The sequence below is a fragment of the Pezoporus occidentalis genome, unplaced genomic scaffold (assembly GCF_034315485.1).
Source record: "Pezoporus occidentalis ecotype Australia unplaced genomic scaffold, CSIRO_AGI_Poc_V1 ctg28, whole genome shotgun sequence".
NCBI classification, from domain to species: domain Eukaryota; kingdom Metazoa; phylum Chordata; class Aves; order Psittaciformes; family Psittacidae; genus Pezoporus; species Pezoporus occidentalis.
In genome coordinates this window covers 236,205-303,496 of record NW_026914718.1, presented here as the reverse complement: position 1 = coordinate 303,496, position 67,292 = coordinate 236,205, and the positions used below count along the sequence as shown (strand labels likewise).

Sequence of the window (67,292 nt, the reverse complement as noted above, 5' to 3'; positions counted from 1 at the left end):
TGAGAATGTTATCCTCAGAATTCTTTTAACATCAAAGATGCCCAAACTCTCTAGTTGTCCATACTCCCTTGGTATAAAAGCTCACAAGTTTCAATGCTTCAGACTCTGAATACATGCAGAACTTGGCAAGTAAACTTATGAAAGTTCTGTATTGCCATTTTAATATTTTGTGTCAAGTTCCCATTCCTTGACAAGAAGAAAATATTTTTGAATTCTCTCAGCACGCCCTAAAAAAGTAGATACTAAATGCATTTCCTTTAAAAAAAAAAGTGAGATTTCAAAAATTAAGACAGTATGAATTCATAACGTAAAATACATGGGGTTTTTTAATTTCACTCAACTCAGGCCAAGAAGAAGAGAGATGGTAGGGCTTAGAGTTCCAAAGTTCTTCTTTGTTATGTCTCAAGTGATGAGCACATCAGAGTTCAGAGAGGATGCATGACAATGGGAGGGCACTGGGATCTAAAAGAGGAAGGTTATAAATCTAGAAGTTAAAAAACCTTGTGAGTTCAACAGTAGACTTATACAGAGCTAAGAGGTGTGTGCCAGGAGGTCTGACTCACAGAGATTTTGGTCTTTGGCCATTCTTGATAGCTGTGAATGCCCTCTTTGCTGAACGGGGACATTTAACAAGAATTAAATGATGCCTGCAGTGTTATTGTGTTTATTGAGCAGAACTGAAATAGCCAGCAGCACATAAACATCATTTCTTTACTGTTGCTCATAGACAACAGCATAAACTGCCCTTCCTGTTTCGCATGAATGAGGAACAGAAAGAATCAAACACTGATGTTCCCAGAGAAGTTCTGTGCAAACAACACTCAAGTGGTCATTCATAGCACAAAATTGTCACCTTCTCATCACTGGTAACTGAAGGCCATATTAAGGAGAGGTGCAAAAAGAGAGGCTCTGCAGAGGAAATGAAGATGCCAAACCATCTTCACAGCTTGTCAGTGTGGTAACACTGTAGTCTTTGGCAGTCTCTGCTTTATAACAGTGAAGTTTATTAACTATAGCAAGCGTGAAAGAAAATCATATTAATGGAAGACCACAGCTGGTCTCTTCCAACCCAAACCCTTCTAAAAAAAATGCTTAAATGCTGAAAAAAAAAAAAAAGCAGTGGACAAGTACTAACGTTTGCATAATAAAACTGAGATGTGAACTAGCAGAAGGAAGCAGCCAGAAATACCTCCTGCTAGCCAGGAATAGGAGTCAGAGGTTAGAACATCACACTATGAGCAAACACTGCAAACAAAAGTGCATGCTGGATTTCAAGCAGCTCTGACTCAGAGGTACTTGACTGATAGGAGGCAGTTAATTGTGGAGGGAGGCACTCCTGAAGGACAAAGGAGTCCAGGAAGGTTGGACATTCTTCAAGAAGGAAATCTTAAAGGCACAGGAGAAAGCCATCTCTATGTGCTGAAAGATGAACTGGGAGGGGGGAAGAGTGGCCTGGCTGAACAGAGAGCTTTTGCTGGTACTCAGGGAGAAAAAAGAGAGTCTGTGACCTTTGGAAGAAGGGGCAGACAGCTCAAGAGGACTACAAAGACGTCGTGATGCTATGCAGGGAGAAAAGTAGAAGGGCCAAAGCCAAATTAGAGCTTAATCTGGCTACTGTGGTAAAAGACAATCAAAAAAGTATAACTACATTAAGAACAAAAGGAGGCCTAAGAAGAATCTCCATCCTTTATTGGATGTGGGGCAGGAAACATAGTGACGAAGGATGACGAAAAGGCTGAGGTACTCAATGCCTTCTTTGCCTCAGTCTTTAGTAGTAAGACCAGTTGTTCTCCAGGTACCCACATCCCTGAGCTAGAAGACAGGGATGGGGAGCAGAATGAAGCCCCCATAATCCAAGGGGAAATGGTCAGCAACCTGCTACACCACAGACACATATGTCTATGGCGCCACATGGGATCACCCCAAGGATACTGAGGGAGCTGGTGGAAGTGTTCACCAAGCCACTTTCAATCATTTATCAAGTACTGGCTAACCAGGAAAGTCCCAGTTGACCTGAGGTTATCAAATGTGATGCCCATCTACAAGAAGGGCTCAAAGGAGCCAATGAAGGGTATGGAACAGATTGTCTTGAATGCCATCACATAGCATATTTAGGGTATCCAAAGAGATCAGGCCCAGTCAGCATGGGTTTATGAAAGGCAGGTCCTGCTTGACTAACCTGATCGCCTATGACCAGATGACCCGTTTATTGGATAGGGGAAAGGCTGTGGATGTTGTTTACCTGGACTTTAGCAAAGCCTTTGACACCATTTCCTACAGCATTCTCCTGGAGGAGCTGGCTGCTCACAACCATTTTCCAGGTCATTGTGAAGATATCGAACAGTGTCAGCCTCAGTGTTGAGTCTGAGAAAGAGCTATTTAATTACACTGCCAGCTAATCATAGTCATAGAAGGAGTCCTTTACCTTTTGGCTATCTAATATATCCAAATGTCTTCCTATTTTTCCTGTCTGTCTTTCTCTCCCTCACTTTCTATCCAGATCCATATGCGCACACACACGCATTCTGCAGAATTAGGAATTTCTGTTACAAAAATTGACAGTAAAGGAATTTGAAGCAGAATACGTGATTTTTGGCTCTTCTGAATAGCTCCATTTTCACTTACTTTTTCATTTTTTTCCTCTAGTGTAATACAAATCCAGACGCAGCAGCATTGCAGACTCATCTGCTGGGTTATCACTGCATAGGACTCAGAGGCCTGAGAAGAAATATATAGGAGGTTTTTCAGGTGAGTGTACTACAGGACACAAAAAGCTTCTGTTCCCTATAGTCTCATGGACATTGTGTAGGCGTCTGAGTGAGCCAACTCCAAGTTCAGGGTGAAAATGATGTGCCATATTCTTATCTTCCTCCTCTGGCTTTCTCCTTCTTCACCCTGTTTTCTGAGTGCTCTGTGCATATTTCTTCAGTACTGTAATACTTCTATTTTAGATTTTTTTTTTTTTGCCTCCCTGATTTGTCAGATGTTGGAAAACAGCTTTGTTGCCATAGGGTGCTCATCAATTCAGAGGTACAGTCTCTTCTGATTATCAAAATAACTCTGAGAGGGGCTCTAGTTCTTTGTTCTGTTACCATGGCATCAAAGATTTTTTCTGTATCATGCCTAAAGTATCATTCTTAGTGCCTCTTCTCAGTACTGGGAGGTGGTTAAACTATTTGGCATGGTCCTCCTGTATACTTTAACTGCATGCACTGAATTCTTTTACTTGTTTGCATCTGATTTTTGAGTTAGAAGTGGTAGAGGAAGGAGAACATTCTGTTTTCAAGGATCTCTTTGAAATGCATCATGTTTAAAGTTTAAGATCTTTCTTAAAAAAAAAGCTTAAACTGATTGTGGTAAACTGGATGACACAACATTGTCAGACTCCTCTTGTATTGTGTTCCTTGAAGTTACATAAAGTAGGAAAGGTTGACTGGAAATCACAGGGATGTGACTACTTGGTGCAGTAGTACTCACATCCCTGTGTGACTATTGCACGTTGCTGCAGATCCACTGCACATCAGCTGTACACATGACAGATGCGCATGGAGCAAGTGCCTTGTGTGCTGGTTGGAAGCATAGTTAATTGAGAAGGATATACATGGTAAGTCCAATATGGTGGATTTTGCATGAATGGCATTGGAGAGGCTTTGTGTTCATACTGGGCATCTCAGCGGCACATAATACTACTTACTTATTGAAGTTTTCCAGCTAGAACTATGGATGCTCAGAAATTTTCCAAGATATAATTCATCAGATTGGATATTAGGAACAATTCCTTCCCCAAAGGGTGAAGTCATGCGGGCATTGGAACAGGCTGCCCAGAGCAGTGCTGGAGTCACTGACCCTGCAAGTGTCCACACAGTGTGGAGACGAGGCCTCAGTGCCATGGATTAGTGGTGGCCTTGGCAGTGCTGGGGAACAATTGGACTGGATGAGCTTAAAGCTCTCCCAACCTGGCTGATTCTGTGATTCTATGTTTATACAGCTAATTTCTTCTCCCAAACTAGGGTGTCAGCTGCATGCAAATCAGAAGCTAGTTGCCAGGAGTCCTTCAGCATAAAGGTCTTTGGTCCTAATCAACAGCATGTCCTTCTAGTATGCCACGCACATCTCATTCTTCTTGCGTCTCTATGGATGCCATTCTAAAATGACACTGCCTGCAGACTGGTGATCTGTGCTTAGTTCCTGGTGACACAACATGCTGTCTGTGGGTGATTCACAGCACTTTCAGTTCATGCCAGACAGATTTCACCACCTTCTGAGGCCTGTGAGGAAACCTGCCCCTTTCTTCCACCTAGGACAGCAGAGCTGGAGGCTTCAAAGCAAGATGCAAGCTCTGTGGAGCCCTGCGGGGCTCATCCAATATCTTAGCAATGTGTGAAAGGGAGCAGTTGCTGTAGGCCACCTTTTTGTCTGGGTAAAAGGGCTATGTGGGGAGTTCAAAACTTGTCCTCCATAAGCTGTTCATCAGGAAAAGCAGTGTTGGGACCTGCTTCCAAAGGAAAGGTTGGTTCTGGTGTCCCAGGTTTGTGCTGCACGCCTCAGAAATGACAAGTGGGTACAGAAACATAATATATGAGAAGTGATCTCTGAAACTCCCTGCTGGGCCCTGTCTTATGTAAGCACATCCCTCTGGAAAGAAAGGAAGTCACTGGAGCCTTCCTATGGATGACTCTTACGAGTCTATGTGAAGACTATTAGGTGTTGGCTCACAATAGACATGAACTGTGTCTGGTCTTGGTGGCCATGTAGCTAGTGCTGCAAAGGTCTTCTGGCATATTTAGCCAATAAATAAATAAATAAATAGCTCTGATTTCTCTCTTTCCATCTGTGTCCATATGCTGGCAAGTTCTCCAAGTTTCCCCTGGCTCCCTTCCCTAGCTGCATTCTCCACAGACACATTCAGCCTCTTCATTTCTGCCTCTCCAATGCATGTGCAGGCAACCACAGTTTATATCCGCAGCAGCAGTCTCACAGGATGTGTCCACTCACGCTTTCTGCCGAGGCTGCTGATGTCTTTCCTCTGCCAAGTCATGCAGAGCACATCTGGCGCTGGTGCTGAGTGCTTGGCTGCTCCCCAGAGTCGGGCTTTCCCAAGCTGGGGCTGCAGGAGGCAGTGCTGCTCTGCACTGTTTGAATGAGAAGAGGCACAGAGAGCTTCAAAGGGAGCTGTCTGTGTGTGGCTTGAGCTGTTCCATCTGCTGGAAGAGTTGGCTGCTGAGAACTGAGAAATCCTGCTAGTGCAGAGCTGAGAGCTCACAGTGCCACAGCACATCTGCATTATGTCTCAGCTGCTCCTGAGGTAATGCCTGCTCTTCATCTCGCCCCTTCCCTTCTAAAGAGCCTTTCCAGGAAATGGGTGAAGAGCCACTCAATATCCCAAGACTTCTGCTTGCAGCTGTCAGCTTGACATTGCCTGTATTGCCCTAAATAACACTGTTCCAGAGTAGACTGACACTGCCATTTCCAGATCAGGTTCCAGAACACATCCTTGTGGGACTCTACTGGTGACCTGCTTTTACTGTGAAAATGGACTATTGACTCCTACTTTCATATTTCCTGCCTTTCAACCAGCTATTTACCTCTCCATTATTTATTTCTTGGCAGTGTGGCTTTTAAGAGCTTTTGGTGAGTGACCTCTCTAAATACCTTCCGGAAATCCATGGTCAGGATTCCAGGGTCTATCTCCCTTAGCCACAAGCCTCTTGACCCATAAATGTTTTGATAGAAGTGTGAGGCAGTTCTTCCCTTTACAAAAGCCATTTTGACTCATCTGTATGACAGCACCTTCATGCATATGCTCAGTAATTCTAATCTATCTTCACTTTCCATTGAGTTGCCTGCTATAGACATCAGGCTTATACTATTCTAGGTTTCTTATGGCATCCTTATAAACAAATGACATTACAGCTGGCACATCCCTGTCTCCTGCTGCCATTGCAGTTTTATAACAGAGGATAGTTTGTAGTTCTCCCTTGAAGTCTTTCAGAATTGTTGGTTATACACCATCTGCTCCTTGTGATTTGTTAGTATTAATTCTGCCTGTAAGTTCCATAACCTCTATGTCCCATACCGACTCTTCTAAGACACAATCCCTGCTGAGTCCCCCCATAAAGAAGAGCTGGCTTGGGAATCTCATCCAGCTCTGCTGTAATGAACACAGATATAAAGAATTCATTTAGATTTTCTGTTCTTCTCTCTGTATTTCTTTTAATCTCCCTGGTGCTGCAGACTGTCTGGCAGGCTTCCAGAGCCTGAAGTGTTCAAAAAGGGATTTATTATTAGATTTTATGCCTTATGCAAGTTGTTCTTCAGACCCTTTTGGCCTGTCTCATGGTGTGGTTTACTTTTCATCTGTCACAAGTTTGGATTCTATTTTTGAGTTTAGAACCAAATTTAGGTTTCGGAAAGAGGCTTCTGCAAAGTTGTCCCCAGCAACAGGCTCTTTTGTCCCTCCTGCTAAACCATGACAGATTCTTTTTTCCCTGTATACGCATTTGCCCTGAGCTTCCAACATGGTATCCTTAAAGTCTCCATGTAACCCACAAAGACGTAATTATTGTAGCCGCCCCCCCACTTTTAACAAGTTTCTTCATTTTTAGATGGTTTCCTTGGGTTCTTTTCTTTTTTTCTTTTTTAAATCAAAGCACAAATTGGTGGATTTTTTTTGTTTGTTTGTTTGTCTATAAGGGCTTTATGTAGGGAAGGAAAGGGCAAAAGAGACAGAATGTCACTGTGTGATGCAATGGAAAGTGCGCACAGCATCTTAGAACTCTTCCTTTGCCTTCTGGAGGGGTAGATGGAACTGTGTTAAACTGCTGCTTCTGGCTGCAGGGATAGTAACCCCAGTGGCATTTGGAAACACCCAGGAGCAGCTTCTTTAAAAATCAGGAACTCCAAGAAATCCTGTGCACAAAAGGGTATTTATTGTGTGAGACTCATGTTGAACATCTGGACTTGCAGTTGATTGGCTGTAGTCCATTTTGTCTTCCTCACCAGGATCTCATTATGGCAGCCTTGCTGTCTTCATGTCAAGGCATCTCCCAAGCAGTCACTGACCTTACTATGACCACTTAAAAATGACTACACTATGATGCCAGCTCAGGACAATATGTTTCTGTTAGCAGATTTATCTCCTTTGGCATGCTGGCAATGACAAGTTATGGCTAAGGATTCCCTTCCTTCTGCTTCCCTACCTCATCTCCCATCTCCCTTGAAGGCAAGGCTGTTCACCAGCATCCCTACTGCATATAGGAGAGGTCTGTGACTGTAAGGGCCATGAGTACATCTTCCCCACATCCCTTCCCACCACCATGGGGGGGTTGGATGGTCTCAGTGCCAACTTTTATAAGTAGCTGTCAGGCTTTGAAAGCCTCAGTGGGTGCCTGTCCCTCATTCCTTCCCACACTGCTTTGAAATTCATGCTTTTGTCCTTAGTGTCTGCCTGAACTACACTGCAGGTATGTTTGTGTCTACTTCCCTCTTGTCCTTACCCAGTCTTGACTTCTGGCTTGAGCTGCCCTGTCACTACAGGCCTGTTGCTTGAAGTGTTGGTGAACCTGCTCTGCTCTTCTTGCTCAGGTATTGCGGTATTTGCTGGCTCCCAGCTCTATTTTCCATATGGAGCAGTCAGTCCCTGCTGCTTCCTGATAGTCCTAGTGGTCAGATGGAAAAAAAAACAGCCACTGAGAAAAGAAATGAGTGATAAATGGCAAAAGTATGTGGAGATAAATATTCTAGCATCATGAAGTACATACAAAACATCTGGTTTAATGGAGGGCATAAGATACAGTGGGGATGTCCTTGCCCCTATCCCTGAACTGAAAAGGAAAATTGGCAATGAAAAAAAGACTATTTTGGCCAAACTTAAGTGTAGACACGGAAGTAGTAGTGCTGTGACAAGCATATAAAGCAGTGTTAAAAACCTGTGGCAGTTCTATGTGAATGTTGTGGTCGCATCTCTACAGTCATGACAGAGAATTGTCTGGGAACCTTAACAGTAGCAGGAAAGGCAGGCATCACCTCTGAAAGGATGCCACTTTCTTTGCAACCTCAGATGTCCACAATGTTTACATACTGCAAAGCACTTCAAACACTCAAAATCCGTGGCAAAACATGGATGTTGCCATACAGGTTTGCAAGCTTCCTTTGCGGCAGGGGCAGGAATCTGGCTGCATTTCAAGAGGCAGTGTTTCTTCAATAAGCCCACTGGTGCTTTAAGGGCTTTGAAGCCGTGAATTTTGCCCACAAGGAGAGGAAGAACTATGCAGCAGGTGGAACTCTGATGCCAGAATTTCACCAGGGGAGTGTGGAGGGCAGCATGCAGACACTGTGCAGCAGTGCCCCTGATGTGTCCTTCTGCAGAGCTGTGGAACCCCAGACTGCTTTGGGTTGGAAGGGACCTTAAAGCTCATCCAGTTCCAACCCCCTGCTACAGGCAGGGACACCTTCCACTAGACCAGGTTGCTCCAAGCCCCATCCAACCTGGCCTTGAACACTGCCAGGGATGGAGCATATTGTTACTAATGCCTCAGTTTCCTATTTTTTCAGCAGACAGTTTCTATGTGACAATCACAATGCATATTGTCTGTATATCTCAATGTTATGGATTACCGGAGGCTTTTTTCGGTGGAAAAGCTGTCCATTTCAATCTTCTGGATACTTCTGTGGATTTCTAGAGCTGTATTTCTAGTCTGTTTTAACAGGTGATAGTACAATCTCTCTATATGTAGGTGAAGGCTTTTGTTATCTGAACAGCAACTCTTTTGCCCAGCACTTTCATCTGTCAAATGAGGAGTGATTCCTGAGGTTGATAATGGCATAAGAACAGATGTTGTTTCACAAATAGCAGGAGACCTTTTTCAATGAAAGCCAGATCTTGGAAGACTGACTTCTGAATGTGAACTTAATTTGCAGTGTCTGGAAAGATAAGCAGCTCTGTGAGGACGGTGGAGCCACGCTGCAGCACAGAACTGCTCTGGTACGGTAACCATGGCACTGCAAACCTCTGCAGGGAGGTGTGATCACACCATGGCTCAGCACCGGGGCTCCAGCCTGCAGCACCACACAGCATGTGTTCTGTGGAGCATGGGAATCCTGGTGTGGGCTTCCCAACTGAGGCTTAAGCTCCAGTACTCATCTGGGATGACAAGAGTGTGGCTCCCTAGAGCACTGCAGGATGCCATATATCCCTGATGACACATCCGTCCTTTCTGCCCTATGCATCTCTCTTACGTAGTGCCCTGAGCCAGGCTCTGGAATGCCGCCAGCGCTCAAAGCCCATGTCAGGGAAAGGCTGCAGCCGTCAAGCTGTGTCAGAGCAGTCCTGCAGAGGACTACTTAGGGGTGTTGTTTGATGAGAAACTGAACATGACCTGGCTTCAGTGAGCTGTTGAGCTCAGAACCCCGCCATGTGCTGGGCTGCATCAAAAGCAGCATGAGCGGCAGGTCGAGGGAGGTGATCCTGCCCCTCTGCTCTGCTCTCCTGAGACCCCCCTTCCAGCACTGTGTGCAGCTCTGGTGTCCTCTACACAAGGACATGGAGCTGTTGGAGCAAGTCCAGAGGAGGCCACGAGGATGATCAGGGGCTGGAGCACCTCCTGTATGGAGACAGGCTGAGAACATTGGGGCTGTTCAGCCTGGAGAAGAGAAGCTGTGTGGAGACCTCAGAGCAGCTTCCAGTGTCTAAAGGGGGTACACTACAAGAGAGACATTGAGGTGCTGGAGTGGGGCCAGAGAAGGGCAACAGAACTGGTGCAGGGCCTGGAGCACAAGTGTGATGGGGAAGGGCTGAGGGACCTGGGGGGTTCAGTCTGGAGAAGAGAAGGCTCAGGGGGGACCTAATCACTTCCTGCAACTGCCTGAGAGGAGGTTGTAGTGAGGTGGGGTCGGTCTCTGCTCCCAAGGAACAAGGGACAGGACAACAGGAAACGGCCTCAAGCTGCACCAGGGCAGGTTTAGATGGAGCTGAGGAACAATTCCTTCCCCAGAGGGTGCTCAGGCATTGGAACAGGCTGCCCAGGGCAGGGCTGCAGTCACCGTCCCTGCAAGTGTTCACACAGCGTGGAGACGAGGCCTCAGTGCCATGGGTTAGTGGTGGCCTTGGCAGTGCTGGGAACGGTTGGACTGGATGAGTTTAAAGGGCTTTTCCAGCCTGGTTGATTCTGTGATTCTATACAAGGATGCTGGAAAGGGACTCTTCCTCCAGGACTGTAGTGATAGGACAAGGGGTGATGGGTTCAAACTGAAACAGGGGAAGTTTAGATTTAGCTCTTCCCTGTGAGGGTGCTGAGGCGCTGGCACAGGGTGCCCAGAGAAGCTGTGGCTGCCCCATCCCTGGCAGTGTTCAAGGCCAGGCTGGCCACAGGGGCTTGGCGCAACCTGCTCTAGTGGAAGGTGTCCCTGCCCGTGGCAGGCGTTGGAACTGGATGAGCTCTAAGTCCTTTCCAGCACACAGCACACAGCACACAGCACACCACGTCCCTATGACTGCCAGCACACCAGCATCACTCCCGTGCCGCCGCTGCCTTTCCCGCCCTCCGCAGCCCCTCAGCGCACTCCCGCCTTCCCGCCCGCTCGGAGCCCTCCTGCGCCTGCGCGCGAGTAACACCGCTCCCCAAGGGGGGCGGGCAGTGTTGGGGGGGAGTGAGCTGGCCGCGCGCATGCGCGGCAGGCAGGAAGCCGGCCCTTGGGGAGGGGGTTGCGCTGGCATGGCGGAGGCGCGGCCAGGCGCAGGTAAGTGTGGGCGCTGTGCTCGGAGGAGCGGGCAGGATGGTTGCGGAGGGGAGGAGCGGCTCATCGCCCCGCAGCCTGTCGGGGAGAAGGCCGCGCCGTGCCGGTCGAGCGAGCGCTGCTGTGTCGTGGGGCTGCAGGGCTGCGGCACCAACACCACCACCTGTTGCCGCCGCCCCCTCCCCTTGGCCCGCCGCAGCTTGTGGGCGCTTTTGGTGACCAAAATGTCTGGGCCGGTCTTGGCGGCGAGGGGGAAACTTTGCCTGAGGAGGGACGTGCGAGCTTCGGTGTGTGACGAACGAACCCAGCGGGGCGGTTGGCGTCTGGAAAAGTTCACCGCGCTGTGCCCACCCGCATCCGCGGAGCCCACCCGCAGCCTGACGTGTCCCAGCCCGCGGGCTGCAAGGGGATGGCGGCGGGGCCGGGGCTCTGGGCAGGCAGGAGGTGGCTGCTGAGGCAGGTGCCACCTCACCTGGCCGCAGTGGGCAGGTTAAGCTTTAAGCTGATAGAGGGAGATTCAGGTTAGGTGTAAGGAAGGAATTCTTCCCCGTAAGGGTTCTGAGACGCTGGCACAGGGTGCCCAGAGAAGCTGTGGCTGCCCCATCCCTGGCCGTGGGGGCTTGGAGCAACCTGCTCTAGTGGAAGGTGTCCCTGCCTATGGCCAGGGATTGGAACTGGATGATCTTAAGGTCCTTTCCAACCCAAACTAGTCTGGGATTCTGTGATTGAAGCTTAGATGGTCTTAAAGGTCCCTTCCAACCCAGACCAGTCTGTGATGTAGGCAGGTGCTCACAGGTAGAGAGCAGTTTAGGAACCCAACCTGGATTGGGGTTGAACATCACAAGTGCAAGAAGGATTTTATTTTTTTCATTTATTCTTTTACCTGCTGGCTTTTATGATGCAGGTCCAGGTTAATTTTTGCTTTACCATGTGTGGCTGTTGTTGAGGAGGAGAGGGATTAGCTTTTCAAGATCTTTATTCCAGCCTTGCATTTAATGATTTATCATGTACCATGGGTATTTAATGATAGAAGAACCATTATGTAACTGTGACTTGAGCTTGTAACTAGAAATAATATGGTTGCCCAGAGTCCTTTATATTTTCAGCACGTCTCTTAATTTTCTTGTAGTCTGGGTAGACCTCTCAGGTAATCAGTGTCACTTTGGGATCACCTGAGGAGCTAACTCATTTCACTGTTTCTAGAGTCATTAGGTTTCTGCCTGGAAGAATCCTTGTCTTTTATGGCTGGGATGAAGAAAATATGAATCTCTACTTTTGCAGCACTCTGATGTTAATTCAGATAATGTTATGATTAGCCTATATCTTAAATAGCATCCTCTGCCTCTTCTCTCTGCTTGACAGCTGCCTTGTGGGAAGTGGAATGGCCTGGGACATGGTTCAGAGAGTAGAGAGTGATAGTTTCAGTTAAGAGAAGCTGCTGCAGGAAGCTGATGCAGGCAAATGTCTGCTTGTCTGTCTGCTGTGCTGTGAGGCTGCAAGTCGACTCTGGTCCTGAAATGTTTTATACAGCGTATATGTACTGGAATAAAGGGTCTTACATAGGTGTACTGAGCTAAAAATAGCTTTGCTGACGATGATCAGCCTGGATGATACACCATTTCTACCATTTGCTTTACAGTACTTAAGCTCACGCAGATATTGTCATATTGTCATGTTGTCCTGGAGCTCATTACTTGTTATTGTAATCCATACTATGTTATGAGGAGCCATCTCATAGGTAAGCTTCAAATTTTGCTTGTACAATATTAAGATGGGAACTGACTTTCCCCCTGCAACTCCATGGGCAGACTGAGCATATGACTGTGAGCTTAAATATGAAAGGTATTTCTGTTCTCAGGTTAGATCTGGAGAGCAGTTGGGGTTGAGGAGTGACAGTTTTAGGTCATGGCAGATGTGCAGCCTGTCTGGGATATTTTGCCAGTGGTGACTGATTGTTGAGAATAGGGTAATGAGTATAAGAGACAAAGGGGAAGAATATAAGAAATAGGGCAATGCTAAAGTGGTTATTCACATTGCTACACCTTTCTAGTTTCTAGCCCTATGCATCTAGAAGGGACAGGTGGCATTTGTATTTAATCATAGAATCCCAGGCTGGTTTGGGTTGGAAAGGACCTTAAGATCATCCCCATGGGCAGGGATGTCTCACACTAGACCATGTTGCCCAAGGCTTTGTCCAGCCTGGCCTTGAACGCTGCCAGGGATGGAGCATTCACAACTTCCCTGGGCAGCCTGTGCTACCGCCTCACCAACCTCACAGGGAAGAACTTCTTCCTTATATCTAACCTGAACTTTGAACCCATCACCCCTTGTCCTAGTGCTGTAGTCCCTGATGAAGAGTCCTTCTCTGGCATCCTTGTAGGCCCCGCCTCAGGTAATAGCCATTAATGAGAATGAGTATTTTCTTTTGTCCCATCAGTTTCTGTAAGTGCTGCTGAATGTAGTTTTGGGGTTTGCCTGCATGATGGCAGCTGAGTCATTAGACGTGGTATAATGTGCCTAAACTGAAGGTATCAGGGAGTTGCTATGAAGCATTGAGTACCCCACTGTAAAGGTGAACAGGAAAGTGAAAACTTGTAATATGTTTGTTCTCCTTATGCAAAATCCATTCTGTAGTAGATGCTTCTCCTAGGATGATGAAATTACATATAGCAAAGTTGTAGTTTTTTCCTTACTTGTATATTTCTCTTGTATCATCTTGAAATGGGTTAGCTAAAACTTCATGTTCTCTTCAAAATCTGGATGCGCTGAATTTGGACAGTAGCATAAAAACCCCAAAACATAGCACTGTGCACCAGTATACCTAGGGGGTAACTAGCTGGGAAGCAGATCTGCAGATAGAGAATTTAGGGTCCTTGGTGGACTATAATCCGACCTCCCTGTTCATTCTCTCCCTCATAAGGAAGCTGTAGACAACAGTCAGGTCACCCCTCAGTCTTCCCCATGCTGAACAAAGCTAGTATTCTTAGCTGTTCCTCTGGAGTCATGTCTTCTAGTCCTTTCACCATCTTTTTAAACCCTTTTGGGACACATTGTAATATTTTTATATCCTTTTATTGTGGAGCCCAAAACTGCACACAGTACTCAACTATGTTTGTTTGATTTTATGGCGGTCTCACTAAGAAATGGTCAGTTAAGAAATAAATGCTTGTCCAATAATCGGTGGTTATTTAGTTCCAATTTTTCTTTCTGTCTAGGAGATAGAGCTGAATTCATTTAAGAATATGGAAGTACTACCTCTGACACCTAAGGGGCTACCAAGTGGACTGTTGTACCCTTTAGTATAAGTTAGGGTTGGAAGGGACCTTAAGATCATCCAGTTCCAACCCCCTGCCATGGGCAGGGACACCTTCCACTAAACCAGGTTGCCCCAGGCCCTGTTCGGCCTGGCCTTGAACACTGCCGGGGATGGAGCATTTACCACTTTCCTGGGCAGTCTGTGACAGTGCCTCAGCACCCTCACAGTAAAGAACTTCTTCCTTATATCCAACCTGATCTTCCCCTGTTTCAGTTTGAACCCATCACCACTTGTCCTATCACTGCAGTCCCTGATGAAGAGTCCCTCTCCAGCATCCTTGTAGCTCCTTTTAGACACTGGAAGCTGCTCTGAGGTCTCCACACAGCTTCTCTTTTCCAGGCTGAACAGCCCCAGTGTTCTTAGGCTGACTCCATATAGGAGGTACTCCAGCCCTTGAGCATCCTTGTGGCCTCTTCTGGATTTGCTCCAACAGCTCCATGTCCTTCTTAAATTGAGGGTACCAACACTACACACAGTGCTGCAAGTGGGGTCTCATGAGAGCAGAGGGGCAGGATTGCCTCGTTCGGCCTGGCTGGACTTCTTCAATATAATTTCTTTTTGTCTTTCTTAATTACAGACTTTATACAGTCTCGGCCTAATTAAAGTACATTGTTTAAAGGCTTTTCAAAATGTAATTGAATGTAGCTTGCTGAAACTGTGCTAAGAAATGTCACTTAAACATAGTGTCTGTTAGTGGCACCTTCAAATGGCATTATTGATGTCTTCATAAAAAAAAGTACCTAAGTTAAGTCTGGCTTTACTAGTCCATAAAATAAGCTGGTTTTGAAGCAGAGCTTGTAGTGATTAAAATGAGATGTGTACTTACTAATTTGCTTTGTATTTTTAAAAGTGGGCTTATCAAATGATTTTTCTGAAGGACAGTTCACACAGACTACCTAACCTTGCCAAGGCATTTTGTCTCTCTCCATAGTTAATGCCGAGGGGGTGTAATATGCAATGTTGTGGCAGAACAGACTTGAAATCATGTAAGTTTCATATGTTTGGTTTTAATTCACATTTGAGCTCTTAAGGATATTAAAATCTGCAATGCAGAGGTTGTTTCTAAAGGTACTGAGATTTTCTTTGTTTATTTTATAGACAGGCTGGAATCTTGCTTTGGAGGTTCCCTTTTTCTTGGGATTTTTGTGTATGTACATGTAAACATGTCAGAGGAAATTTGAGCCAGTGTTAGCTACTGATTATTACACTTGTATGTGTATTTTGCAGTTACTTGTCTTGGCAGACAGAAATTAAGTCTTAGTAGAATTTACCACTTTGTTGTTTTTTTTTTCATAATGTAAAAGCTGACAGTAAGAACAGGAATCCTATTCATGGGTGATATAAAAAGTCCTAATGAATTATTCATATTTTGGAGGTGCTTTTAAATAGCTGAATCCCGATTTCCCATCTGTTTCTTCAAACTTAAGAGATTACTTGGAAAGGGCTTTCAAAAATATCTCTTCCACGGCTATATTTCAAGTCCTGATTATGCTTCTTGGAGGCCACGTGCAGAAGTTAATTTGTATTTTAGAAGCCCAGCATTTTAAAGCCATGTCCAGCAAATTTTTATGTCAGTATCAGATAGTGTTACTGATCTACAAGACAAACTTCCTCAAACTTATTTCCTGCATTCATTTGAAAGCCCTTTGCAGCAATTTGTTTGTAATTCATGCATACATTTTTACATACCACGTTTCATAACCAAAGAAACCTTGGTCTTTAATAACACAATGTACTTTTCAGAGGCAAGCTGTGTGATATTTGCAAAACATGTTTTTATGAAACATTAAGAAGCCAGTTGGTTTCCCTTGTATCTATCTTTAAATTTTAAATTAAAAATGAAATTTTAAACTTTAAATTTTAGGGTATCTGAAAGAATTCTTAAACCAGCAAATGAAACGGATTGCTTCTAATTTAGTCGGTATGTAATTACGGGATGGCAACCTGTCTTCAAATCAAAATATGTGAAACTGTGTTAAGTAATCTATGCTGAATGACTGTTGCTTACATTATAGTGTTCTTCATTAGTGATAGGAAAGAAACTAGCGAAACATTGGAAAAACTGAAAGTGTAGTTCTGAGAAGTAAAAAGGACAACTTTATATTTTGAGTTCTTTACACAGAATACATGTGCTAACACGAGAAAAATAGATTGCTTCCAGGGAAGCTGCTTGCAGTCCAGGTTTTCAGATGTATAAGCCTAGTATTTTGTATCTACTAGGGTCTACACTCCTTATGATAGAATAGCTGAGCTGGAAAGGACCTGCAGTGATTGAGTCCAACTTCCTGACAAAAAGTTAAAGCATATTATTAAGGGCATTGTCCAGATGCTTCTTAGACACTGACAGGCTTGGGGCATTGACCACCCTCCTGGTAAAGGAATGTTTCCTTCTGTCAAGTCTGAACCTCTCCTGATGGATGCAGCTTTGAGCCATCCCCGTGCACCCTGGCACTGAACACCAGGGAGAAGAGCTCAGCACCTCCCTCTGCATTTCCCTTCTCTTTGAGTTAAGGTTGATTCTTAACTCAATCCCAAGCAGTTCTGAAAGGCCTCTGTCTGATGTTCTCATTCTGCTGTCTCAAAATCAGGTTAGTGTTACAGCTTAAAAAAACGCAAACACACACTTTAGCGTTTGCTCTTTATATCTAGTGTGGTAATATAGAATTGCATATAGCATAAAATGTACTAGTACACTGTCACATTAATAACACATGCTATATTATAATACTATTATCTATTAGTATATGAAATAAAAATAGTTATATATATTGTCTTTGCAAAGACCAAACCCCAGAATGATTTCAACTGAGTCTCTCTTTAAAAAGTATGAATTAGGTTATGTGGTTAAGAACATGCTTAAATGTAATTTTAAGTTCCTAACTTTTAGAAAACTTAAAGCCTCGCTTCCACAGAGTTGTATGTTATAGTTTTTTCTTTGGCCTCCAAATCCCTCATAGTAATTATGACTGTTCCTAGAGATTTAAAAAAACTTTCATTTGAAAGTAAGTGAAATTCACTGAAAAAATATGTTAATGTTTTGGAATGTCCTGGTTTGTTCTTCCCTTCGTTATTGAAAAGGTAAAATAATAGGTAGAGAGTGGCTATTATTTTAATGCTGCTTCAAATGTTTTCCCATATTGTATGTTTTTATGCTCTTATATTAACTCTGTGTCATTCTGTAAAGACAGCAAGAGAAGAGAAGGTCATGTCCAGAAAGCACTGTACGATTTGACTCTAGTTTCTGTAAACTTGTTTGCAGTTGTTCTGTCAAGTGTGGGATTGATTTCTCTTCTGGGCCTTTGCAGGTATAGTAGTTTTGCTGCAAAGAAATCATAGAATCATAGACTGGTTTGGCTTGGAAGGGACCTTAAAGCTCCTCCAGTTCCAATCCCCTGCCACAGGCAGGGACACCTCACACCAGACCAGGTTGCTCCAAGCCCGGTCCAACCTGGCCTTGAGCACTTCCAGGCATGGCACAGCCACAGCTTCTCTGGGCACCCTGTGCCAGCGCCTCAACACCCTCACAGGGAAGAACTTCCTAATGTCTAATCTCAGTCTCCCCTCTGTCATTTTTAAAGCCATTCCCCCTTGTCCTGTCACTATAGGCCCTTGTAGTGTTTCACATCTAATAGTCTTTCACACATCTTTATTTTTTCACTTTTTAGGTGCTTTGAATTTCAATCCTGATGCTGCTAATTCCATTCCAGGAGAAAGGCAACCTACAGATATAAACTGGGCCAACAAAGATAGAAAAGATTCCAGCAGTAATCTGAATAGAAGTAATTTACCATTTCCTAGTCTGTCTTCTGAAAGAGGTACAGAGTACGAAAGCTCTTCCGCAAAGCATCATGGCATTTGTAGTCCAGAAAGTCAGTATGGGAATCCTGAAGACTTTCACCGGTATTTTGGTAATAGTAAAAGTCTGAAGAACCGCAACTTGCAAAGCCAGAGATGGCACAGATCAAGAAATGACAGCGCATGTACCAGAAGTAAGATAAAGCCAAGTACTGCTGATGCTGCTGCAGGTCCGGGAGTTTCAGATGCTGCAGTGGTACCAGGGAGAAGAGCACCTGCTAGAGGATACAATGACTTTGTCTCCTCAGAGAGTGACAGGGAAGTACCGAGTGCTGATAGCAGGGGAGCAAAGCCAAAGAAAACACACCTGATGCATGTATCTGGAAGAGGTTTCAGGGAGAAGGCAAAGCAAGTACATGACCGGGAAAAGAGAGTGAGCTCTAAACAGAAAGTAGAGCTGTTTGAAAATGTTCCATCCTTGGATTTGACTCAGTCTGACTCTTCAGAATCATCTGTTGGAAAAGCATTCTGTGATGCCCCTGTTGGTGGTGTGGATGAGCAGAAAGGCTACAATTACACAAACAAAAGATATCCTAGGAAGCCTGTGTGGAATAAACCCCCTGCAGAAAAAGAGTGTCAGAAAAGACATGATTCTCACCGTAGTAAAAATACAAAAGTAAGTAAGAAGTCTTCTCTTGCATATACTCCAAAAGATAAAAATGAAAGGAAGAAAGAACTGTCTGTTCACAGAAATGATGAAACCTTGATGAGTGATATCAGGCATCAGTTGTCTGATTCCGTCAGATGTAATGGAAGAAAGTTCCTTCTAAAGGGGGATCAAGCACCTGCACTTCATTTCAGCTGGACCCAGTACTGGAAAAAGCAAAGTGATGTACCAAAAAACAAAGAAACTCATACAGGTAAGGTTTCTAGACTGTCCTGTACTTCTGTATTAAAGATATGATCATGAATAATTTGAACTGCCTTCACATTTGACTAGCTAAAGAGGCTTATTTCACATTAGGTCAGTATCTGAGGGTAGAATTACATGTAAGTGTTTGGTTTCTGAGTGGTGAGATGTTCTGTTATGTTTACTAGGGAGGAACAGATTTTGTTTAAAGGTGGTTTGGTTTGGTTTTTGTTTTGTTTCACTACCAAACTGCAGTTGGTGGAGTGGTCAGGCACCATGTTAAAACATGTATGCTGGGGGAGCCGGGGAGTCAAATTCTGAGCCTACTGAACAAGGGGACTTGAGAGGGACAATCCTAAAACTGATATTTGCAGAACAGTTTTCTCATGTTTTGGGTAAAAGTAGAAAAATGACAGATAGAAGAACTGTGTTCTCCTCCTAACTGGTTTGTTTTTTGTTCTTTTTTTTTGCAACGTATCAAAAGATAGTAAGAGAAAGTGTCTGGAAACTGGTCTGCTTTTTTTTTTTTGTCCTTTTCCAGTTGAACCACCCAGAAATCTCAACCTTATCTGTACTGCCCAGAATGGTAGAGACAGGTAGACTAGTTCCTATCTGAACTGTGGTATTGAATCTTCTGAAGACTGTGCTTCTCAGTGTCTCTTCATTTTCAGAGCTGAGAAAGTAGTAGCATAATCAGGAAGTGTAATGTTGCTTCAGGTAGTAACTTTGTTCCTTTAGGAGGAAGAAGCTCAAGGATCAAGGTTCTCCTTGAGCCTTTCTAATGCAAATACAGTAACTTTTGTGCTCCTGGGTTCTACTTGAATCATAAAAATATCTCAGTCTTTCTCCCATCATTATTATTATGACATGGAAAAGGTCAAATGCAGTAAGTGGGAAGAGAAGTAGCAGTCTTTTGCAGGGCACTGAAGGAACTTCCTCTAAAATGGCAGTATGTCTTTGTATGCTTTAGTTGGGAGCTGTTTTGGAAACGTATCTGCCACTGTTTTCAGGGGACTGAGTCTGAGTCTTTGTGGGACAGCTGTTCTTTCTGAATACTGACAAGATAGCTTTAGTCTTCTGGAGAAAAGGAGTCTGGTTTAGATAGGGGTGCTTTCTTTGTGCTTTGGGCTTGCTTTCAGTCATGTGTGTTGTGAACATGTTTTGAATTGATAGTAATTTTTCTTCTGTTATTTCCGTATTTTTTTGTCCTTCATTATGAGTTCTAACTTCCTTTGTGTTGGCACTGTGTAAAAATGGTACGTTTTTACACTTCACACTTAAGATCTTTAAAATTCTGCAGGCATAGATCAAATAGTATTTAAAAGGTATATCTGATTGCCTTACCTTGATTGGAGAGTCAACTTCAGTTCTGCCAGACTGTGTGGTGCCTTTGTTACAGTTGCACATCTAACTCTGTTGTCAGACTCTTTTGTCTTTCATGTGTGGAGTACTTGCTTTGTTTTCAGAGTACTTTTTCGTGTTCTTTCATATGGCTCAAAGGCCCTGTACTTTGACTATTCTTTCCCAGTAATTCCACTTCTAAAGCAGTCAGTTTATGAGGGACTTATTTTTGTAATCCAAGTACTTCACTGTTAATATTTGTTGTGTGATCTCTCAGGAATACTCAAGGATGGGAATTTAATTTTGGCTGAATCTTCCGTAGTTAAGAGCTTTAAGCTTTTGAGTTTAAACTTTAGGCGAAGATAAATTTCCCATAAAAAGTGATGAGTAAAATCCCAAACTTCTGCCAAGCTTAAAACCATTAACAAATTTGGAAGATTGGAATGATTGTTATTCCTCAACAGGGATTACTCTTGCCACTTTTGTGGGAATCTCATACTTGCTTTTCCTGTTCTAAAACTAGAAAAATGCTTATCGGCTTTCAGACCGGAATCTTCGAGGAGTAAACTAGTATCTTGCTTATAGCCATACAGGAAAAAGAAATCCTGTTATAGTTTAAATGAAATCTTGAATTTCACTTGTATTTTGTTTCTCAGCTAGCTGATGTTTCATGTATAAGTGTGTGTTTTCTTTGCAGGGTCATTGATTGAACAGCTGACCACAGAGAAGTATGAGTGCATGGTATGCTGTGAGGTGGTCCGAATAGTAGCCCCAGTGTGGAGCTGTCAGAATTGCTACCATGTGTTTCACCTGAACTGCATTAAGAAATGGGCACGATCACCAGCTTCACAAGCTGAAGGTTGGTATTCTCTTGCACACAGTTCCTCTCTCAAATACATATAATAGCAAAATTTGTGTTTCTTATGTTGGAAAACTACTTGTAAGTACTGTCTGAGGTAACAAGTAAGCTGTAAACAAAGCAAATTTTAATTACTTGGTTCTTCTTCCATGATTCTTTAGGTGCTCTGTATTATCTTCATAACTGTTTTGATTCTTTCTAGTGTTATAGCTAAAACTAATTTTCAGGTTTGGAAGCATAAGTAAAAGATCACTCAATGAAACCAGTGCATCGAGATGCAAAGCTTTGTGGCTGTGTTTTTGCATGCCAAGAAGTGTCTCATCTTTGCTCATCTGTTCTTGGCTGAGCAGTCAAACAGAAGCAGTACTCCAGGCATCAGTTGTCTGCTTTTACTCTTGGTTCTCTTCTCAAATAAAGCACTACTGAAATCCGTCACTGGTGCCATGCAGTGAAATGAAATTCAGAGAAGACAGAAAGCTTCTGCCTTTGTCATTAGCTTAAACTGTTTCAGATTCTTTGTGTTAGACCACTTTTTGAATATCTGATACCACTACATTCTGCCCTGTGAATGCTTTGGTGTAAGTTAAAGCTGAATTGCAGCCTTCCCGCTGTGTTCAGTTGTTTGATGTGAACACACTGAAGATTGTAATGTTCATCTTGAAGTAGAGTTAATTTTTTTTCTGGACCCTGCTTGCTTAGCATTTACCAATCTTCATGTGTCTGTTCGGGCATACTTGGGTGAGAAGAAGCAAAGAATTATCCCATTATAACAAAGACTTCTTGCACCCTGCAGTATCTCGCTTCTCGGGGTATCTTTCAGATGTGTTTTACTGAAGGTATCTTCCCTCAGAGACTTATTTGTCTTCTATTGTCTTGGTCATTTGAAAAACTAGTTTGGCCAAGCCAGGTCAAAGAATCTCTTGATTATCTGTGGGGAGTCATAGGGTATTTCTGTATTCTTGGCTCTTCTTATATTAGACTTGTGATTGACATTCAATGTTTGATATTTCCACAGTGTAGACTATCAGCAGCACTAAGAAGTAGAGAGTGGGTTTTCATTGTGTGTTAAAAGATGTCCAGGTCAGGAAAAGGAAGGGGTCTGCTAGGCATGACCTTGCCATCATGTGGAAAAATCCTTTCCTATAAGGAAGAACATCACTTTCTCCTTAGCAAGCATTTTCTACTAACATTTTGAATTATGTCTTGAAGGAATGTGACCTTTAAATATTGCACAGCTAAGGTCAATCTGACAAAAACACTTGCACTGCACACATCTTTGTTGTGTTTATAAAGGGAAAACTGTTGTCTGTTGCCACCTTTATTTTAAAATCTGATGCTTCAGTGGTGTTTGAGTTGCGTACTTACATTGATGGGACAATATACCCCTTACAGCCATCTACTTCCTTCTTTGTGGATGGTTTTACTTGTATTTGCATTTTGGCTGGAAGGATTGGAGATATATGAGTTACAACAACTCTTTGTATTCTGCTTCCTCTGCTCCCCTTGCTGTCCACTTCCAGATTAGACAGTGGTCTGTACCAGTATTTGTCTCTAAAATGGATTCTGAGCTTCAGTGGTCAGAATATGAATCTACTTGCTTCTTTTTTTCTTTTTCCCCTTTTTTTTCCTTAAGCCATGCTACTTAAGGGCTGAAGCCATTCTGTGTGCCTTGGATATTACACAAATATCACTTTTCTGTTACTGGGACAAAAGCTTTTGATTGTGTCTAGCTGAGAAGTCAAAGCAGTAATTTATTTTCATGCAGATTATCTCTTTGGAGAACTGCTTAAGACCGTCTTAGAAATGGTAGGATGAAACTACCAGTGTTGATTCAAGCATAGTCTACACAGTTGAAGTGATTGAAATCTTGTTTGAAGTTCTTCTTATGTACCTAGCATTGTATATATGTGGAAAATTCCTGCCATACTGCTGCCTTTGGAAATGCAGCCTTCTAGCATTCGCTTTATTCTAGCAGATGTGTCTGGATCCTTTCTTATGTAATTACCTGTGACTCATCTAGGCAAGCATGTAAAGAGGAAAGTTGCTTGTTTGAAACTGCACATAAAAATCTCTAGTCTATATATATAATTCCCAGCTCTTCCTACTCAAGGTTCTTTTGAGCCTTTTAATCCTTTAGGATGCTGGAAACTGAGGAGGTTGTTCACTGTACCTTTATGACAACAGGGATGCAGGAAGGGGCAGGGTTCTGGGCATGGTACCAAAGGTAAATATAACTGTCCTTTCGATGTCTTTGGTTGGAAGTCTGTATACTTGGATCCTATTAATGAGAAGATTCATGAGAGTGGAATGATCATTCTGTAGGGTCATCCTCATCCCCACTTTCTTCAGTAATCAGGACTTGGGAGGAGTGGTTACAGGACTGTAATGTAGATGTCAGGAGTCACCCCACCGTCATTCTACCCTACTGTGATTGCATCTGAATCCACAAAGAAAACTTAATTCTTATTTCTAGAGGAAAGCAACTGTGCACCCACCTTGTGGGTGGATCCACATGCCCTTCTTAGAGGAACCAAGGATAATCAGTGATTGAGAAGAACAAAATATATCTTGAAAGTCTGTGTTGCTTGGTAAAAGGTTCCTATTTTGCAAGGATCTTCACTAAACTCTAGAGAAACTGTTGTTGGTAAAGGACTCTTGCTCTGGTTATGCTGCTCTGGGAGAGACGTTGATAGAAGAGGCCTTCTTCTGGCCTCCTGAAGCTTTAGGATAGGCTTACATTGAAAAGGGTAACATAGAATAACAGTGAAAGAAATAATGTTGTTAATTAAATATTGAAGTATATTTTACAAAGTAATCCCATAGGGAATCCATTAGGGTTTACTATGCTAGCTTTGGGAGTGACCATGTAAGATGCTGAAAGCTTTGTCAGCAGATACCCCTTTCAGTTTCCTGCTGCCATTTTTACCTGTAGCTTTTAACACTTCTCTCTGAGATGCTTTAATTTGTAGCAGTCAAATAAATAAAGACATCTTGGTCAGGAAACACAGATTGGTTTTGATCATAACGATGGGAGCGTACTCCTTGTGCCACTGTCATACAGCTGTTCAGCCCATAATTGTATAGCTCTCTGCCACTCTTGGTGGCACAGTGATAGAAGCCAGGATGAGGAGGGGTATGAATAGGCACCAACTGAAAAGAACAGATGTGCTTTAGATTTGCATTTCAAGAGTGGCAGAGCAAATTATCACAAACTGGATCATTTCCAGTTTGTGAAAATCATTACCAGTGTACGTTATGATGGTTAATGCAGGACGCCTCCAGTCCTGGTGATAGCAGGTGTAGGTGTGCCTGTCATTGCAGTGCAGTGGTTGTGTCACATAGGGTTTACTGTTTGGAATTCTTGCTGCGTTCATAATGTGAGAACATCATAAATCTCAATCAAATTTCTTAATAGCAAAGAACAGTTCCAAAATCACAGCTTATTAATTTACCAGCACTGATTGAGAGAGTAAGAGCTAATCAGTTTATAGATATTTTTATATCTATCTGTACAGATACAAAAATCTCTCCCCCTTTGTGTTCAAGTAGTGATCTTATACTTGGTATTCTTCATAGCCAGATATGTACTGAATTTAGGAAACATCTTCATGAACATTATATTCCTTACGCTGAAGTTCTTCCTTTACTGCTAACCAACCCCCTCCTGAAATGCAGAAACAAGAAAACTACCATTTAATAAAATACCAACTTGAAGAATAATGTCCTAGTCAATACCTAGGTATTGTCACCGTGAAATGAATTAATTAAAGTAGATCATTCTGATTTATATAGCGCCAGTTTATTCCGGACATGAAGCAATACTGAATTGGTCTTCGACAAGACATGTAAGCTTGTAATATTGGAGGATAATGAAAAGGAATATGCAGGTGGTGCTTAAGACTGTAGGCAATTATATTTTTCTCACCACTTTCCCACACTTCAACATGTTCTCACATCTTTAAATATGGTAAAGGCTTTCTGTATTCTAGTAGAATGTCTTATAACGCGATAATAGAAAAAGTGGAATTGTTATACTGCCTCTATATGAAGTTGGAGCCTGGTCAGATGAAGTAGTGCTACCTCTTAATACAGATAAAATGCATTTTATTAACCTGCTTTCTAACAACTTCTGGTTTGGTTGCAGCTGTGGTAAGAAACAATGTGAGAGCACTTACTCCAAGCTTGCAAATGAGCTCCTTTATTTACTTCAAGTAATATTTATCCTTATTTCTTTTACCTGCAGATGGCAATAGCGGTTGGAGATGTCCAGCTTGTCAGAATGCTTCCATGCAAGTTCCTAAAACTTACACTTGTTTCTGTGGTGAGTTTCTTGCTTTTGCAAAGATAAACAGTTTTGTCATTTTGATTCTTTAGTTGGAATTCTGCTATTGCTGCTTGTTTGCCTACATCCCTGAAATTAACCTTGTTTAAAAGTGTATTGCCATGGAAAGGTGGCTGTGTAGAGAATCATGCGTACGCTGCTTAAAACACTTAAAAATGAAATGCTAAATCAGAAGTGATAAACATGTTCATATCACTGTAAAAATAGTTTTTATGGAACAATGATAGAATTGGGCTGCTATCCTATAAGCTTGCCTTCTGTAGAAAGCCTGAAATAACATTCATGTGTTGTCATTCTTCGTGGCAAGATACACCAAAATACTACACAATTCCAGTATGCAACTATCTTAACCTTTAAATTGCTTTAGCATTTTTATCATTTATGTTGATCAGGGACACATACAAGTTAAATAGGAAATAATATTCACAATTTTCAGATCTTCATGTGAATACATCTTTAATAAAAGAGGTAGATGAGGCAAGTACCACATTCACTAAGCCTTAAGTATATGATGGAGAAATGCATTGTTACTTGATTGCATATGTGCAAATACCTTTTGTTTGAGATTTACACTTCTGAAACTTGTGGTGATTCTGTGTAGCTTTTCCTTCCTTAAGTGAGAGTCACGGGAAAGTTATACATGACTTTCTACAAAACAATGTTCTGGAATTGAGACAGGATCTGAGAGTCAGTGAACTTGTCCTAAAGAAACAGACGCTGTAATAGGTGACAATTTGTCTAAAGTTCTCTTATCTAAACGTCTGAGTCAGGTAAAAATCAGTGCAATGCAGGTAAGACTGGAGATTCTGTATGAAAATGTGTGAAATCTGAGGAATACAGGGATAAAAATTCAGATAGAATGAATGTTTTGATTTGAAATTAAAATTACACTTTTAGGAGAGGTTATCATTGTGTTAAATAGGAAAGAAATTTTTGCCCAGTGTTAAAGATTATTTCATAGTTTTGGGAAATCTACAGTAGGAAACTCAAATTGTCCATGGAGTTAATATTACCATGTTTGAACATAAAATTTTCATCTTCTGCAGATAATTTTACATTAACAATATGGCGCTTGGATATCACCAGTTGCTTATGCAGAGCTATCTTCTATTTGATGGAAAATACTGTGTGTTCAGTGTGGTTAAGTATGGGTTTTTCTTTGTCCCATGGGGAAATTCCGAGCACCTTTTTCTTCTGAATCTTCTAATTTTCAGGATTTTCCCTTGTATTCAACTAGTTTAACTGATAATCAGGTGAATAAATACCATCTGTGGTGTTTATTTGTATTTTCTTAACTTGAAACTTGCAGAATATACAAAGAAGTACTAAAAGAATTAAAATTACATAGCTTATATAATCATGTTTTTCAAAGTTGACTACTGCCAGTATTGAAAACACAGCTTTTTGGTGTGATGTTTTCACCAATTCAATATTCTATTCAAGGCAATAAATATGTCTTTGTTTTTTGACATGGTTTAGGTAAGGTGCACAATCCTGAATGGAATAGAAATGAAATCCCGCATAGCTGTGGGGAACTTTGTGGAAAAAAGAGACAGGGTTTGGACTGTCCACATCTTTGTAACATGTAAGTAAATGTTGATCATATGAATATTGAAATGATCTAGAGATTCTTTCTGAAGGCTATAGTTGGATATTTTTTGCCTATTGGATATGCTTAGAGGTCTATTTGATTTATAGCTCAGATGAAGCCTGGAACAAATGGAGGTTATTTGTGTTTGTATTCCTAAGGTGAGTTCATATGAGAATGAACAGGAGGTCAACAATAGTTGTAGCAACATTTCCATCCTTTTAGGGACTAATCCAGCTGCCTGACTTGGTTTCAAAAACCTTAATTAAAGTAGAGAAGTAATACTGAATAGAGGTAAATTTAAACATGTAGCCAGTGGTCCAGGCTTTTTAGGTGCTGCTTCTCCTGTGTGACTGTTTATCTGTATCTTAATCCAAGACCAGTGGTACTTGGTTAAACTGAAGGACTGCTTACTTCTGTCCTTTGTTTCTTTTTCTTTCCTTTGGCTTGTAAACTGGTGAGGATAAGAAGGTATTTTATGTATTTATGTACTTGTTGAGACCACCAGATGGTTGAACCAGAATCCGTCATGGAGACCTTGATCAGTATATATAACTCAGATCGGTTTTGCTGACGTTTATTAGCATAATTCAATGAAGAGAGGCAAGAAAGTGCAAATCCTGTAGATGTTTTTTTTAGTAATGTGGTACTAGTATATTGATAAGGTTAACAGCATTAGTCAGGCTATTTCTGTGTATGAATAGGCTTGCTAGTCAGAAAAATAAATTACATGTTGCTTCTAGTCTATCCAGCTTAATTTTCCATGTATGGAAGCTGGTCCATGGTGCCTATTCATAATTCTGTTTTGAGGCTTTTTTAATAGAAGCAGTTATTTCTGCTCTTGGTACACAGTCAAAAACTTCAGTCATTCCAACAAATAACTGTCATCTTAAACTCCTTCCAAGGTTTACTAAAACTCAGAACTTCAGTAGAACTTCACTCCGAACTTTTTACTTAATGCGTTCTGTTTCAAATCTATTTCAACATCTTGTTGAATGAAAGAATGTTTCTGTACTTGTAATACTTCTTTCCCACACATGAAAATATGTTAGATTCCTCCCCTCTGCTCTACTGAAGTATTGTGTGCCTGGAGTACTCTGTTCAGCTCTGGGGCACCCACATAAGAGGGACATGGAACTGTTGGAGCGAGTCCAGAGGAGGCTACAGAGATGCTGTGAGGGCTGGAGCAGCTCTGCTCTGGAGCTAGGCTGAGAGAGCTGGGCTGGTTCAGCCTGGAGAAGAGAAGGCTCCTTAAGGGGAGACCTTAGAACAGCTCCAGTGCCTAAAGGGGCTCCAGGAAACCTGGAGAGGGACTTTTGACTCAATTGTATTGTATATAAGCATAGTAACTAATGAACTAATCAGTACTGGCATAACAATTGTGCTTGGGGAATTTAGTTTGCCATGTAATTGTGTAGCCTTATGGTGGGGGGTGTTGTGTGTTTTGGGATTTTGTTAATTTTGTTTTTCTTTTGACTAGTACATCTAAGATGGTCAGTCCTGGCTGGTAATAATTGCTCTACATGAGAGCTGCTGTATTTGCAAAGGAATAGAGCTAGGAGGTGGGTAAGGAAGAGTGCAGACAAGTTCACAAACCTGGGCTTGTCTGTGCCCAGCAGAGGTCTTGTATGCAGATAGGGACCAGTGTTTTTTTGAAGTAGGAGGTAAGATCTAATAATCAAGTAAAGGACTGGCACTGATGACACTCCGATGTGCTTGATGGTGAGAAAGAAAACTGAGGCAGACTTGTTACATGTGTTACCTTACAGGAAGAGGAACAAAAGCTCTTGCTGGTGGTGCTAGAACTGCTGAGTTCAAAGGTAAAACCATTACCTAAAAAGAAGAAATTCACAGAGAAGTTTTTGTTTCTAATCGATTTAAAATCACAGAAGAAAGAAATGTATTAATGGCTTGGACACGTGATGCTTGTTTTGAGTGTTACTGGTGATGAACACAGTTGAGTTGGTGCATTTCTGCTGATGAAATGCAAACTATGAAATGTGTTAGTAGCACTGTTACTGATGAATTGACAGCAGTAGCAATACTGAAGTTTTCCTTCGACATAAGTGACATGTGAGATTATTGCAACTGTAATAATGTAGTGTTGTTTCTTTTCTTTTGTTGATAATGCTTTCATACCCTGCAGAAGTGTATATTCTGACAGCGCACTGTGTGTTGGGTCATAGTGGGTTGTTTCTCTGGGACTGTAGTCAACCTGATGTTAACTTTACAATTTTATTTTCCCTTTCTTTTTTCTTGACTTATTTTGAAGCCTGTGCCATCCAGGACCTTGCCCTTCGTGCCCAGCCTTTGTGACAAAAACATGTGAATGTGGACAAACAAGGTGAGAATGCTTCTGTTATAAACCCAGTTTATATAAGAATAGTTTCATAAAAGTTTATGTAGTAAGGTTTTTCCTTCTTACAGTTTTTTTACAAGTTTACAGAACAAAGTTTATTCTGAGCTGTGACTTTTATTTGTGCACTAAAATCATTTGAAGACTTTTATATTTAAAAACTGAAACAAATTTTAGTATTTTTGAGAAAAAATAGTTGAAAGTTATCCATGTTAACATCAGTTTATGGTACGTGTAGCTGAATTGCCCAAGCAGTCTCAGGGTTGATTTGGTTTTAAAATCCCATTCTAGTGTTTATTTTGTAGAAGACACAGAAAGAAATTGGAAAAGGTTCCCATCTTTTCTATCTGAATGTAATGTAATGTTGAGCTATTCCTTTCCAGAAATAATAATTCCAAAACTAATGTGTACCTTTCTGGGAAGCTGTACCACTGACTTCTGTAGTATATTACAGAACTCGTTGTGTGTCATTGCCAACAGCAAGACTGTGCTGCCCATACTACCTGTGATATCTGGTATTCAGCTCAGAGTCTTCTGAGTCCTTATTCTGGTTACCTAGGACTGATGGTGTGTAATAAAATGCTTGCCTGGCCTCGTTTCCACATCCAGATCTAACCAAACCTGATTTTGGTGTTAGCATTCTTGCTCTATAAAGAAAGGTTTTCAGACTTTTATACTTACTTCTGAAAGCTTGAATGTAATGTTAAGGGACCTTAGTTCTTCAAAAGAGGTACAGCTATGTCAGTGGCAGTACATGTACTTAAGAGCACTATGTCTTCAGTAGAAAAATGGTTTGGCTGTAGAGACTAGAGAGTTGGGGTTGTTTGGTCTAGAGAAGACTCCAGGGAGACCTTATTGTGGCCTTTTGGTACTTAAAAAGGGCTTTTAAGAAAGATGGGGAGGACTTGTTAGCAGGTCCTCTTGCGACAAGGGGTGATGGTTTTAAACTAAAAGAGGGAGATTCAGGCTGGATGTGAAATTCTGTACACTGAGGGTGGTAAAACCCTGGCACAGGTTGCCCAGAGAGGTGGTGGATGAACCATCCCTGGAGACATTCAGGGCCAGGCTGGATGTGGTTCTGGGCACCCTGATCTGGTTGAAGATGTCCCTGCTCATTGCAGGGGGGTTGGACTGGATGAGCTTTGAAAGTCCCTTCCAATCCAAACCATTTGATGATTACTTACTTTATGCAATAAGGTCACCATTCTTTTATTCTAACTAATCCTTGGTTTAGAAATTTAATAGATGCAGCCAGCTTTCTGTTGTTTTTTTTTCCCAGGTGCCAGCTGCTTTCACCAGATTGCTGATTTTTTGTAATACATTTAAACTTGCTTCTAAATAGCATTTTATCTGTGCCTTACTAACATCCAAGATGTATGATACAGCATCTCTGAATTTAAGATGCTTTAAATACATGTTTGAAATAGTGACTTTGACAGCCATTGTATGAGGCCAGCCAGAATGCAAAATCAAAAGGTTATTTTCCCTTTTAATAAATGTTCTCTAGGTATTAAGGTAGCTGACAGATTATGGTGTCATTTCTCTGCAGTCATTCAGTTCGCTGTGGCCAATCAACAAAAATCCATTGTTCTAATGTATGTGGAAATACTTTAAACTGTGGTAAGCACAGCTGTACTCAAGTGTGCCATGCTGGAAAATGTTCACCTTGCCAATTAACGGTACAACAAGGTAAGTATTGGAATGCCTTGTTTACTTTATATTATGAAAACAAGAGTGTGGAAGAAGAACCCCAAACTAACCAGTACTAAGAAGCAGGTGCTGTATTCTTACCTAACAAACCCCAAATCTACTGCTAGAATATTTAGAAAATGCTTCATGTGTCAGCATCAGTATGTATTTAAAGAAGGGTATAAGCATGACTAGAAAGAATCCACCAAAGATGATGAGGCTGTTGGAGCATGTGCCCTATTGGGACAGGCTGCTGGTACCGGACTTTGTTAGCTTGCAAAGGCTGAATAATGGCTTTTCAGTAGGCGACAGGAGCTAATCAGGAAGACAGAAACAGGCTCTATATGGAGAGAGGGTGAGAGACAAGGAGTCTTAAGTTGAAACATTATAATGAGCTATAAGGAAAAACTCTTCTCTTGGAAACTTGGAGATTTTCAAGACCTAGCTGAATAAAACACTGAGTAATATGCTCTGATCTTGCTGCTGACTCTGCTTTCAGCAAGGGCTTGGACTAGCTGGTCCCGAGAGCCCTTCTGACCTGAATTGTCCTATGAGCCTGCTTAATCTTTTACTAAAATTCTGAAGACTTGATTAACCAGTATATGGAAGAAGAATACTGCTTTAATAAGCAAGCTTTTTCATGCAGGTAGTACTTCCCCTTTAGTTTTTAACCTCCTTATCAAAACAAATAAAACATGAATTCCTGCTTCTGTAGGACTGAGAAGCCTCTATTGCTGAGATAAATCTAAAGAATACCAGCTTAATTATCTTTATAAAAACTGACTAATAATTTTTCACAGTGACCTTTTTATATTCACTGTACTGCTGGAGGTGTTCTGTCACTGATATTCTCTTTTTCACTTTCTGTGAAATAACATCTTTTTTCAGTGTGTTACTGTGGAAACAACTTTAAGGACGTATTGTGTGGGACGAAGGAAGAGTTCTCTGATGGATTTGGGAATTTCTCGTGCCAGAATATATGTGGCAAGTAAGGTCACTATAATTTAGGCTTTTGGAAAGAGAAGGTTATTTTATCACACTGTGTGATCATGATACCCTCAGATAACCTGCCTTTTCTTCTTTCTTTTCCCCAGAAAACTAAATTGTGGGAGGCACAATTGCACACAAGTGTGCCATCCTCAGCCTTGCCAGCTCTGTCCGCGGCTTCCACAAGTAGTGTATCGCTGTCCCTGCGGTCAGACTCCTCTCAGCAAATTACTGGAACTAGGATGCGTTGAACGTAAAATCTGCACGGACCCTATCCCCTCATGTGGAAAAACGTGTGGCAAACCTCTTCCTTGTGGTAGCTATGGTAATGAGAACTTTCTGCTTCAGAATATTCAAATTACCTCATCATTTAAAAAAGAAAGGAAGAAAAAAAAGCGGTCCTTAACTGTTTCATTTGGTACTGGACTTTGATATTTGATCAGTGATTTAATCAAACTGAGGGTAAAAGCCACTTCAGAGCCTGCAGTCTGGATGTTCATAATGATCAGGAAATACATTTGTCTGGAAAGCACTGACACTAGCTAGCCTTTTAAATTTTGTTTACCTGTACCTTTCCTATATTAGTAGAAGAATAAAGCTGAGCAATATCCAGAGAGTAGTATGTGCTAATGTCTTTTAAAAGCTCACCTAGATCTTTTGACAGACATGTGGAGACTAGTAGAGATAAATGACTTTGTTCAAATGCCTCCAGTAAATACTCATTTCCTGCTGCTGTAGGAGCATTAAGGACTAAAAAGTAGCGTTGGAAAGTTGGAGGTTATGTGTGGAAGCAATGAGACACTTCAGTGGGTGCATTAGGTAACTCAAGTGTATTTAACTTTGTGTGAAGCTTCAGTTTCACAGGCTATTTAACTGTGATTTATTAGGCTTCAGAAAGGAGTGAGACCAGTGCTATCAAGATGAGAGCTTCTTTTTGAAAGTTTGATCTGTTCTCTCAGTCCAAGGACTTGGCTTTCAGTTGAATTTCAATTAGCCTAGTAAGTGAAAGTGTGCATAATAAGTCATTCTTCTAAGCTGAAAAGGAATTAAAAAATGACTTAAAACTCCTGGATTTAATCCTGGATTCTGTGATTTAAAAGGTGAAAATAACGACAAAATTTTATGCACATTTAACTGAAAGTAATTAATTGTTTGGAAACCCAGCTGCACAGAAGCTCGGTGTCTTTGACCAGTGATACTTAACGGCAGATGTGAAGTTCCAGGTCATTGATTTTCTTTTGTTATTAATTGTTAATCTTTGTATTTTCATTTTGCTAGAGTTCATTCACACGTGTGAAAGCCTTTGCCATGAAGGAGAGTGTAGACCTTGTTCTCGCACATCAAATATTTATTGTAGGTGTGGCTTCAAAAAGAAGGTGAGTGTATAAAGCCAGACCATGGCAACATGTAATCTTTGTTGGCTTTTAAAGCTGGGGAGAAAAAGGAGATGAAGTTGAAGAGAAGAAAGCTAAGAAGTGCTGTGCTCCTTAGTTACAAGGTCCTCCGTTGTATACTAACTGATAGATGCTAACTAGATCATGCTGTGAAGTGCTAACATAGGTCACGTACTGTGAAGGGAATTTTTTGGAAGCATTTTTGCAGTGTGTAAACAGAATTCTGTTTAGGCTGGCTATAAAATCCTGCATTGCATCCTGTAGTATTTATGTAGCACAAAGAATGGTAGTTTTACCAACGGTGATGTAAACTGAGAGAAGAAAGGGAGCCTAACATAAAAAGCTAACTAAAACTCTATAGTAATAGATTGCAGATTTGTTGTGGAATTTTCATACATTTCTCTAGGGACCCAGCAAATTCTCAGCAATTGTTACATAACATTTAGTATATATTTATAAACTAATTTCTGTAATCACAGCTTTGTAATCTTTGACTGCTATCACAGGAGCCTTGTTGACTTTTCTGACTTGTTACATACCTATAGGTAGAGGTGGCTTCTGAATATAAAAATCTATAAGTACATAGACTGAGACTTTGCTAGGGGGTGGAACAGTTTTCTCCTGCAAGTTTGCTGAAGGTAGTTATGGGATAGAAGGCTTCAGATTATCTTTCATTTTGAGGCCTGAAACTAGGTAGTGAGGTTTAGGTTTTAATTCATGCAGCTTCTCAGACACCAGGAAGCTGCTTCTTGAAAATGTATGAGTGAACTACAGTGATAATGTAAATTGGTCATGAAAAATGTGATGCCTAGAAAAGACAACTCGGAATGTGAAGTTGTGATGATTGAAGGTTCAAATGTAGTCAATCAACAATGTTCTTTTCATCTTTCACCTTTTATTTTCATGTTGAAGTCTTTATATAAAATTTTTTGATCATGAGATTTGACTTCACTCTCTTTGGTCTTTAAAACAAGTAAGACTTCCATTTTTGGAACATTTGGTCAAATTGTACACTCACCATTCTCTAGGAGAGCTCCTCTGGTTTCTTAGGGCAAACCTGGTTTTGTGACTTCACAGCTTTATCTGCTGAATTAGCTGGACAGTACAGAACCACATTTTTGTTGTTGTTTGTTTTTTTTTAATTTCCATTGAATCTCTAAGGGAAAAGTTTTGTGTTAAAAGATTTGAGGTTTTTTTTTCTAGCTTTTATTTCACTTTTGCATACCAAAGTGTTATACACCTGAAAACTGAGAGTGCTGCTTCTTCATGTGACTGTTTTCTATGTAAGTTTGTTGTTTCATCTGTTTTAACCTAATGGCTCTCTGTTTATTTCCTAGGAAGTCCCGTGTGCTCTCCTGAGAAATAAAGGTATGGTGTTACATTACATTACATATGCAATGTGAAATCGTTTTTAAAATGATGCACAGCTCATGGTAATTCTGGGTTTGATTGACTTGGGCAAACAGCTGATCAGTACTGCTTCTTTTATCCATACTTCTGTGACAAGTCGGTCATTTCTTGAAATGATGCTACTTTTAGGGAAGAGGTTTGAATTGAACCTCTTTCATTTCTATCCATCTTTTACACAAGGGAAGACTTATTCAGCATTTGAGCTCAAAAATTCCAGACAAGCTGTTTGTTTTGATTTGAAGAGTTTCCTATGCTACCTGCCATGCTCACTAGGTTGCCCTCCCCATCCTGCGTATCTTGTGGCTCATGCAAATGCAATTCATGCAAAGTAATGCTTTTGCTTTGCTCATGTCCAGGTTCCTGGGGAAATACAAGCTTTGCTTCTGCTTCACAGTTGCATGCTGCTGATCTTTGTATCTGGGCTTGGCAGCGAGTTGCCATTTGACACTTCTTGGTATTCTGGGTGTAGCAACTTGGAACTTTTGCCTCAGTGAAATGTTTACTCGATGGACCCCTGTCATACTGAGTTTCATTTACAAGATACATAAGGAGCAATATATGTACTTAATTTGAGCTTTTGTCTGTGAAGCATTTGTTCTTCAGAATCCAGAAATGGTTGCTTTTGTTACCTGTGGATAAGGATGTTCTTTGTTAACACTAGTTTTGTGAGCATATCAGGAGTTATTGTTTACCTGACTCTTAATGCCTTACCAATTTGAGCAGTTTTAAAATGATATTTGTGGTACTCTGATGTATCAGGTTATCCTATTTTGTGTTCTATTTAGCAGAGTTCATGGTGTAAAGTCTAATGTGAAATCAACTAGTTTCATGTGTTCTGCTCTCCAAAATCCTTTTGAACAACTGTTTGTTTAAAGGAAGCCAAGTGTTCACATGGAGAATTAATGTGAGAGAGCAAGTAATTTACAAGTTTGCTTGCTCTATTAGTCTCTTCTAGATCATGCTCTGCAACGGCCTCAGCATAGAGTGCTTTGAGTTGGAAGGGACCTTAAAATTCATCCAGTTCCAATCCCCTGCCACAAGCAGGGACACCTTCCACTAGAGTAGGTTGCTCCAAGCCCTGTCCAACATGGCCTTGAACACTGCCAGGGATGGGGCAGCCACAGCTTCTCTGGGCACCCTGTGCCAGTGCCTCAGCACCCTCATAGGGAAGAATTTCATCTGTATAGCTAATCTAAACTTGCCCTCTTTTTGCTTATTAAATAATCAAGCATTCATATTTCTCAATTTATATTGGTTCATATTTTTATTATGATTTAACTATTAATATAGTGTAATTATGTAATGTGATTGCAGCTGCTGTTCTCAGCACAATCAGAGATGTAAAAGTTGATTTTCTTTTTAATAGCTGCTATTACATTCATGTGTGACAAGCGATGCAACAAGAAAAGGTCATGTGGACGACACAAATGTAATGAAGTTTGCTGTGTGGTAAGTTTACATGTGGCTTTATAAAGTTGTTCGTTGTGATGTGTGTTTGTTTTTGGTTGTGATGTTAGACTTTTTGCTTTTGTATCTTTCCATTTTTGTCTCTATCTGCAGTATTGGTCATCCTCAAAAAAGCTTGTGTGTGTGTTTATTTTGCAGTATTTGTTTTGTGGGCATAGTTATAAATGTAAAACCATATTCCAGCCTAAATGCAAGTAAATCAGCGTAAAGGTGCTTTTTGTCAATGCAGTGATTTCAGGGAGGATGGGGAAGGAAAAGGTATTACTTAATGCAGGAGGTATAAGCTATGATGTAGGTCTGTCTGCAACAGAGGTCTTACCAGAATCCGCTTTTTGAATTGTGTATCTTTAGAGTGATGGAAAAACTCTTTAGATTAGGCCTAAGCTATTTTTTGCACTACAGTTTTGCCAATTAGTTGGTTATGACCTTACAGAGAAAAATAAACTAATGGGGTTTATAGTTCAGTTCTGCTTTTTCTTTTTTGCCTTCCCCTAGGACACAGAACATAAGTGTTCTTTGGTTTGTGGTCGTAAACTCAACTGTGGGCTTCATAGATGTGAAGAACCCTGTCATCGGGGCAGTTGTCAAACATGCTGGCAAACGAGTGAGTTACATGCAAGTGTATGGTAGTTCCCATGTATTACAGAAGTCTTTTCACTGAACTGGTCAGAGTGGGACATGAATGTGATCCAAATTGACCACAACATGGAGAATATGCAGCTAACTTTGATTTTATGTTTTTTTCATGAAAGAGAAAGTTATTTCATTTTGGATGAGTTAACTAAGTGATTTTAATACTTAAAAGTTGAATTACAATGAAATATATTGATATGTATGTTGATCCAGCAATCATTTAAATTTGAGGAATCATGCAAGGAAAAAAAAACAGTTTAGAATTTTAAAGTTAAGGGAACTCTTGTTAAACAATGTGATATCTGTTAAAGGTATTGAAGCATGTAGCAGATTTTATTCAGCTGCTTAGAATGCAGACTTTCCCACTTGGTACACTAGTGATTTTTCTCTGGACAGGACCATCTGAAGAAATAAGAGATGTCAGTCCTGTGTGTCTTAGGCTTTCTGATCATGTTCTGGATGGTAAAAATTAGTACTAAATTGCTAGAAATAGATTGACAGGGAGCAGGTATTAATTTTCCTGCTAATTTATTTAAAGATTTAAGTTGGTGCAATAGCTTTAGACAGGTATGTACTCTATTAAAAACTAGGGGATCATATCTTGATTATTTTGCACCATTATAATCGGTAGATAATAATAGATTCTCTGATTTGGGCCTGAAGAAGACAGAAGAATGCTTCCTTCTGGTAGCAGAACCTTTAGTTGATTTGGAACATCTTTGTATATGATAGCAGTTAATTCTTTTATTCCTCGGTCTCCTAATATAGATGTAGCTTATCACAGAAATTATAAGCTATTTATTAAATGCAGTCTTTGAAAGTTGGGTAGGACAAGCCGCCCTTAATGTATGTATACTGCCTGAGACAACTTCCAAAGCATACAGAATTGGCCTTAGAAGTATTTGGACAGTCTCGTAAGCTGCTTAGGAGGACCCATGTAATACTCTATGACCAAGTATACAGAAGAAACTGTAGGAAGAAGTCTGCAAACTACTGTGCCTTCGGTTATTTTCTCTGGAACCTTCCCAGCACCATCTGCAGGGCTTGGCAAAGGATCAGATCAAACCACTGCTCTGAGAAAGTGATGGCAGGGGGAAGTTCAGAGTACAAGGTTTGGATGATGTGCTCATTGGAAGGGAATTCAAGAGATAACATTCCCATTTTTAAGTAAAGCATCAAACAGCAACAGCTTTCCACTTGACATAAGCATTTGTCTTGCTCCAGTTCAAAATGTTGCTGTCAAACTGCTCTCTAAAGGCAAGCATAATTCCTAATGAAGTGATGTTAATGAAGTTGTCCTGAGGAGCCACAAAAGCCAATAAATTCACTAGAGTGGTGCTTAATTTAAAAAACTCTGAAGCTGGAGTAAACATTTGCATGTTATTTAAAGGCTTCTTGTAATGAAGTGCAAATACATGTAGCCACTGGGATATGTTTTACTTGTTTTTTTTCAGGTTTTGATGAGTTAACTTGTTATTGTGGTGAATCTGTGATTTACCCCCCTGTCCCCTGTGGCACTCAGCCACCAGAGTGTAAAAAAACATGCACCAGGCCACACGACTGTGATCACCCAGGTAAGTGAGGCCATCCAGTTTTGCTTGGGTTATTTCATTTTGTTGCTGGTTTTTGTTTGTTTTGAGCTTGTTTTGTTTGAAATCCAAATGTACAGAAGTGTACATAGGTCTATTTAAAAATCTATTTTTTTTTCTTAGATGCTTTTTCTGTAGTTTTGAATGTTTCCAAAAGTCTATGTTTAAAAGCCAACCACCTAAATACTTGCCATTGAGTGCTAGCAGTGGTACTTACGGCTGGTAAAAGCATTGGATTTTTTTCTGATCATTATTAATAGTCATAGCACACTAAATGTTATATTCCAAAGATTAAGTGCTATTGCAACAGTGGGATAATCTAGTGAATGGTTAGTTTCTGTATTCCTTGGAATTAATTACCTTGGCTGATTACAAATGATACAGCACAGGTCAAACAAATCTGTGTTCTGACAAATTTTGTCTTGATAGTATAACCCTGCTTAGAAGTCACAAAATTCTCTATTTAATTTAGAAAATGTGGAATAATATTCACCTAAAAAACCTGCCATCATAGTTTGTAAAGAGTACTTTAAAGACCAGATTACCCTCGCATGAAGCATCATACTTCCCACAGATTGTGTTGTTCTGAAATGCAAACTCCTGTTTAATAGTCTTTACTGTCTCCTTTAATGCCTTTGACTGAAATATGCTAATAAAACTGTGCTGGCCTTTATATTTCTGTGACTGTAGTGTACCATTCATGTCATAGTGAGGAGAAGTGTCCACCTTGTACCTATCTCACTCAGAAGTGGTGTATGGGCAAGCATGAAGTAAGTCTGGACTCTTAATGTTTTTGAATACTAAGTAATGTTCTGGGACTGTAGGGTTAGATTTTTTTTGTGGCCTCCATGGAATGGGATATGTTACTGGAGCTTGAGTTTAGTGTGATTGAATTAGAAAAGTATATCTTTTATGTGATATGCATTCAGACCAGCTGCTATATTGGACTGTGATGTAAAGAAAAACTCAGTCTTTGTCCTAAGATATTTTAGTAGCTCTTGCATGGACAGTGTCAAATGAAGGTGTGAACAAGAAAAGTACTTTGAGATCTGCGTTTATAGTTTTTCCTTTTTAGTTGTCATCTGTTTCCTCTCCTCTTCCAGCTGCGCAGTAATATTCCGTGTCACCTCACTGACATTTCGTGTGGCCTTCGCTGCAATCAGATGTTAAAATGCGGAATGCACAAATGTAAAAGAATCTGTCATAAAGGAGAATGCCTTATAGATGAAGAGTGTAGACAGCCATGTATTATTCCAAGGCTATATTGTAATCATCCCTGTATGGCTCCATGTCATCCGTCTTCACCCTGCCCGACAACATCCTGCTCTGCAAAGGTTAGATACCAAAAGAAAATTCAGAGGAAGCAAGCTCACAGGAAAACTATGATTTCATTATCAGCCAGTAACAGTTGTGGCAAGTGTTTGTATATTGGTAGCATGACATTTTTTCTATGAAGTTACTGATTTTTTTTTTTTTTTTTTTTAAAAACCTATACATCACTTTAAATTAGCCATTATTCCACTAAAATGGGACTTTTTCAAGGAGTAAACTTGACCTCCCTTACACCCCACCATGGCTGTAAAAAGACCAAAGTTTAGAAAAGCTGCTCTCTTTTGTGATGCACAGGTTGATCTTCAGTGTGAATGTGGAAGAAGAAAGGAGAGTATGATTTGCTCAGAAGCCTCTAATACATATCAAAGGTTTGTACTGCAGTAATTCTTTTAATTCCTTTCTGGATTTACTTCTTTGCAGTTGATTAAATGTTAGGCTTGACTAAATGTATTTGATTCGCAGGCATTTTCACACTTTTTTGTACTTTGATGTACGGTTTTTCTTTCGTATTCTCCTGAGCTTTCATACCAGCTACGCTGTACTAGGATACATTCCTCATTTCAGTGTTGTTAGTCTAACTGTGCCAGTGTGTCAAAGCTCGAATCTCCCATCTGCTCTACCCACATTGAGCAATTAGGTACAGGCTAATTGAGCAGGTCCAGATTCAGGCCTCTGAGTGCAGGACCTATAGCAGTCCATGTGCGAGTTCCCTTAATGTGTGATGGAATCTAGTCAATACAGGTGATGGAAACTAAGAGTGATTTAAAGTCATTCTAAAACAGCTAAACTCAGGCATCAGAACTTTGGTCCTAATATGCAGACTAAGTTCTACCTGATTCCATTCCTGTCTCTAGATTCTATTTCTGAACTTCTTTCTTTGTCTCTCTTACAAGAGAGGGCAAGGAATGGACAAGAAAAAGAAGTAGGGCTTTGGAAATGAAAATAGAAAAACAGTATTCATAATACTTTTTTTACAAACAACCTTACTCTGAGGCTGTGGTTGAAAGGGAGTCAAAAAGATAATCTAGAGTTGAAGAAGTTCATCCCTGTGAGGGTGCTGAGGTGCTGGCACAGGTTGGCCAGTGTTCAAGGCCAGGTTGGACAGAGCCGTGGGCAACATGGTCTGGTGTGAGGTGTCCCTGCCCATGGGAGGGGTTTGGAACTGGATGATCTTAAGGTCCTTTCCAACCCAAACCATTTGGTGATTCTATGATACTGTCATGGGTTAACCCCAGCCACCAGCTAAGTACCATGCAGCTGTTCGTTCACTCTGCTCCCCAACATTCCAGTGGGATGGGGAGAAGAATCAGGAAAAGGTAAAACCTGTGGGTTGAGATAAGAGCAGTTTAATAATTGAAATGAAGTAAAATAATAATTGTAGTGAAAGGGAGACAACAGAAAGAGAGAGAGGAATAAACCCAAAGAAATACAAGTGATGCACAACACAGTTGCTTACCACCCACTTACCAATGCCCAGCCTGACCCTGAGCACCGATCGGCCCCTTCCAGCCAACTCCCCCCACTTTCCATACTGGGCATGACATGCTGTGGTGTGGAATACCCCTTTGGCTAGTTTGAGTCAGGGGTCCTGTCTCTGCTCCCTCCTGGCTTCTTGTGCCCCTCCTCACTGGCAGAGCATGAGACTGAAAAGTCCTTGATCAGGGTAGCTGATGCTACCGAACAACAGCTAAACCATTGATGTGTTACCAGCATTGTTCTCAGACTAAAGCCCAAACACAGCACTGCACCAGGGACTAGGGAGAAAGTTAACTCTATGCCAGCTGAACAAGGACACATGTTCAACCAGAGTTCTGCTCTGCATCCCAGTTGATAGGAGAGCACAGTCACAGATTCTGTCTTTTAAAGAAAGCTTAGTATCTGATTTATTTGGAACTGCTGTTTGAGGGCTAGCCCAGCTTAGGATGTGCTGCTTTGTTCCTGCTGAATGCTGCCCAGATTCAAATTCTGTCAGAAGATGGCTTAGCATTGACATAATAGGTGCTTAATATTAACTAATGAAAACGAGGAGTGAAATGTGCTAACCAGAAACAGTTAATAACAATTTTAGTCAAAGTTGAATGCAAGACAGACGTAAGACCACTCCATAGGGAGTGGTGATCAGTGTTTCTTCTTTAGAAGAAAGGGTTCTGTTGCACTATGAATACCAATTAGAAGACTGACTCAACTTTGAAATACCAGTTTAAACTGACATTCGCTCGTCATTAATGATAAGCTGGGAAGGTAACATAGTTACTTGTCCAGATTCTTGAAGGCTGTTATTTCTCCGCTGCTTGTATAGCTCTACTACAGAAACAGGCACTGCAAAAGTATTCACATAAGGAAAATAGTTTTTTGAAGTCAGTGAGAGTCCTTGCATGCATAAGCTGAACACATATATACGTATCTAATCAGAGCCCAAGTCAAGAGGAAGGGAAAGAAACAATCAGTTTAAAGCAAGTGTTTGCTGGTTCAAATGGGTTCATGCTTGTCTACAGACTACTCTTGGCCCATGTGATAGCAACAAAAGTGGCATTTTAATGCCAGCTAAGTTTGTGTGGTAACTGCAACTGTTAATGTGGCTGAAAGAGTAAAATATTCTGGTTTCATGGGGTTAGGTTTGGCTTTTTTCCCCCACCATCTACGCATGTGGGGAGAGAATCTGGTAAATCTGAAGCCGATGTCCCTCTCAGTGTTTTTTGGGTTTATGCAATGTGATAGATGATGAGTTCTCAGTGTGTGAAGGAAAACAGAGACAAACATATCCTTTAATCTGAATTCAACAGAAAAGATCATTAAAAGGACTGAATGTTCCATTTTCAGGATTTTGCTTGAGAATAGTGTGGGATATTTCACTAAAAACTTAATGTATATTTTAGTTACAGAAAGTTTAGCAAGCAAATCAGACTGGGAAGGCTTGTTACTGAAGGGAATGATGAATCTTTATAAAGAAAATATTAACAGTCTCAGTAGGCATTTTGCTCTTTCCTTATGGCTTGAATAATCCGTATTTTCTAAGCAAATTTCAAAGTACTTTATAAATTCACTTTACAGCTTTTAGTTACACACAATTAAGGAAGAATCACATAAAGGTTAAAAAAGCAATTAAAGCTGTACAGTCAGCTGCAGTTTGCATGTTAAGCAGGTGAGAAGAAAAAGTATTCACACTGCCTGGCTTAGACTTGCTTAGAATTGACCCTCTGAAAAAATCCCTGAAGTATGTCTTGCTCCTGGTTGCTTGAGGGAGATTGAGACAAAGTAACCTCTTAAATTATGCAGCTAAAACTAGGTGATGTGGAACTGGAGTCCCATTCTGTAATGTGATGAGTAAACAGCCTGTCCTTCTCCACCTGGAGGTTTAAATCTGCAGCTTTATAAAGCTTTTGAAAGGTTTATGTGTAGCCTCAAATGAAATCTAATGCTCTTCTTTTTCAGAATAGCTGCTATTTCTATAGCCACTAAGTTAACAGATCTACAGCTTGGAGATTCAGTGGAAATCAGCAGGCTTATTACGAAAAAAGAAATGAAGCAGGCCAGGTAAGGAGAGCAATGTTAGAAACATGCTTCATATCCTTGTGTATACCTGAATCACAAGCAATGTGGAAAATACATAATATTGTGAGCAAAATCCCAGCTAAAATAGAAAGATTTTAAATAGCCTGGCTCTACTTTGACAATACTGCTAAAAAAGTATTATGCAGTTCCTTAGTGGTTCAGATTTTTGCTTTTATGTAGAATGAGATCTGTGTTATTGGCAGTTTTGTTGCTGTAATTGTATATGGAACAATAGAATTGTGGTTTGAGTTTCTTTCTACCCAGTAAACTAAAGTTCCTCTGGACTTCAGGTTTCTAGACACTAACTTTTTGCTATTATCTTAGATTTTAGTATCCAGCATCCTGGATGATTAATAGCCTAATGTTTTCCTCTGGTCATCATCTTACCATTTGTAATATTTGTCTGTTACTCTTTTTACATGTCTTGCATTTGAATCTCAATTTGATTGGCATTTCTGTGTTTTAGTATTAGCTTGCAAGTGCTAATCTGCTTTTAAGTCACAAAAACACCTGTGACTCAAATTTGGTGATTTTCTGTTCCTCCTGATATTCCTCAGGGTTGGAATCACTTGTCTCTTTACTTCTAGTATCTTTTCTTTAAGGAGTTGTCAAGTTTCTCCAACACCCTTCTGTCAGAAACTTGACTTTCTGAAGTCTTCTGCCTCGAAGTCCTTATATTTCTGCGTTTAGTTTATTTCTGGTACCATCTCTCCTTTCTTAATAGTGAATTTGACTATTTCAATGTGTTCAAAATCTCATGTTCCTTTATATTATATAATGTCAAAATAGTGAAATTTTCCTATGCAGTTGCTTCATTGCTTCCTGTATCAAAAGCTTATACCAGCATATTTTGGCTAGTCATTCTGTTCTGTTTATTTGTTTAATGGCTGTGAAATGGGAGCACATTTATTACCAAGTCCTTTTGGGTAATTATCTACACTGAAATAATTTTAACTCTGAATGTAAGGGCAAGGTGAACTAATATCAGAAAGGACGGAAATGTCATAGCAGCTGTATACTTGCCAGGATTGCAAGTAAGACAACAGTGTCTCTATTGGTGTCCCAGCCTTTGCAATATGTAAATGGTGCTGTAGTCACTGCCACACATGTTTCTGTGTGGGCAGACTTATTGCCCTTTCTTTGAATAGTTGAAATCACCAGAGATTACTTTTCTTGGTGCAAATCTTTACTAGCTTCTTGTCAGACTCCCTTATTTTCAAAGTAACTTACAATTCTGCTTTATTCATGTACAATAGCAGAATATTTTATGCAAGCTGTACAGAGATTTCTGTTTCTCTTGTTCTGGAGGATACCATATTTGTTTAGACCTAGAGTAGCTTCTTGAAGTTGGCTGCATTCCTCTTCTAAAGGAGGAGAATATGATTCTTCAAGCAAATGACTTTAAACAGTGCCAGGTTGATCTTAGAGTGCAAGTATGTTAGCTTTTTTCTGCCTCCACCAGAAGTTGTGGATCCCATAGCTGTAGGTCTCCAAACATAATACATACCACTGAATGAACCAGTTTCCCCTGTAGAAATTAATTGTTTGAAGTTAAGGAACTGTTATGAACAGAATTATTTTAATCTCTATGAAATACTTGACAAAGATGAAGTTCAGAAAAGTTAAATTTGTAACTCTGTTGACACTAGAAGTTATGGGCTTCATTGAAATACTGATTTTTATGGTGCATCATAATCCTCCATATGCATAGCTAACTTTCCTGGTTTTCCTGGCTGATGCATAGAACTGACCGTCACAGCTTACTCTGTTGGTATCCCATCCTTCCTAGCATCGCCTTGATGCTGATGCCAACTGCATTTGTTTTCTCAAATGATCTAATTTACCAATATAATCCAATTCAGAAGCTGGTTTTCTCAACTTTGGTATGGAGTTGGTAACTGCTGCTTCTGTTCAAGACCTGGAGAAGGGCTTGTGGGCTCAAAGATCTTTGTGGTTTGTTTGTTTAGCTGTATTATCTGATCTAATACAATAAACTATTCTCACACACTCTTCCTACTTCTTCAGGCTGTCATAACGATATGATACCAACAGAGCTACAGTTTGAAAAGTGTGAGTAGCAGCAGTGATTCTAGTTGTATTTTTCTTTCTTAATTCAGGTTGCAATGTGATGAAGAATGCTTAGCTCTGCAGAGAAACAGGTGGGCACTAAACTTGCTTTTTTTCCTGTTCAGAAGTTCATGTTCAGAAAGTTAATGCTATGGACAAAACCCCCTTTCCTGCATGACCTAGACAGCCAATAAATGTGGAGATGGTCCCTGGTCTATATTGAGTGATCTGAGATCTTACAAGAGTATTCTAGTGAAAAGTACTAAATGTGTAGTTTCAAATGTACAGACTGCATCTTCTGTGCGTTCTTCCATCTGTATTAGTAACCCTTTTCTTTACCCTTCAGTGACAATCTGTTTGGGAGGCTGGGAGGATTTGTGGCTTTATTTTGTTTGCTTGTAGTTTTGTTACATGTTGTTTTTTCCCTCCTGCCCTTAAACATAGGCGTCTTGCTGAGGCTCTTGAAATAGATGATAATTCTGATCCTTTTAATATCCGTTCTCCTGGACCAAAGTACAGTGAACTTCTAAAAGAAGATGCAAGGTATGTGTTCTAATGCTGGCAGGTATCAGTGTTGAGAGCAAGATGGGAAATGCAGAACAGTTCCATTTACTCTTGTAAAAATGCCCATGTTTTACTCTCCAGCCATGGCAGTAGGTGATAATTGAGGCAAAAGAGTTGATGCATACATCTCAAGACCTCCAAAATGAGAACGTGAGAAGTAACAAATGCCTGACAGGTTGCTTTGTTCTGTAATAGGACCAAATTTAGAATGGAAACATCACTTTTCACCATTCTTCTCACTACAGATCAGGACCTGTATGTCTCATGCCTCTATTGCTTTCATATGCAACCAGCCCTATATGGGTGCTCCTTGTTATCTTTTCAAGACAAAGACTAAAGTGATAGCTGAGTAATGAAACATGCTCCCATAGCCTGAAATTACTGAAATTATTTCCCTCCATCAATTTCTTTTCTTTTTTTTTTCCTTACTGCCTTTATTTTAAAAATAAAGAAATGGAATTAATAAAACCCTTGATTGACACAGAGCTAAGCCTGTGCCAGCGCTGACAGCAAAGAGGGCTGCTAGGCTGAAACACCTGAAAATGAGGCAATAAAAAGTCAAGGTAGTATCAAAAGCATTACACTAATAAATACTCTGCAATTTGGAATGACCATTAATTTGCTGATGTGTTGAGACAAGTGAAAATTCTACATAAGCAGCCGCACAGAATGTAAGAGTAAATCAAGCAACCTAAACCTCCTAGTACAGAACCAGAGACAAGTATAGGTGAGAAATAAGCAGGTCTGACTGTCCCGCATATCTAATCAGGATCATCTGGTGAAGACCAGTGAACTGCAGGATTTCTCTTCTCTTTGGTTTATCTTCTTGTAAAATGATCTACAATGGGATTAATTTTCTTCTACCACCACCAACACAGCCCCCAGCCACATCCCCTGCATACTATGCTTTCTGTTTTGTCTTCCTGTTTGAGTACTTCAGTCTTGACTATCTTGGGATTTCTGGAAGACACATTCTGAGTATTTCTGACAGACATTCTGGTTGATTTCAGTGGTGGCTTTGAACTAATAACTCTGGTTTTATACTTTCGAACACTTCCAGGAAAGTGATGGAATCACCATGCCCTGGAATCACCTTAGTGGTGGCCTTTGCAGAGCTGGAGCGAAGGTTGGACTTGAGGATCTTAAAGGTCTCTTCCAACCTGCTTGATATGATTCTGTAGGCTCCTGAAGGGATGGTTGTTTTTGAACATATCCTCCAGTCTGTGAGCTGGTTCCTCAGTAGGTTTTTAAATATAACACATCAGGTGTTTGTGGACCCTTTGGTTGTTGGTTCCATTTTTTTGTTTGTTTTCTTACCTCCTGTGGTCACTTCACCTTGAAATTTGGATGTTCATGGCTGGCATTCCATGTAACATTTCCTTTCTGAGTCTATGGAGTTAAGCTCATCCTAAAGAGATCAGTGGGTTTGGTGGTTGTTGTGGTTTGGGTTTGGGGTTATTGCTGCAATATTCTTTCCAAAGCCTCATGGGCTGTGTCTGTATTTCACAGCTGAGATGTCCAAAGGCCTCTTTCTTCTTAACTCTACAAGTCCAGGTCTTTTTTGCATTTCTCCCAGTGTAGTATTTTTCTCCACTGAAGGTCTAGGAGTTCTGATGATGGATGGACATCTACTATGGTCCATCCTGTAATGGTTCCTCCGTTGTTACAATACCTTGAAGGCTTTCCAGTGATGGGCTGAGTCCCACCAAACCAGTGATCAGATGATGTTGGTAGCCAGACTACTTGATGTTGCCATTTTCCGTGTTTCCTTGAGACCATTTGGTCAGCATCCAGAGCTTTAGTGGGGCACCTACCAAAGATGACGGTGCCTGCTTTAGTAGGCACTTCTTGACTGATGAAATTCTGACATCATTCACAAAGCGGTGTTGTGTTGGTATGGAATGGTGCCTGGTTTTGAAGAAATAAGGTTTACTGATAACCAGCTTTGAGATGTGAAGTATTCAGGTAGCCTTTTTCCACCGTGGGGATGGTGCCCTAACAAATAACAACCTTACTTTTGGAGTTAGCTTACCTGTTTATTTAAGAGCAGAGCGCAAAGATTACCTTTATGTGAAAACTTGACTTACTGTGATTAAGCAAGATAGAACAAAATCCTTCCTATCTCATATCAAGAACATTTTCTTTGCTTGCAAGTAGCCTTATGCGGCTTCTTCTTACTAATTTGTTATGCTAGACAAGTAGGCCGCCAAAGTCAGTGCACTTTTCTTCTGTCTTGGAAAAGATCTCTACTCTGTTTATCCAATCCCCATTTTTGTGTTTAAGCATGTATTCTAATTAAGTGAATTGCCTGAGTGACAATTAATTTACAAACCGCTGAAATAGCAGCTTTAAAATCTATATTATCCATTTTAAAATGCAGACTTGTGTTGTCAGTAGAATTGTATCCTAGACTTTTATGCTGTGTTCTAAGGGTTGAAGGAAAAAGAATTGTTATTTTTTAATAGCAGTGACATACTAACCTTTTTGAAGTGTAAATAGTGTAATAAATCAAAATGCTTCCGCTTCAGTTGAGACCTTAAATGTTGTTCTTGTTGAAAATGATGTTACAAAAGATGAAGATACTGTATCTTTGTACACTCTTACCTCATTTACCTAGAATACTGGTTTTGCAGGAAGGATTTGAAGTTTGTCAGTGATGTTGAGAAGGAAATGAGAATGCTTGTGGAAGCTGTGAATAAGGTCAGTATGCAGATATTCTGTATGACCTATTGTAAGAAACAGGTTTGTTTAATTTGGAGGGGGAGTTTAATGTTACTAAACTTTATTAATACTAATAGTTACGAGTGGACCCTGAATCTGCTTAAGCTCCAATAGAGTACACAATTATAAATAGAACAAAATTTTTGGGAGACGTAGTAATTCAGGATAACTTTGGTGACAGCCTAGCTTTGTTTGAAGATTCAGTCAGTGCTGGGCTTTAACGTATCAATGATTCTTATTAATTTTTGGATCTCTGTTAGTCAAGTGTTAATCATTGAAGATGATGTTTAAAGGGTCAAACTTTGAGGAGGAAAGCCTAGGTGGTTCTAATTCCTGTAATGGCGCTGGCTCACAAATTTATGTATGCCTTCCTGCATTTGCCAGTGTGTGAGGGAGTCCTTCTTTAAGGAGATTCGGATTCAGCCACAGTTGTTTGGCAGACTCCAGTATGCCAAAACAGAATCATTTGTTTTTCTAGTGAAAGCAGAATTCCACCTTCAGGCCTGTCAGGTGAGCATAGTCCTGGCTTGCTGCTGCACTGTGCCTCACCCAGTATATGTGGTTCAAAGGACAGTATAAACCATGCTACTCTCAGTTGCCCTTAGCTCAAGAAAGAGTACACTTCATGTAGAAAGCAATAATTTCCTTCCCTCTACCCCGAGGACAGTTACGTAACTTTATTCCTTCTTCTTTATGTATGATGTTTTCTTAAACAATCTTTGTGCTTGTTCACCTGTTTCATGTTCTTGCCTGTTGTTTTCACATTGGAATTAAAGTCTTAAAGGGGGTCATCTGTGTATAATTATGTTCAGGCTCCTTCAACCTCGGGCATCTAGTAACAGATGCATGGAACAGTTGTTATTACCTAAAGATAATTTGCCCAATGTTGTGTTGCCTGTGGTTATCCTATTTTACATATACCTTTGTTGTACACACATATACACAAGTATGTACATACATAGATATTTCTCTATATATAACTGTGTATACTAATGCATATGCCCATACTAATATCAAACCAATAGATGTACTTACTGTATATTAAAGAAAGGGCAGCCACAGGTCTAGAACTTGCCATATACGGTAAATTAGTGACATCAGATATGACAGAACAAGAGACTAGAAGGCTCAGGAGCATCTTCAATGCTTTGTTTCTCAGCAGTGTCCAGCCATTTGTTAAATAATGATCCTATAAAGCAGACAAATGTCTGTTAACAAGCTTGTACATTACAGAAGAGAATGAAAGAATGAAACCAAACCACATGTGACAATCTTCACCCTGTCTGACCTAAAGGGAGAATTACTCAGTGGTAACTTGAGCTTTAATCATGGTCAGGATGAACCAGTTAGGCTCATATGACAATTCAGTATCTCAAAGATCAGTTCTGCCCCTCAGGCTATTTGGATGTTGCTATTATATTGTATAAGGTACAAGAAGTTCTCATAAGTAAAATTATATTTGATACATGTGTGTGTGTACTTTGAGGTGATGGAAATAATAGAGAATACATAATTTGGGGGGGGGGGGGGGGGATAAATTATCATCTTTAGATTATTTTTCTGTCAGTACTGAGGTGACCAGCAGGTCAAAGGAGGTGATCTTGCCCCTCTACTCTACTCCTGTGAGGTCTCACTTGGAGTATTGTGTACAATTCTGGTGTCCTCAACATAAGAAGGACATGGAGCTGTTGGAGCAAGTCCAGAGGAGGCCACGAGGATGATCAGGGGCTGGAGCACCTCCTGTATGGAGACAGGCTGAGAACATTGGGGCTGTTCAGCCTGGAGAAGAGAAGCTGCGTGGAGACCTCAGAGCAGCTTCCAGTGTCTGAAGGGGGCTACAAGGATGCTGGAGAGGGACCCTTCATCAGGGACTGTAGCGATAGGAACAAGGAGTGATGGGTTCAAACTGAAACAGGGAAAGATCAGGTTAGATATAAGGAAGAAGTTCTTTACTGTAAGGGTGGTGAGGCACTGAAATGGGTTACCCAACGGCTGTGAATGCTCCATCCCTGGTGGAGTTAAAGGCCAGGTTGGACAGAGCCTTGGGTGTCATGGTTTAGTGGGAAGTGTCCCTGCCCATGGCAAGGGGGTTGGAACTGGATGATCTTAAGGTCCTTTCCAACCCTAACTATTCTATGATTAACACTTTGTTGTAATAATTTTGTTGTAGCAGCAAAATTTTAGAGGTAGAAGCACTGTCTTTTTAAATCTTTTCTTCCCCCTGACCCTGCAAAGGAAAACTTTACCTTTTGTTTTTGTTCTTAACCTTTTCTCTTGAATTCAGGGCAAGCATACAAAGAAGAGCCATTGTTACCCACCTATGAACAGAGATCACCGCAGAATCATCCATGAATTAGCTCAGGTTTATGGCATTGAAAGCGTGAGCTACGACAACGAACCAAAGCGCAATGTTGTTATCACTGCAGTGAAGTACGTAATCCATGGTTGTTTTCAAGCCTGTTAATGATTGTTTAAATAATTGGATGTTTTAATCACTTACTTGAGTTTGAGTTCATTTCCAGTGCTATCATCAATATGTAGTAATTTCCAGTAGATATTTAAGGTAGTTTTAAAGTTAATAGTTTCATAGGCTTTTATTTCCACTAGTCAAGTAAATCCAATTAGCCATTAAAAAGCTGATAGAAAATTGCAAGGCTGTTTTCCATTCATCTTCACAGTAACTGTTTGTCTTTTTGCCATCAGCTAAATTTGATAGAAGTATCAAAAATGTAAAAGTCATCAAATTTTAAGACAATATAATTGCTGGATTGAGAAGTCATACCTACATTCTCACCTTCTTTGAAAAAATCTGGTATTAGAACTTACTTGTTTTTCATCTGCCTGAACCTGCCACAGAGTATATTACTGGACAAAGGGAGACCTGGAATTACTACAAATTGGGGAGATTTCCAAGCAAAACTGGAAATATTTAGATAATACCCACAGAAGGCAATTCATGTTAGAGAAGGAAATATAGCTGGGGAAGTTTGATCTGAATTACAGTTCTGGTGTCACTTAACGTATAAGACCCTGAGTAAATCCTTACAAATGCCCTACTCCATACTTCCCCCTTGGTCATCTTTGCAGTCACCATCTTCTGAGGAACTGCAATACCAGATTCCTTCTGAACCAGGTTCAAAGGTTACTTTTTGAAAGGACATTACCTGGACCTTTGTCCAGACTGGTATGGTGGAAAGGGGAAGGCTTTCCACTCCAAGTTGACACATGCACTTTACTGTACCTGTCAGTGGTTTCTTAAACTCTTTTACTCGTATGAATTTCCTTCTCCTATGACTAATGCTGGATGCCAGAGCCTGTTAAGGAGCATTGCTTGTTGTTAGTGACCAGTGTTTAAGCTGCCTGTATGGACTTGAACATCCTGGAAGTGTTTTTTAAGAACAGCTATCCCTGTAAGGCCCATCCTTTTCCTCTTCCTTCCAAGAACAATAGGTTCAGTCTCTCCTCACGAACAGGGGGGACTTTTCAGGAAGGTGACAGGGTCCTTGCATATTGTTTTCACTGGGAAAACCACATCCTGCCACAGTCTTGTTGAAGGGTTCTCTATTATTTATTCTTCTTCACCCAGGATTTTGTTTGCTTTCAATGAGGTATGTCTGCAGACAGTTCAGGAGTGGTTACCTAGCTGCAGGCTGTGCAAGACCGACAAGAACAAAGACCTAAATTAAATAAACCCCTTGTAACTACATGTAACACCCTTATCAGGTCATGGTAGTTGCATCCCAGAAGGCAAAAACTGTACATCCCAGTGGCAGGGTTGGAAGGAAATCATATGTTTAGAGGAAACAGATTTATTGTTTGGCCTCTTTAAGTTTTTCAGGTACTGAAACATGTCCAGAACATCTCCAGGTACAAGTTCGTTCTACTTAGTAATTTAACTGTCTACGGCCTTTCTGGTATCTGGAATTAGTTTGCATCCAGTTTGACAGAAGTTCTCACGGCTTCCTGAAGGTACTCTCACTTTAAGGACTTCTACCCTTCACTCTCTAGGAATTTTCTCCTCTGCCATGAGGAAAAGTCTTTCTCTCTACCCTTTGCAATCACAAAGGTCTTTTCCAATGACTGCATCTCAACACCTGTAGCCTCTTAAGTCTTTCTGAGCAGCGTAAGTAGAAATAGTGCTACAGGTCGCCAGCCAGGGTGGTTTAAACAGCAGTCCTGCTCCAGAAAAGTGCTGCATCTCCTTCTTACTGTTTTTCTTTTAATCTTGACATCGTTTGCCCTGAGAATAGTATGTGTTACCTCTTGACAGCTTATATAGTATATGTTAAGTCTAGGCAGTCTAATTAGGAGATCCTTCATTGTTTCACCCAAATGGTATCAGCTGTGGGAGACACTTCTCACAAAAACCTGCTCTGTCTGAAACAGAATGGATCATTATTGCCAGGCTGTAAGGAGTCAGTTTTGGACAGATGGGTGGGCAAAGAATTTTGTGGTATTTCATATCAAATAGATCAATCCTGGAGTTATTAAAATTGAACTTCCGGTCTTCAAGGGGAAGATAAGTTTGAGTCCTGGTTTTCACAGTTCAGTTTTGGACCACAGGCCATCCTGCCAGCACTACCAGTGCCTTAGAGTCAGCAGATAGTTATTTATGTTCTCATTGTTTTTCCTTGGAGTCCTGCTAAAAACCTCTCATCCCATCTTTGTTGCTTGGGGCAGGCAGTTGTCTTTTTTCCTTATTTTGAGAATAAGTTAATAGAACATAGAATAGCAACTTTAATATCAAAATGTCCAAAGTACTTGCAGAGCCTTTTGGTTCCATCTTCACAGTTTTGTTAGAACTGATGATAGAGAGCCATGATTTATGATAGCAGGAAGGGAGGATCTGCTTTGCTTCTCCTTTGTGGCAAATAATTTGTCAAGGGGCTTTTTGTTTTGTGTGTTTTCCATTGTACACCTATTTAGTTGAATTCAGTTGTTTGGTTTTTCTTCCAGATGAATTGAATATAATGGGCTGTTTAATTTCTTTATTTCCTTTTATTTCTTTGGATTTAAAAAACCCCAACCAAACAAAACAAGCCACAAACCAAAACAAGAGAGGTTCACAGAATTTTGGGAGATTGGAGTCAATCTAGCATTGTCCTGTGTGTCATGAAGGTTTACAAGAAGTGGTGTACCTTTTGCTTGAGTGTGAGTTGATAGGTTTTTGTCTCTAAAACCTCTGTGGTTTCATGACTGGACAGTCTGCTGTATCTATCTTCTGCTTTTTTGGTGGGGGGAACACACAATAAATCTTGTCAAAGATCCTTGTTCCAGGATCTCCTCAAACAGTACACAGACTGATCTCCTCATTTTGAAAGGTTTGATATTAATCTACATCAGCATTTAGCTTCAGTGGAGAGCTGCTGTGTTTACTTTCTTGGGGAGAACATTCTCTTTTTCTAGTAAGACTTTAGCTAATTGCAGAAGTAAGTGCATGTGTCGTCTTCCAAGTGTTCTGTTTTCCTGCGTTCTAGAACTCTCATTTATTTACTTGTTTTACTACAGAAACAAGATTTAGCCTGACATTTTAAAGACATGACATCTTATGAGGTCCTCCTTTCACCTATTTACCTCCAGTCAGTTGGATTTCCATATTTTTGCAAACCACAGGTGATAAAAATGAAAGAAGACAGCAAAATATTCTCCTCTTTACTGTAGGCCGCTTTTAATCTTTTCAGGCAGAGCTCTACAATTGAGGTAACTGAAATGATAGTGGGAGCATTTGGCTTTATATGCCAGGCTTGGAGGTAAAGGAGAGGAGGAGTTTTTACCCATTTTATTAAAGAGGGGAAAATCATCTGTTCTCAACTGATACTTGCTGTTAGAATGTGTGTATTAAACATAATCTTGGAAAAATATATAGTCAGTGGCAAGTAACTTTTCCTTTTGAATAAGGAACACTTTCAGTGTTGGGGGAATGAGAAGGCTCTTTGAACTGATGATCTGTGTTTTCAGAACTTTGCAGTTCATTTGAACAGACTGTCATACTTGGTTTAAAACAATACTGAAATGGGGTCAGCGATCACCACTTCATATTTTAGTGGACTTCTGACTTTCCTTGAGGATGTTGTGGAGGTTTTCGTCTGTGTTGCCACAGTATCACAGGAATTTGCCCCTTTATTTTCAGAACTGACGGAAACAAGACGTGATGGAAAGAAGATAAAACTTACTATTTTTTAAACTCTGAAATAGAACTGGTGTTCATCTGTGTGCGTACTGATGTGAGATTTAAACTGCTTAGGGCTCTGGCAGAGGCGGGGGAAAACAAGAATTGCCAAGTATGTGACCAAGCATGGAACTCAACACATTTCTGGAATTACAGCAATACACAGTCTATTGTCTTGCAGCATTTTTTGCTATTGGGAATGTAATTTTGAAAAGAACAAGATGAACTTGAAAGTAGGAATTTAACGTGATTAGTCAACACAGGAAATCTCGTGGTCTTGGAGGGTTCTGCTCTGGGAGGATCTTGTTTAAAAACTCATGAGTAAAGTAAGCAAGGAGGAAACATTATTTAATGATTGACATAGAATCACAGTATCATTTTGGTTGGCAAAAGACCCATAAGATCATTGAGTCCAACCTTTAACCTGACCCTGTTAAATCCACCATGAAACCATGTCCCTAAGCAGCACATCTACACATCTTTTAAATACCCCTAGGGATGGTGACTCCACCACTTCCCAAGGCAGCCTGTTCCAATGGTTGACAACTCTTCCAATAGAAACTATTCAGATAGAAATAGGAAAGTAATCCAGTTTAGTGTACCAGACTTAGTTTGGTCTTAAAATGTCAGTAGCGTGGGCTTGGTGGAAAGTACAAGAAAGGTAAGAAATTAGTCTTGCCAAGGTTTAAGACTTTTTTGTGGGGACAAATAAGAGGAATAAGAAATTGTGAATGGAAAAGATGGTGATAGTGAAGGTTTTTCAGTCTTGTAGTTAAGTCGTAACAGTGAATGCAAGTTGAAATAAAGCAAGTTCAGTCTTGAAAGTGGCTCATGAATTTATAGGATAATCTGTAGGAAGATGTCTTCACAGCCTGTGTGTCTGGTAATTATTTGGAATTTTTTAATAATTTTTTTGTAATTTGATGCCTTTTGGGACTAATCTAGGGTTGGCTTTTAGTTTGCTTTGTTTTTCTGGGTGTTTTTGGTTTGGGTTTTCTTAATATCCTTCCTCTTTTTCCAGCCTGTTTAGCCTTTGAGCATGGACTGCCCTACTGAAGTTGAGTGTGATTCACAGCCAGTATATGCCTAAAGCATACAAATGTACATGCTGAAGTACACTGGCCTCCTGTACTGGGGAAAATACCTCTTTGCACCACAGCCACAGGGTAGCCCTTGCACTGCGGATGATACAAGCACAAGTAGGGTGATTCGTTGTGTGATCACAAGCGCATAATAGACTGTTACTAGTGTGGAGGGCAGTAATAGCTGATTATTCCTCACCCCAATGCATAATGTAATTTCTGTGATCTTGTTGACCTGGGCTAGCTGAAAAGGAAGAGGCAGTGTTGTTGCATTGTTCCTGTGATAGGGCTGCTTAGCAGGGCTGCTTTGAGTGCAGAGTGATAAACAAGTTTAATGTGACTTCACTGCCAGAGTTTAAAAACATGTTTCCAAAACATCAGATAACATGTTGTGAAGATGCAGTGAACTGTGTTCACAGGGTACCAAGTTAAGTAAGTTGTTGCTTCTGATCTTTTATCTGTTCTGTGAAAGAAGAGATACATGTTTACCTAGAAAGCAAGTACTGCATTTTTGGTACTTTAATAGGTGATCGTATTGTGCACTTCACATGCAGAAAGGAAGAAGTCTGGGCACCAGCACTCAAATCTAGTAAGCTGCTTCTGCATCTTTTATAGGTAGTTATCAAGAGACATTTAGAATACTTGCATATCCTGGCAAGAAAAATGGACTTGGCACAGTATTGGTCTCCATCACTGGAAAATTAAGTATTTGAGTAGGTGATTTAAGTATACAAGTATGAGCTCTGACTCCAGAACAGCTACTTACAAATGTAACTCTTTTGCCCTGACTTCTTGATGAATATAATTTCCTATTGAATTAAATAACCTTTCTTTTATTTTCCTAGAGGGAAATCCTTTTGTCCAAGCAATACCTTAACTTCTGTGCTAGATAAAGAAATGCAGAGCAGGCCTCTGGCTCCACCTCCTATTCCTCATTACAAACAAACAGATAAGTAAGGAATTTGTTTTTAAAATGGTGTTCTTCAGTTTTGTGCTGAGTTACTTGGGTGTTTCTGAGCTTCATAAAGATTAGGTAGTTGGGAAGAGAGGGCTGCTTTGTGAATGTTTTTCACCTTTAACTGTTCTGTGTGAAAGAGTAAGGTCTTACTTGCATAAGATGATTTATTTGGACGGGTAGTAAATGTATTTTTTTTCTTGTGTAGCTATGACTACACAGTTGGCTAAAGGTGAACTACCATTTTTCTCAGGTAGTGAAAACTGCTGAAGATGGGATATACAAGGTTTCTTGGTGAAGAGCCTAATAGAACAGGCTTTACTTTGTATGACCTGCCAGCTTCGGGTACCTGTAGTCCTCTCATAGTCATGAATTCTCTTAATGGATGGCTAATTCTTTACCTTTCATATATATTTTTTCCCCTCCAAGTTATTTCAGATTAGTATTTGAAGTCATGTTCTGTGCAGTACTGCTTGCAGAAGGAACAGTTTGATTTTGCAGTAGCTATTGCAATAGCTATTGGGTGTTTAGGGTGCTGCTGGAACACAAAGTAGGCTATTCTAAAGAGAAAATTTACATTGTTTCAGAAGTAAGCATCTAGAGCAAAACACATGCCTAAAATGACTGCTTACAGTGTAAGTGTGAATGTTGAAAAGGTTGTTACTCCTCATTTCCACTTACTCCTCTGGGATCCCCATCTTCAGTGACTATAATGGAACAGGCTTATGTGGCCAAATTAATTAAAAAAAAGGGATTTAGCCATTCATTTTTAACAACTAGAAGTGAAATTGCTTTAGAAGTAATTCTACAAAATCTTCTGTCTTATGGGGAAAAAGGTCTTTACAGTGTTTGGCTTTGGTATTGCCATGTGTTTTTGTTACTCTTGCTTTTAAAAGCAAGCAGATTTGATCATCAGCTCACTTCAACTGTGTTTCTTTTCTCTTTCTTTTAAAAAGGCCTCTTGAACATTTAGTCTTCAGTACAGTATCATTTTTGTAATAAGTATTACTGGTTTTGGGGGTCTTTTCTGGTAAGTAACACCTAATATTCTTATAATTTCAGGACTACTGGAGACGGTGGTTTATCCAAACCATTAAAAGAAGAGCCGATAATTGACTACTTTGATGTCCAGGACTGAATTGGTTGATGTAGAATTATGCTGTAGAAGCTTAGAGGTGAAGACACTAAGTTATTGTATGAGGCGCTTTTTGGTTTATCTGTCAAATGATCAGTTGTTCAGAATATTCATGATTATACATCTAAAGTTAGGTTGATTGTGATACTTTACAAAGTTCTGCATTTTTACAGTTTATGTAACTGCATAATACCTAACAGTAGTACAGCTTTTTAAACCTGGGTTTGGTGCAATTTTCTATCTAATGTGCTGTCAGAGTGGTGCAGATTTCCATTGATGCCTTTTAAAGTGAGAGAACTGGTAGTCAAATGCATTTTTGGGAGTGGAAAGAACAAGAGTAAATCTCAAAAGATTTATTTTGACTTATGTCACACAGCTTAAAATGGACCAGAAATAATCTGTGTTAAAAACACTGATGGGAATACTGCTAACGTGTTTTCTTATTTTATTAATTCACTTTTGTGTTAATGTGGTAAATTTAGGAATTTGGGAATTTGAGTTACTTTCCTGTACGGAAGGAAATACAAAGTTTACTCTAAGTATGAATATATTACACTAAGTGCTTATTAAGTGCTCAGACTTCTCTGGTATCTAAAGATCCAGGACTTGGGAAAGGTGAGGAATTAAGTCTTGTTTTGCTTTATCTCAAAAACCTCACAACAAACCAACCCACCATCATTCCCTCTCGACCCCCAAAAAACCCCAACACAAGAAAACTGTTAATATTTTGTTATTCAAGATCTTGAACAAAATCATACTTTATATATTCTTTTGATGTTCTGTCTGGTTTGATTTGTATTTAGATATGTTAGCTTGATGGTCTTTGGTTTTTTTTTGCATGGTTTTACTGGGGGGTTGTATTTTTTTCTGTACTGTGCAAGCTTAAGGTGAATGTGTGAAATTTGCTTTAAGTATGTTATGAATTTGGAACAGTATTTGTAAAAAATTTACAAGACCATCTGTCTTCAACTGTTTGGCAACAGAAGATTTTTGTTTTATGGGAAATGCCATAAACAAAAGTGGATGATGATTTGAACAGTGAAAGACACCAGAGTGGTCTCCTAGATGGTCAGTTGTTTACAAATGATAAGGTAGCTCTCTGGGAGAGGAGATCGTAGGTCTGGTCAGAAGAGGTGACTCAGCTCTCAATTTGAGAAGTATCTGTTCACTTAAGGGGTTTTGAATTGACACTGATGCAGTCTGTTTCTTGTTCCTTGTGGCTGGCTACAGGTAGCACTGGAGGCGAGTCCCCTGTGCAGCATCAGAGGGTGCTGCTAAAAGGGGCTTATAACGAAGAAACAGATTTAACAGAAGACTTCTCATCTGTTGTTTATTTTTCAGCTAGCTTACTACAGTGTGTGGGATCTGTTGCCAAGAAAATGGGAAGGCAGTTATCCATGCTTAGATTCCTTTATAGTTATCGCACAACCCTGAGCCTTAACTGTGAAGCGTTCTGTGGCTACGTTTCATCTTGAACAGCTTGTGAAACATGAAAGAATGAGCAGCAAACTCACAGACTGTATCTGTCCCCAGAATGTTTTGGAAATTAAAATGCATGCTGTAACTGCCTTTTTTTTGTTGGAGCTTTTTATTTCAGGCACGGAAAACAGGCAGTCGTAAATGTTTCTAAATATTTGAAACGCATATACTTCAGGTGAAGAACTTACCAGAAGGATTCTCAACCCTCAAGAGTTTCATTTACATGTAGTGGTTTAAATTGGTTTGACCTTTGTTTTCTTTTTTTTTTTTTTGTAAACAGGAATGAAAAATAAACTAGCATAGCTTATATTGCCCTTAAATTCTTGAGCAAGTTAATGTCTGATTCTACAAAGTGCACTGTTTTGCTAAGTTCAGCTGAAGAAATTAAGTTGCTCAGCATCTTCCCAGGAATGTTTCCTCAGTCCCTTCCTTGTGAGGAGTGTTTTTCCAGTGTTTGCAGACAAGAGCCAGCTCAGGGTGGCCAGAAAAAGGCTAATTCTGATTTTGAAACTCAGAGCTATGTTAACATAGCACTGTTTTCAAGCTAGTATGATCTGTTAGGAAAAATGTAGATAGTTACACTGCAAAGGTAGTTCTAGACAGGAGCTGATGCAGTTGGTATACCACAGGTAGGCCTAACATTACAGAAAACCAAAGTGATTTAGTTGGTAGTAAATAGAATAAACCTGAAGCCTATTAACTTTTCACACAGCTTCACATAGCTAAAACTTGACATTTGTACCTGCGATTTGAAATTTAAAACTTAAAATGTTTTAATAGCATTATATTTAGCTCTGCTCCTTGGGATTTTATCATATGATGGCTTTAACATAAATATGTGAACCTTGGTGAGATGCACTTAAGCAGTCACATATTCTGCCACTGCTTTTGATCAGAAAACCCAGGTAATCTTCAGCTTCTCAAGGTGAGACTAACAATTATTACCAAATCTGTTCATACTGAGAAATCATAATTCTTACCACTAAGCCTCTAAACTACATGAATGTTAAAATATTTTTATAGATCTCTGTTAAACATCTCTGAATCATGTCTGTTAGAGTGTATCTGTAGATATGAAACAAGTCACATGTATAGAAACATTTATTTTGAAGTACATTTTAATAACTTGATTTAAAACATGGTACCATCCATTTACCTAGGAAAGTAAAGCCAAAAAGAAAGTATTGACGTCTTTCCTCCCCGTACGCAGTTACATAGCCTTAAGAAGGAACTCAGCGAAGTTTAATGGTGGTGCTGTCCTCTCTGTTCTGGTTTGCTTTTGCTGCGGTGTATCTGTGAGTATAAAGGCTGTAGTTTTGATATCTGTGGTAACTCATCTTCGTATTGCACGTGTGCCTCATGGAAGTATTTTTCAAATAGCTATTTTGTAAATCTGAGCTGGCCTTTACACCTTTTATCTAACAGAAACATGAGTGGATAAAAGATACCTTTGCATCAGTAAAGTCAGTGGCAAAAATCCTGTTGACATCACCAGAAACAAGCCTTCAGCTTCGATATGCGTGTCACTTTTCCACAGCCCTAAGAATAATACTGTTTCTTGTACATTTATCTGAAAGAAACACTCTGCAATAAGCATCTTTGGAAACAAATTACGTGATGTCAGTTGGAATTCATGCAACTTCATGAAGTGCTTTTAAAATGGTGTATAAAATAGGCAGATCCTTTGGCATTTGGGCTGTGCTTTTGCCTATCTATATTGTTTAACATGTTTAAAGTGCTCTGAATATTCAGTGCTTGGGTTTAACCTAACATTGTGTAAGATGCTTAAGTAGTCTTCAATACCACTGTTTCTGTGGCAGTTTTGTACAGTACCTGCCGCATAATGAAATGAGCAAAGTAAAATTGTTCTAAACCACTTATTTGTTGGAAGTTTTATATTTTACTTGATTTTTTTTTTTTCTTTCAAATGGCTGGTATAAAATTTCTTTATAAACGTGAAATAATTCCAGGTTGAAATTGCAGTGCTTTGGGAATTGTTTGGAAGCTTTGTCTTGGCATTCCAAACTTGGAAGACTGAGGTATGACAGAGAAAGAAGTAAGGATGTAAATGGAAGTCTAGGAAGTCCTTTTCCTCAAATGAAGTACGATTTCCTGGATTTGAAGTGATTTTTAAATGAGTACTGTAAGAAGAATGAAGCATTTCTCCTTGGGAAATGGAGAATAAGGTTTATCTGCTACCTTCTTGGAATTCAGAAGTACAGGAGAGGTGATTATCTGAATAGAAGTGTACATTTTGATTATCTGAAAAACCCTTTGCTATGTCAGCCTAAATGCTACTTGGCAATAAAATGTATGATTTTAACTCATTGTCCCTTCATTGTTGTTTGCCCACCGTTCAGTTGTAATGGTGACTAAAGAAGAGTACTATAGTGAGGATGGTGGTGTAAGGACTAATATCACTTACAGGCCCCTGCGGGCATTAGGTTTAGTAGATTAGATGACAAACGTTATGGAGTGGTGATGAAAACTTTGCCAACACAGTTCAGTAGATGTCAGGGAGGCTCAAACACTTAGAAGTTTGAAATTACTTGAACTGCTTCCTCCTGAAACTTTTATAATACCAAGTAATGCATCTCCAACAGCAAAAGCCACAGAGATGAAGAACAGCAGCAAAAATTAGAGTGGCCTGACCTGGTGTGTCAGATGGAGTGCAAGATGGCTCAAAGAAATTCAGGAAATGATGTGAAACTAAAGAGTCCGTGAAAGACAACTGGAAACTCTGTGTCTTACTACCTCACCTGCCAGTAAGTTTGGATTTTCTTTTGGGCATGTTTTGCAGGATAAGCACTGCAAACCAGATCTTCATTAGAAATCTGCCTGAAGAAAATACTTGCACTTCAATTCAGGACTGTCATTGACCAAGTGACTAAACATGTCATTGTTACCTGTGAGTGCAAATGGCAGCAGAAGAGGCAAATCAGTTTGGCTTTCTGTTCACCTATCTTGTCTGTGTTTGGAAATAGTCATTCAAGTCACAACATAGTCAAAACAGTCCCCTACTAGGTTTTCAGGTATTTTAGACTTTGTCGGTGTTGAATTCCCTGCAGAAGCCTTGCTGCATAACAAATGCTGTTCTCAGCCTGTGCTAAAACGTTGAGTTCATAAGATGGTTGATGTGCAAATTTTTGTCTACACACTTATTACCTAACCATGAACCAGAGTATCAGGGACATTAAATAGGGTATCTTTAGGAGGATTGTATTTTGGATGCTCCTGAGCTCTAGACCAAGTATCTTAGTCTTTGTCATTTCAGGGTATTTGGAGCAAATAGTGCAGCTTCTTGAGCAAAGGCATGTTATTGCTATCCTGAGAGAAGCCAGGTTCCAGTAGGATCCTGGGAGTCCTTTGGTGTTGACAGGACATTGTTGCAGGTAGCAACGTGGATCCTTTCAGCTTCCAGCCAAAGGGTAGGTGAGTGTGCCTTTATGTTCAGTGGGTAAAATCTGCTATACTTCCTTCTGGGGTAGGGTTATGGTATGGGTGAGGTGCCCTTCCCCAGTTTAGACTTGTTCTACCACCCCACGAGCTGATATTTCCAGCACTGTATTTCTTTTGAAGTCAGGGTGTCCAGGTTTACTCTTCTGTGGAAAAGAGAGGTGTCAGAAAATGGTGTTGCCACTGAAAGAATCTTTTTTGGAGCACAGACCAAGGCCTAGCACCTTTGTGATGTTTCAGGCAATCTTCTATAAACTGGTTCAGGCTCCATCATTGTCTGACCTGCTGTTGCCTGCTCTGGAGCTCTCTTTTCAGAAATGGAGGGGAGGGCAAAACATTGTGTGTGAAGGGCAGCCAAAGCTGATCTCCACAACTTTACTTTTGGTGAAGTCGTGGTCAGAAACTGACACAGAGTAAATGATTTGGCTTTCTACTGGATCTAATGGGTGCTTACTTCAGTGTCCACCCTTCTTGCTACATCCATATTTATTCCCTTAACATGCAGCAAATTAGTCAGAGGATGAGAGGGCTTCATTTGTAAAGAGCTGTAAGAAAGTAAACTAAACATTGCAATCACTGTGAAGAAAAACTCATCCTAATACAACACTTTTTCTATAGTAGGTAGGAACCAAAGAGCTGTCTCTTTTAAAAGAGGGGCTAAGCTTACATGTTTTACTAGGGAGCATTCTGTACAAATCTCAGCTCCAGGAAATAAAAGGCTGTGGTGAAAACTGAGTAGTGGGATGTGTTTTATAGTTGCCTGTAAAACAATACAGTTGGAAAAGTACATTCTGCCGATTCAAGGCACCTAGAGAGCTTTTTCATTTTAACAAGCATCAAGTTAGATACATCTTAACAGCATTAATAAACACTGTTTCAGGAAGCATTAATTAAAGTCTTCAGTCAGTGCAGTAACTCCTGGGGTAAGTACTCATTTAGATTTCTATTTAAACTCAGTATGTTGGCATCAAATAAATAGGTGCCAAAGTTTCTAATAAAGTATGTGCCTGTGTGACTGCTTAGGAAGGACAGTTCAGCAGCTTAAATCAACAGGTTATGCAGTTCTAATTAGATGCTATTGAAGTAGGCAGTGATTAAACAGGTACTGGATTGATGCCACCAAAATGTCAATGAAATAACTCATTAATGAATTTTTATTTAAGGTGTATTTCTGGCAACTTGTATCACTCCTTAAATGCCTAATTATAATCTTACTTGTTAGCTAACATCTAAGTACCTACTAAGCAATGTATAGAATCACTAAGAAGTAGCTGATAAAACGTCTTATGAAATCAGTTTTCAGCCAAAATGCACACAAAGCCATAGATGTAGAATGGAAGAGATGCAACTGTAGAGGCTGGAGCCTACTGTCTAGACAGCAGCTTCATGTAAAAGGGTGTGGAGGGAAGCAGGTGAAGGGAAGCGATGACTCCCTCTCTATGCAATACTTGTGAATGACTCCTATAGTCCTGGGACCAGCTGTGGGCTTCCCAGTGCAAGAACGACCTGACTGGACTGAGTCAAACAGGACCACCAAGTTGAGGAGGAGGTAGGAGTTCATGACATACACGGAGGGGTTAGAGGCGCTGGATCTGTGCAGCCTCAAGCACTGAGCTCTCCTGACAGATTAGCCCAGGAGATAGTGCACAATGTGTTTGTTGGGTTAAGTACCAGAAGGCTTTCTGGTTTTAAGGTGGACAGGGTGGCAGGTAATAGAATGGAGTTCCAACCTATCAAGGGATAGGAAAAAAAACAAAAGCAGTCTGTTCTGTCACAGTTTGCCACTTAGAGGGGAAGTTTTGTTCATTCTTAAGACCAGTAAGTATTAAGGGGACCAGTGAATTCTAGCTGATCATTACTTGTCCTCTCATTGTAGGTAGAGGTTTCATTCTGTTCTTGCAGAGCAGCCAGAAATGGCAGAATATATTCTCTGTTATGCTCTTTAAGATACTGTTTCTTTGGCTCAGCATCACCAGCGATACCTGTAGAACATGGCTTACAAAATATAGGAGTGTTTTGACTACTACTGGTAGGTCTATTAAGATTGAAGTTCTAAGGCCAGGCACAGTGGTTGCTCAACAGCTTATGCAGTCTTCAAAGCAGATGAGCCCAATGCTAGAATGTACAAATTTGAAAGCCTGCTTGTGTCACACATTGTCCCCATGACTTTCTATGTGCTGTTGCAGCATAGTAGGATTGTGGCTTGACTGGTGACACTTACAGGCAGTCAATCTCTGCTAGCAGAAGAGACAGCTGTATTGTTTGGATAGACAGGGAGCCCCAGGACAAGTTTCTCACTTGTAGGACTGGAATGAGAGATGAGAGACAGTTGCACTCAACTAGCAATCCTGCAAAATGCTTTAGTTTTGTGGCCAAGGGTACTAATATGAGGTAAAGTACCTGCTACTACAGTGATGTGGGCCACCTCTGGGCTGAAAAAGCCAGACCATGGCAGAAGGAGAGCTGTATGTTGTACAGAAGTCCTCAGTAGATGGTAGTGGGCAATCTAAACTTGAAGGGTTCTTGTAAGAGACCAAATGAGACAGGACCATGAACTGAATTTCAAGGTAGGTTTTAGTCAGAGAATGTGTGTTGTGGGGAAGCATCCTTCACCCACAGCTGTAGGAGTTTGCAGCCACCTGTAAGACTAGTGATTGTTGGGCTGGAAGCTTATATTCCTGTATCTGGGAACATAACATCTGGCTGATGCTGTAAACAAAAGCAGAAGATTAAGAATGAAATAAAGACTGTACTGGCAGAGGGTGATTACTGTGGAAGCAGCAACACCCAGGCTTTGGATGCAGCCTACAGACTAATGGTTTTGGAGACCACAGCTAAGGATGGAAGACCAAGGGTACCAAATAAACCCAGCTGGGAGGCTTGCAGAGCTGAAGACCATGGTTATTGGGTACAGAGTAGACAAGGTGGAGGGTATAAAAGTGCTGCTGTTGCAGATAATTCTTGGCCCAGCAAACTAGAAAATACTGTTACAACAAAGACTGTTCGTTAGTAAAGCTAAATGCAAAAGTGGTTATTATGTACATCGCTAGAAAGTGTTTATGGCATCCACAAGTGCAAACTGCTTTTCTGAGTCTGCTGAGCAGTGGACATGAGCAGGACATCTCCTGTCCTGCTAGGGCAGAAGAGGATCCCCTGGAAGGGATGTCCTTGATACTACACTCACCCTATAGAACAAGAGGTTGTGCCCATCGTGAATATGTTTACAGTGAGCATGTCTGCCAGCACACCTGGGTTCTGAAGGGGGCATTTGAAAGTGCAGTGTCTACACCCAAATGCAGCGGAGGAGGTGCAGCAGGAGGCACCTGTAGAGGATGTACAGCAATGGTTATAGTGCATCCAGGTGTTTGGAGCTAGGCAGTATGAAAGAGAATAAGATTTGTTAATTTAGGCCAGGTATCACTACAAGAATTAAATGTTTTAACCACTTACGTCAGCTGTTTGAACCTGGTGATTATGTTGAGCTCCATCTTGAACCTGTCAGCATGCACAACCCTTTACAGTCTCCCACTATTACTTTAAGCAGTATAAAAGCAGAGAGAATTTTAGACTGCATCAGTCTAAAATCTGACACTGCAGAGAGCTGAAAAAGTGCCTTGTAGCACTGCAAACATGGTGAAATCTCTGTTTCAGGAATACCATAGGAAAGGCATAGCTATAACACTGCCCTAAACTCCAGATAATCACAGCTGCAACTCTTCTCCCTCTCTTCCCTGCCCTCACTCAGGTCAAGGCTGCACCTATTCCCTAGCTTTTCCAGGTTTCCCATTCTCTGAACTAGGCAGGAAGTCACCCTTTTCTGTCCATTCAAGCCCAAACACATTGTACACAGTTATGGTAATTGGTTTCTCCCACTCTCTTCCTATGTAATCTTTCTTGTGGGCAGTTTATTCCACCTACGTTCCATTTTTCTCTTGTCCAATTGTGAGGACAGGTCTTCACACCGTCTGTGTTTAAAGGAGGATCTCACAGCAGTTTCTGGGCTGATCGAGTTCATTTCTGACTCCTTGCCCTGGTGTCACTTTGACGCCTATTTCCCTGGCTTTGAACAGGATGAACAAGCAACTGTGGCTAAGGAGGTATTTGGTCTCCTTGTTCTAATCCTATAGGAATTATAACTAAGTTCATGTATCAGTGTGCATGTATATACATATGCACACTTTATAGAGCATACACACACTTTATATACATGTATGCATCAGGTAACAAATCCTACAGTAACAGTCCTTTTATATATTAAAAGGAAAAATGTAAATCGCTCAAGTAGGACTGACTTCAGACTTGGTAGCACACTCTTAGGAGCAGTGGAGAAGGTGGAGAGCACTCTAACCCCTGTGTAAGAGGAGATTACC

The 67,292-nt window shown here is 40.4% G+C and overlaps 1 protein-coding gene across 3 annotated transcripts; it reads left to right on the top strand.

The window, feature by feature from the left end:
* The first annotated feature begins 10,599 nt into the window (after positions 1 to 10,599).
* NFX1 (nuclear transcription factor, X-box binding 1) lies at positions 10,600 to 61,789 on the top strand. Of its 3 annotated transcripts, XM_062625328.1 has the most exons (25): positions 10,600 to 10,737; positions 17,716 to 18,765; positions 20,794 to 20,955; positions 25,199 to 25,276; positions 26,777 to 26,882; positions 29,158 to 29,229; positions 30,791 to 30,930; positions 31,819 to 31,918; positions 32,025 to 32,242; positions 33,196 to 33,293; positions 34,649 to 34,679; positions 36,088 to 36,170; positions 36,684 to 36,792; positions 38,276 to 38,395; positions 39,101 to 39,180; positions 39,514 to 39,744; positions 40,037 to 40,110; positions 43,175 to 43,276; positions 45,412 to 45,453; positions 45,806 to 45,904; positions 48,559 to 48,625; positions 50,931 to 51,076; positions 56,743 to 56,850; positions 57,915 to 58,027; positions 59,329 to 61,789. In XM_062625328.1, the coding sequence occupies exons 1-24, from the start codon at positions 10,665 to 10,667 to the stop codon at positions 57,988 to 57,990; spliced, it is 3,465 nt and encodes a 1,154-aa protein (XP_062481312.1). In that variant the 5' UTR covers positions 10,600 to 10,664; the 3' UTR covers positions 57,991 to 58,027; positions 59,329 to 61,789. The 3 variants fall into 3 exon arrangements, with proteins under 3 accessions (XP_062481312.1, XP_062481311.1, XP_062481313.1); XM_062625327.1 differs by having other exon boundaries at positions 57,915 to 61,789; XM_062625329.1 differs by lacking the exons at positions 48,559 to 48,625; positions 50,931 to 51,076; positions 56,743 to 56,850; positions 57,915 to 58,027; positions 59,329 to 61,789 and adding an exon at positions 46,007 to 46,630.
* The last annotated feature ends 5,503 nt before the right edge of the window (positions 61,790 to 67,292 follow it).

What these genes read in the sequence shown, in the direction of transcription:
- NFX1 (XM_062625328.1), top strand. Translation starts at nt 10,665, where the DNA reads ATGCGCGGCAGGCAGGAAGCCGGCCCTTGGGGAGGGGGTTGCGCTGGC. An exon ending in AAACAAAGAAACTCATACAG is followed by an intron (nt 18,766 to 20,793) that starts GTAAGGTTTCTA and finishes TTTTCTTTGCAG; the next exon opens with GGTCATTGATTGAACAGCTG. An exon ending in AACTTACACTTGTTTCTGTG is followed by an intron (nt 25,277 to 26,776) that starts GTGAGTTTCTTG and finishes GACATGGTTTAG; the next exon opens with GTAAGGTGCACAATCCTGAA.